Here is a 71,443-nt window from a genome sequence, read left to right as displayed (position 1 = left end):
GGGTTATGGTGAATTTTGGACAGTTTTACCGGAGGTTGGTGGAGTTATGTTGTTGAGTTGGGTTATCGACAGGGAAAGGATAGGTTGGTAACTTTAGTTCGGTTACACAGTTTGGGGGCCGATAGCTGTAAAGGGGCAGGCAGGGGAGTTTGGTTAACGGAAGGTTTGTATTTAGAGATTGTTGGGGGGATTATATAGGAATGTAATGTTCGATATTGTTGTAATGTTGTATTGTACGGGCGGGGGCGGGCTCGAAGGAATTTAGGGGAGGGGCGGGGGGCGGGGTTAGGCATGTTATATTTAGTGAGGTTTAGTTTTGGAAGGCGTTTCGGCCAAGGTTTTAAAATTGTAATGTGCACCTGTCTCCAATAAAGCGGCCTTTTACACACAAACCTTGGTCAGCGGCCTGCTTTACCCCCCACCCCTCCCTCCCAATGGCCAAGTCGGGAAAGAGGCCAAGGCCAAAGGGCTAGGGGTCTTTACACCCCTTGACCACCACGGCGGCGCGCGCGGAAGCGCCGGGTGATGTCACGCTTCCGGTGGCCTGCTCCCCCTATTGCGGGACGCAGCAACCGGAAGCCACAGAACCGCCCTTGGCCGGCACTCTGCCGGTTTGCCTGGGGACTGGGCCACGGAGGCCCCACGTCCTAAACGCCACGCCCCCCTATGCGGGGAAGGGGCGCTCTGTCCATTTCTTGAGCTACTCACTATCTGGACTTATTCATTTCCCTTCTTGTTCCCTCGTTCTTGCTCCTCCTTCTTCCTTTTGTTCCCTTTTAGGTTTTATCTTTCCTTCTGTCTCTTCTTAATCTTTCCTCTCCATTCTGTTCTCCTTTCTCACCATCCCTTCTCTTCATTTTACTTTTTATTTTCCCTTCTCTCTCTTCTTCATTTCTTCTTCTCCTTCCTCCTGTTCTTCCTTTCTCACTTTCCCTCGTCTTTCTCTCCACGCCTTCGCCCATTATTTCCTTCTCTCTCTCTCTCTGCTTAGCTCATGAAGGCACAAGCAAATAACACCAACCTTCCAGACATCTCTCTCTGCCAGACTCCTTCTCGCAGACATCCAACGTATACACGAGAGCAGACCCTGCGCCTGAGCCTTCTCTTGCATCCCTCTTAAAGCCTGGAACAACCTCCGAATACATAGAGGAGCTTCCCCTCTCTTCTTGAGTTTCACAAGAAGCTGAAGACCAGGCTCTTAGAATATCCTCCGGACTCGGGCCATCTTAACAGCATTATAGGCCCCCGGGCAAAGCAGTGCACTGCACCCCGCCTGTACAACCACTCACAGGAATAAAAATGTTTAACGGAAAATTAGTGTTAAATTCTGGTCTGTATGGGGTCCCTAAGCTCGTGGGGCCCCCGGAGAACTGCCCAGCGTGCCCATGCGTTAAGACGGCACTGCCTCCAGCACGCGGAGCTAGGCTCCTCACCTACACAGTGCCTGGAGACCCTCATGGGTGACAGTGTGCTATACAAATCCACATAAAAATACCCTGAATAACAAAATAATTACAATACATGAGTGAGAATGGGTGAAGCTTAAGACCGCGTGGCAAGGACAAAACTGGAGCTCACGTGTGATAGGTGAATAAAGAGCGAGTAATCATAGCATGATACGGCATTTAATTTAGTCTCTTCGCCCCACCCCGTGGCCATGTCCACTCTATTAAAGTCTCTTCTTGTAGGTCACATACCTTCTGAGGTCATTTCCTGTGAAGGCATGATCTGGTTAAATGTCATGTGATCTCAGTACATGTGATGTCATTATGCAAATTAGCATGTTTGAAACCTGAGAAGCCCTACCTCTTTTGTCAGAGAATGTCGGCAGGTGTAAAGTAAAATAAAATGTCTCTGTTTAATCATTGCTGTTCAAAAACAAAGAATAGTATATATACATCCTAATTCCAGTTTGGGGAAAAGTGTTCTATAAGACGAGGGGGAGTGGGGGATGTGACATAACGGCCAGAGCTTCCGACTTTGGAACTGGGGAACAGGTTCGAGTCTCAGCATCGCCTAAACATCTTGTGAGTCTGAGCAAATCACGTAATGTGTCCGCGCTTACCAAAAATGAATGTGTCCTTGTGTAATGTAACTAAAGCGCTCTGATACCTTCGGGTCGAGTTGGCGCTATATAAAACTGCAAACACAAAAGGCAAGCTAAGATAAAGGCAACAGCATTCTCAGAGACCTGTTTTGTGCAGGGTTCTTGTTAGCAAATGTGGCCCCTTCAGAAACATTCACCCAAGAGCCTAGAGGGGAAAATATTGCATCAAACTTATGGCATTCACGGTAAACAGAGGTGCCCCCAAAATAATCTGTGCGTTCCATTTATGATGTGCCAACCACCTACTTTATTTTGTCTCCCTCCCCCTCACCGTTTGCAGGTTTTTGCTTTTATATCTTTTTGCTTCGTTAGATCATATGTAAAGCGCTCTGATACACACGGGTCAAGCTAGCGCTATATACAACTTTTAAAATAAAAAATAAAATTAAGTTTGTTGGTACAATTGGGGGATTTTAACTCACACGTGATTCCGAGCAGCAAGGCCTGCGTGGGACCTCGTAGACGCGCACAGCCCCTCCCCCACCTACTGTTGTCGTGTCGCTCTAACAACCCCCCTGACAGTGTGTGTGTGGGGGGCAGCCCTCCTCTCTGAGATTTCCTGAGACATCCAGGCTGGGTCATCCGAGATACTGTGGCACCCACCCTCCCCCAGCACCCACACCCCCGCCCCACACACACCATCCTCGTCGCCTGTTGCTATTGCTGCGAATCACCAATTTTTGTCCAGTTTTTCAGAACAAGTTATTGTTTTATTCCATGTCCTCGTGCCTGCAGTCCCGATTCAGGCGGGAGACTCATTAAAGCCAAAAAATGGCTTTCTTTTTAGCTGTCTCGCGCCTAGAATCGCCTCAGTTCCAATAATGGTTAATGGAGACAATGAATTCCCGCCTTTTTTTCCATTATCATTCTTTTTTGTTTCGAAATGTTGGCATGTATGCGCTGCTTTATACTAAACCTACACACGCAATGCATTGCAGCTCCGTAGATTTAACACTGACCCCTGGGGGCCCCTCCACAACTTCCCCTACCCCCGTTTGGGAACATACCCCCAATGACTGTCCCACCTCCCCTCCCACAAATCACATTTTCCAAATCCACAGGAAATATGTCAACAATTTATGAGGAGGAAGAAAGTAAAATGAAAAATAACATACATTGATGTTTCTCGGTAGTTGAAGGGGACAAACAGTAAAATAAAGTACAAAGGCGCCGTATTTATTTGCTTTCAAAATTTCTGAATGTTTTGGATGCAAAAAGATTGAATTATGGAATATCTCTATCCTCCAAACAGGCATGGGTAGTAAAAACATACATGCCAACACTTCAGACCAGAAACGTGACAGATTTCGGAAGAAAATCGGGGGATGAGGAGGAGGGCAGGAGGGGAGAAGGGGGTGTATTTGCCCCATTGACTTGCGTAGTAGGGTAGAACACCACCCATCAACCGCTAAAACCCTGGCCGCAAAAGTGACAGGTCTGGCCGCAAACTGCTGGCCGCAATAACTCAGGTCTTAAAAAAAAAAGACAGGCCTGGCCGCAAACTGATGGTCCCAAAAAGTGACAGGCCGGGCCTCAAACTGCTGGCCGCAATAACTCTGGTTTTAAAAAGGGGTGACATGTAGGGCGAGTCCCAAAAGTGACAGGTCTGGCTGCAAAACAGGGGTAGTTGTGTATGTATGTGTTTAAAAGTGTGTAGAAAAGTGCGTGCCTGGAGGAGGGAAATGTCTGGGCATGTTTAAAACTGGGGTTGCAGACAGCTGGTGGTTGAACAGCTGTGGAGCAGTCCTGAGGCCCCAGACCAGGGCATGTGAAGGCTCGGGCATGTAGGTGTCAAAGTGGTAAAGGGTAACAGGCGTAATCTGAGGGAGGACGAGTGAAAAAACCAGCCCAGGTCCCTCACAAACCTTCCTTTGGGCAACTCTCAAAAAATAGGCTAATACAAGCCCTGTTATACAATAACAAACCACAGCCACCCAGGAGCTTTGGGGATGTTTGAAAAAAGACAGGTGTCATGTAGAACCAAAGCTGCCCCTGACAACCTGAAACAGGGTGACAACTGGCAGGCTGTAATTCACACATCCCAAAGCTCCTGGCCACAAAAGTGAAATTCCTGGCCGCAAAAGTGACAGGCCTGGTCTTAAAAAGGGTGACATGTATGGCTAGTCCCAAAAGTGACAGGTCTGGCAGGAAAAACTCTGGCCTTAAAAATGACAAGTGTTGGGGCTTGGGATTGGAGATAGAGCCTGATCCATGGATCCCTCCTCCCCAGGAGAAGGGCCAAACAGCTTTAACACCTGAGGGCCATTATAAAAGTGTCAAGAAGGTGTAGAGAGTTTTGCGATGGCCACCCAAGCACCGGTGTCTAACCCTACTCTTCCCGGGATAGGCCCTGAGTTTCAGTACCAGATGTCAAAATAATAAAAGTGTTGTACTGTTTATACTGTACAAGGAAAGAAAAGGTTCCCACCCCAAAGACCACCATGACATTGTTCTAAACCCACCACAAGCCATAAAGGGTTGTGGGGGTCTTCAAATTAGCATGCAGGGACAAATATAAAAAGGCCCCTTAAGGATTCCTGCCCAAACACCCATTCAAAACCCCTGAGGAGCCACCTGCCTGTATTGTATTGCTGTACCTTAAGGATTCCTGCCCAAACACCCATGCAAAAACCCCTGGGGAGCCACCTGCCTGTATTGTATTGCTGTACCTTAAGGATTCCTGCCCGAACACCCATTCAAAAACCCCTGAGGAGCCACCTGCCTGTATTGTATTGCTGTACCTTAAGGATTCCTGCCCAAACACCCATTCAAAACCCCTGAGGAGCCACCTGCCTGTATTGTATTGCTGTACCTTAAGGATTCCTGCCCAAACACCCATGCAAAAACCCCTGGGGAGCCACCTGCCTGTATTGTATTGCTGTACCTTAAGGATTCCTGCCCGAACACCCATTCAAAAACCCCTGAGGAGCCACCTGCCTGTATTGTATTGCTGTACCTTAAGGATTCCTGCCCGAACACCCATTCAAAAACCCCTGGGGAGCCACCTGCCTGTATTGTATTGCTGTACCTTAAGGATTCCTGCCCAAACACCCATTCAAAACCCCTGAGGAGCCACCTGCCTGTATTGTATTGCTGTACCTTAAGGATTCCTGCCCAAACACCCATTCAAAAACCCCTGGGGAGCCACCTGCCTGTATTGTATTGCTGTACCTTAAGGATTCCTGCCCGAACACCCATTCAAAAACCCCTGAGGAGCCACCTGCCTGTATTGTATTGCTGTACCTTAAGGATTCCTGCCCAAACACCCATTCAAAAACCCCTGGGGAGCCACCTGCCTGTATTGTATTGCTGTACCTTAAGGATTCCTGCCCGAACACCCATTCAAAAACCCCTGAGGAGCCACCTGCCTGTATTGTATTGCTGTACCTTAAGGATTCCTGCCCAAACACCCATTCAAAAACCCCTGGGGAGCCACCTGCCTGTATTGTATTGCTGTACCTTAAGGATTCCTGCCCGAACACCCATTCAAAAACCCCTGAGGAGCCACCTGCCTGTATTGTATTGCTGTACCTTAAGGATTCCTGCCCAAACACCCATGCAAAAACCTCGGGGGAGCGACCTGCCTGGATTGTATTGCTGTACCTTAAGGATTCCTGCCCAAGCAACCATTCAAAAACCCTCGGGGGAGCAACTTGCCTGGATTGTATTGCTGCAGAGAGCCACCCCAGGAACTTAAGGCAAGAATGGACCTGAGCCACTTATCCCAGATTGACGCCGCCTGCTACACTGTAATGGAGGTAAATAAGGGATGGAGCAATGCTGTATGTTTATGGGTCATTTAAAGTATTAGGGGTGTACATTCAGGGGTAACAACGCTTTAGTTTAAAAAAAATGCTAAATATTACTACGTATGAGGGTTTGTAAGCTGCTCTAATTAATCTTTAAGGCGTTGTGATATGTTTAATGTGAATAATGCTGTCATTGAAGTTCTTTTAAAAGGCGAAATTGCAATGTAGATGTATTTAAAGTGTATAAAGGATGGTTTTAGGTGTGCCGCAGGGGGTGTAGTCTTAAGATTATACTTGTTTTTTTTTTATATAAACATTTTACCATGCTGTTGTACATTTAATGTCAATAATGTTAGAGGCTTTGAGGCGTTTGTACTGCAAGGTTACCAGAGGGCCTTTAAATAAGATACAAGGCATACATGTCAAAATAAATAATGCATTGTTGTACTCACCAAGCCGTTGTTATTTGAGGGTCAGAAGCAGTGGGATGTATCCTTGGAGGAGATCCTGCAGAGCCAGGATGGTGGGTGCCCTGTGGTTTCAGTGTTGTTGGGCGCTTGGGCCATGAGTATACCGTTTAAAAAAAAAAAAAATTAGCCCCCAGAGCCCTCTTGTGGCTGGCGCTGCTCGGGGGTTCAGGGGCTGGCTCCATGGTCCTGTGTGCGCGGGGGCTGAGGGCTCCGTTTTGTTAATAATTAGCCCCCAAGCCCGCTTGTGGATGGCGCTGCTCGGGAGTTGAGGGGCTGGCTCTGTGGCCCGAGTGCCGCGTTTAAAAAAAAAAAAAACCCGCGCCCGCTTGCGGCTGGCGCTGCTCGGGGGGTGGGGTGTCTGGGGAAGAGCTCCGTGGTCGTACTTCTCCGTTGTAGGGTCCTGGGTCATTTACCTTGAGCCCACGTGGATCCCTAGGTCATCGGCGGCATGGTGGCTGGGAGCTTCTCCTACGGGGCTGATGTGCAAGACCCGCCCCTTTAGTGATGTCACCATCCAGTCACTGAAGGGGCGGGGCCTTGCACATCAGCCCTGTGTGTGTGTGTGTGTGTGTGTGCGTGTGTGTGCGTGCGCGCGCACTTCTCATTAGGAACAGTAATGATACATTAGGAGAAAATTCCAAGCGAACAAATTACAAAAACAAACGTTAAGTTACAGGAGGCAAAAGTGACAATTGCGAGCAAACAAAATACATGAGGTAGCAGACATTGTGTTACAAGAGAAATGTGACGTGTACCTGTTACAAAAGAGTACCAAACACATATGTGCAGTGGTTACAGGCCAGGAGGGCAGGGGTACCTTAAGTGATTTACCCAGAAGCATAGGATATGGCGCAGGGTGTTTCTATTTATTTTAAAATGTATGCTAAGGCTAGCCCCAAGGACCTAGCTATTAACCCCTTCAGTGCCACGCCCTTTCCCCCTCCTGTGCCGGGCGTTGCACTAGTGGGTGGGGTTCATGACGAGATAGTCTCGTCATGGGCACAGCGCAACCGTGCTCCATGACGAGACTATCTCGTCATGGGCACTGAAGAGGTTAAAGTACAGGCTTCTGCGCTGCACAGGCAGCCATTTTTGAATATATGTTTTAGCGCACCACATGCAACGCTTTTTTTAAATGTGGGTTGTTGCACCCTCCTAACAGCCTTTTTAAATGCCTACATGAATTGTTTGAAATTGTAATACATTGTTTAAGAAAGGCGTTTTTTAAAACAGTTGTTTTTTATTTAATACAGATGCAAGACCCTGCAAAAACAGACGTTATCTATGTACCCCAGGCGCTGGACACCCCTGAAATAACTAGCAACGCCTGAGAATTGACAGACCCGCAGACAGGTATATATATATATTTAGAGTTGGGTAGTTCTACGTAGTTTTGTACACAAATCTCTCAGAAGTTCTGTTTTTTCTAATGGGGTTCTCATGTATGTATGATTTTACAGCTTATGATCCCGACCTACAACAAGTTCTTGAAGATCTTATGGTGTACCTCGATGTTCAAGGAGCTATGAACAATGTGCAAAACACTACCGTTCCTACATGTAAATAAAAAAAGCCGCCGTTATTTAAACTGTCTAAGACGCTGGGAGCTGGGGTAGGCCAAAGTCCTGACCAGTGGGTGTATAGGGGGACTCCGCAGAAAGATGGCTAAGGCCGGGTATTATTTTTTCTTTACAGGGGCCCCTGTATTATGCACGGACGTCGCCGAGGTACAAGAGGCTGCGCAACGTTCAAAAGAAAGACCTTTGAAGAGGAAAGCTTTGACGTGTAAAGAGGGACCTGCGCCAAAGAAAGAAGCTGGGAAAAGTACTTCTAAAGGGAGTAAAGCATCAAAGAAAGGAGCTGACCTTCAGTGACTGGATGGTGACATCACTGAAGGGGCTGGTCTTTCACATCAGCCCCGTAGGAGAAGCTCCCAGCCGCCATGCCGCCGATGCCCTAGGGATCCACGTGGGCTCAAGGTAAATGACCCAGGACCCTACAGCGGAGAAGCACGACCACGGAGCCCATCCCCAGACACCCTACCCCCCCGAGCAGCGCCAGCCGCAAGCGGGCTCGGGGGGGTTATTTTTTTTTCTTAAATGCGGCACTCGGGCCACAGAGCCAGCCCCTGAACCCCCGAGCAGCGCCATCCACAAGGGGGCTCAGGGGCTAATTTTTAACATAACAGAGCCCTTGGCCCCCGCGCACACAGGACCACAGAGCCAGCCCCTGAACCCCCGAGCAGCGCCAGCCACAAGAGGGCTCTGGGCCTAATTTTTTTTTTTTTAAACGGTACACTCATGGCCCAAGCGCCCAACAACACTGAAACCACCAGGCACCCACCATCCTGGCTCTGCAGGATCTCCTCCAAGGATACATCCCACTGCTTCTGACCCTCAAAAAACAACGGCTTGGTGAGTAACATTATTGACATTAAATGTACAACAGCATGGTAAAATGTTTATATATAAAAAAAACAAGTATAATCTTAAGACTACACCCCCTGCGGCACACCCAAAACCATCCTTTATACACTTTAAATACATCTACATTGCAATTTACGCCTTTTAAAAGAACTTCAATGACAGAATTATTCACATTAAACATATCACAACGCCTTAAAGATTAATTAGAGCAGCTTACAAACCCTCATACGTAGTAATATTTAGCATTTTTTTTAAACTACAGCGTTGTTACCCCTGAATGTACACCCCTAATACTTTAAATGACCCATAAACATACAGCATTGCTCCATCCCTTATTTACCTCCATTACAGTGTAGCAGGCGGCGTCAATCTGGGATAAGTGGCTCAGGTCCATTCTTGCCTTAAGTTCCTGGGGTGGCTCTCTGCAGCAGAACAATCCAGGCAAGTTGCTCCCCAAGGGTTTTTGAATGGTTGCTCGGGCAGGAATCCTTAAGGTACAGCAATACAATACAGGCAGGTGGCTCCCCAGGGGTTTTTGCATGGGTGTTTGGGCAGGAATCCTTAAGGTACAGCAATACAATACAGGCAGGTGGCTCCTCAGGGGTTTTGAATGGGTGTTTGGGCAGGAATCCTTAGGGTGCCTTTTTATATTTGTCCCTGCATGCTAATTTGAAGACCCCACAACCCTTTATGGCTTGTGGTGGGTTTAGAACAATGTCATGGTGGTCTTTGGGGTGGGAACCTTTTCTTTCCTTGTACAGTATAAACAGTACAACACTTTTATTATTTTGACATCTGGTACTCAAACTCAGGGCCTATCCCGGGAAGAGTAGGGTTAGACACTGGTGCTTGCCTTGCGTGGCCATCGCAAAACTCTCTACACCTTCTTGACACTTTTATAATGGCCCTCAGGTGTTAAAGCTGTTTGGCCCTTCTCCTGGGGAGGAGGGATCCATGGATCAGGCTCTATCTCCAATCCCAAGCTCCAACACCTGTCATTTTTAAGGCCAGAGTTTTTCCTGCCAGACCTGTCACTTTTGGGACCAGCCATACATGTCACCCTTTTTAAGACCAGGCCTGTCACTTTTGCGGCCAGGAATTTCACTTTTGTGGCCAGGAGCTTTGGGATGTGTGAATTACAGCCTGCCAGTTGTCACCCTGTTTCAGGTTGTCAGGGGCAGCTTTGGTTCTACATGACACCTGTCTTTTTTCAAACATCCCCAAAGCTCCTGGGTGGCTGTGGTTTGTTATTGTATAACAGGGCTTGTATTAGCCTATTTTTTGAGAGTTGCCCAAAGGAAGGTTTGTGAGGGACCTGGGCTGGTTTTTTCACTCGTCCTCCCTCAGATCACGCCTGTTACCCTTTACCAATTTGACACCTACATGCCCGAGCCTTCACATGCCCTGGTCTGGGGCCTCAGGACTGCTCCACAGCTGTTCAACCACCAGCTGTCTGCAACCCCAGTTTTAAACATGCCCAGACATTTCCCTCCTCCAGGCACGCACTTTTCTACGCACTTTTAAACACATACATACACAACTACCCCTGTTTTGCAGCCAGACCTGTCACTTTTGGGACTAGCCGTACATGTCACCCCTTTTTAAAACTAGAGTTATTGCGGCCAGCAGTTTGAGGCCCGGCCTGTCACTTTTTGGGACCATCAGTTTGCGGCCAGGCCTGTCATGTTTTTTTTTAAGACCAGAGTTATTACGGCCTGCAGTTTGCGGCCAGACCTGTCACTTTTGGGACCAGCAGTTTGCGGCCAGACCTGTCATGTTTTTTTTTAAGACCAGAGTTATTATGGCCTGCAGTTTGCGGCCAGACCTGTCACTTTTGGGACCAGCAGTTTGCGGCCAGACCTGTCACTTTTGCAGCCAGGGTTTTAGCGGTTGATGGGTGGTGTCCCACCCTACTACTGACTTCAATTGAAGCAGAGGTAATTTTAGGTGGGAGATCTCTAAATTAAAGCCATTTTTTGCTTAAGAAAGCAAGTCTCTCTCTAGATTCGGGTCTGTTAGCATGTATGTAACAAGCATTGGCAAAGCTATAGGTTTCGCCTAAGCAAGAGTTATTGGCTTTGCCAATGTGTTTCATCCCTGTTGTACCAGAGTGGCTGCTGTTCAGCATGACTAAAAGTTAGTGGTGTTAAGGAGAGTGGCACAGAGTGGTGTATCTTAAAATGGAATGGCGTAGAGAGTCATAGAGTGGCATAGAGTATTGTGTAGGGAGTGGACTGTTGTAGAGTGGAAGGGCAAAGAGTGAAGAAGAGTGTCGTAGAGTTGAGTAGCATAGAGTGGAGTAGAGTGTCAGAGTAGAGTAGAGAGGTATAGAGTGGAATGGCGGAGAGTGTCAGGGAGTGGCCTAGAGCAGAGTGTTGTAGAGTAGAGTGGCGTAGAGTGGAGTAGATTGTCGCAGAGTGGAGTGGAGTGTCATAGAGTGGAGTTGTGTAGTAGTGTGGAGTGACATAGAGTGTAGTAGTGTAGTAGAGTGGAGTGACATAGAGTGGAGTAGCGTGTTCTAGAGTGGAGTAGAATGTCGTGGAGTAGTGTGGCATAGGGCAGAGTAGTAGAGTTCAGTAGAGTGGAGTAGTGTGTCATAGAACAGAGTGGAGTAAAGTAGCATAGAGGGAGTTGCGTAGAGTGTCGAAGAATGTAGTAGTATCGTATAGTGGCGTGGAGTAGAGTGTTGTAAAGTGGAATGGCACGAAGTGGAGTACAGTGTCATAGAGTGAAGTAAAGTTTAATGGAGGGCAGGGTAGAGTGAAGTAATAATAATCCACATTTGTAAAGTGCGAACAATCACCCGTAAGAATCTCTAGGCGCTGGGGGCCGTCGGGAAGATTAAGCAAGCTATTGCCCAGAGTCACATGGTGCTGGGCTAATCTGCCGCCGGCTATCGAACCGTGATCCCCAGATTCCGGAGTCAGTCGCCCTGGCTGCGGCGCCACACCTCTTCCTAGCTAAGAGTGTGGTATCATAGAGTGCAGTGGTTCAGAATAGATTAGTGGGACGAATGGTGTAGAGTGCAGTGGCGTAGAGTGTAGTGGCATAGAGTGTGGTGGTGTAGAGTGTATCAGTGGATTGACAAGTATTTTTTTTAAAGTGATGGTTTACAAGTATCAATTTAGAAACATTCATGCTTCACCCCACCCTGGCAACAATGTAAATAGTGAACATAGAGCCAAGTCAGTAGTTGTGTGCACCCTCTGGGTGGAATGGGTTGCTATTTTACATGGAAAACATTATAGCTGGGGCTACTGGAATTGTGTGGCAAGGGAGGGCCAAATTATGCAGCAAAGTTGACAAAATTATGCGGCATGAAGAGGCAACTTATGCAGTGCAATAAGACACATTTTGGGATAGTATTACTTCATTATTTTGTATTTTTTACACTTGTTAACCCTTTATGGGCATAGGCTGCAACTTATCGATACTATTTTAACACACAAATATAGCAATGAGCAACAGAAAGGGGAACACTCAAACTTTTCAAAGGGCCTTCCACTAAACCGTTTGAGCTACACATCATTTTTTTTCATTAAAATCGGCAGATTATGTAGCAGGTGCTGGGTTATGTGGAACATCCTTAATTAGGATAAAAACGCAACAGCCACACAATAACATCATTCCAGTATCCTTGACTATATATAGTTTGTTCAATCAAACAAATGAAAAGTTTGTACAGTGCACATCCTGAAGTCATGTATTACAAGAATAGTTTATATTGTAATTGTATTTATATAGCGCTTCCTACCCAGTGCTTATTTTGCAAAAAAGTGCCAGGGCTCTCGTCAGGAGGCCACTGCAGCTTACACCACACATTGCCCCTTCCATGGTGCCAATGATAGTAACAACACAACTACTAACCAACACACTCCTACAAGTGTGACAATTTGGACTATTTCAGGCCCCCAAAGCTATAAGAATGGCTTGGACGGCAGATAATAGCCATTTTTAAAGTATATTGAATTAATAATTAACTGTGTTGTAGTCATCTCTAAACAAACCAGACAGCACCACTAGACTGTCACAAGCGCCGGTGTTGACAATTAAGTGCCGGTGGCGAGTACCAGAAACCACCAACTCAAATGAAGCACTGTTACTACCCCTGACAAGGAGTTGAAGCGCTTTTCAGCGAGTAGCACACTACTTCAGAACCTAAAATGGATATTAGTGGTGGATTAGTATAGGGAAATATAAGTTGTTGATTGGAGCGGTGGACATGTAAGTCTGTTAGTTGGATTGAATAGCATAAAAGGAGGGATGTAAGAGCTAAAGAGTCTAGAATGTGTTATTTGGGAGATCACAGTAGTAAAATTAGGTTTGGGATAAGTCAAAGGAGGGATAGAGGATGGAAGAGTCTAGAAAGGGTTATTTGGGAGATCAGTGTGCCTGAGTACCATGACTATATGTTATAATGAACAAAAAAGGAGACAAAGTAAAACAATTGCCTAGGATCACACAAGTTAGTCAAGGGAGGAATCCAGGATTTATATGTGTAATTCAGCCTTTATATGTACATGCATTGCTTTCCCTAATCCCATCTTACACAACCCCCATCTTCTCCCAAACTGGCACCTTACAGGCATCTATGATCAGCCTTTGATCAGACTACAGACCAAAGTTTTTGGCCGCTGGGAAAATGTTTGCGAGTTGTCATGACCTAGTGTATTGATTACTTTTTATCATATTTAATTATTTGTTTCCACCATACTTCTGATTCATTTGCGCTTTCCTAATTCTGATATATTCTAAAATATCTGCACAGTTCATTTACTGACATATAAATGTTGTTGTGTGCTAAAAAAAAAAATAACATCCTCTAGCGCACCCCCAGTAACCAGCATGATCTCACTCAGAAAAGTAAACACCAAGCTCCCTCAGACGACAAAGCCTGACATTTGACCTGCGTCTTAGAATGCACAGCAAATGTGACAAGATAATAACAAGATTTAAAGGTCTTTTTACAGAAAGTGAGTACTAGTGGAAGAATAAAGTAAATTGGACATGGACCATGGAAGGGACAAACTCAAGCTGGAAAGCCTAAAACAAATAAAGCCAGCAAATAGAAAGCAAGCAAATGTGAGTTACAAACTACAAAGTCAATGGTCAACAGTGTTTTGTAATGCATTCCCAGGGAAGCTTTCCAAATGTCCCCGAGATGTCTTTAGCAAACCAGATAGCTGTGCTGTCTGGTAGGCTTCGACCTAAAAAGCGGCCACCCCTCCCTGGCTATTAGTTAACAAGCATTGGCAACTCCAATTGGTTTTGCCTACGCGAGACATATTGGCTTTGCTAACTTCTTTTAGCCATGTTGTACAGCAGCGTGGAGTGGAGTGGCATGGGGCAGAGTGGCATGGAGCGGCATAGAGTAGAGTAGCATAGAGTAGTGTGGTGCAGAGTAAAGTGTAGTGGCGTAGAGTGCAGTGACGTAGAGTGGTGTAGAGTAGAGTGGCGTATAGTGCACTGGGGTAGAGTGTGCTGGAGCAGAGTAGAGTGGCATAGAGTGCAGTGTCATAGAGTAGAGTGGTGTAGAGCGCAGTGGCACAGAGTAGAGTGGTGAAAAGTAGGGTACAGTGCAGTGGTGTGGAGTGCAGTTTCTTAGAGTACAGTGGTGTAGAGTGCAGTGGCTTAGAGGGCAGTGGCATAAACTGCAGCAGCACAGAGTGCAGTGGTGCAGAGTAGAGTGCAGTGGCATAGTGTAGAGTTGTGCAGAGTAGAGTGCAGTTACGTAGAATGGTTCAGCTTTATGTGGCACAGACTAGAGTGGTGTAGAGTGCAGTGGCATAGAGTAGAGTAGTGCAGAGTAGAGTGCTATGGTGTAAAGTGAAGCTGCATAGAGTGGTGCAGAGTAGAGTGATGTGGTCTAGAGTGCAGTGGCGTAGACTAGAGTGGTGCAGAGTAGTGTAATAGAGCGCAGTGGCATAAAGTGCAGTGGTGCAAAATAGAGTGGTGTAGAGTGCAGTGGCATAGAGTGCAGTGGCCTAGAGTAGAGTGGTGTAGATTAGGGTGCAGTGGCATAGAGTGCAGTTGCGTAGAGTACAGAGTGGTGCAGAGTAGAGCGTCAGAAAGCGCAGTGGCATAAAGTGCAGCTGCATAGATGGTGCAGAGGAGAGTATAGTGGCATAGAGTATAATGGTGCAGAGTAGACGACTTATTTGGGGCAATATCAATACTTAAAGTGGGATTTGGATCAGCCCACTGCTTACCATTGGTTGAGTTTTTTGTCAGTATCATTTGCTTGTATCTTGTTCTATGGATTTCCTCCCTCTTCTTGTGTTTGTCCATCTGCTGGTGCGTATCTTTTTAGGTCTCGGCTCGAAGGCTGCGCTTGCGCAGTCTCGATCCGAGATTTAATGACTTGGAGAAGAGGGGCTTGAACCCGCCCCTCTTCTCCCCTGTTCTCCATTGGCTGGCCTCTTGAATGCTGGCCAGCCATTGGAGAAGAGGTCCGTCACTCTGAACAGGCCCCGTCCTTTTCGGATTCGGGGGCGTGTTTTTTTTCAAGAAGTCTAATTATCTCCTCCAGCCAATGGCAAGAGGAGAGTAAAGGAAAACACGCCCCCGAATTCGAAACCGCCACTGCGTTTCTCCGAGGCATTTCTGCTCTGCCTCGGAGAAAGGCAGTGGTGTGCTTGCCTTTTGCTCTGCCTTGTTTGGGTTGTCACATTATCTCAGTACGGTCTTGAGGGTACGCCAGCACTGCCGCTTTAAGAACGGTCCTGTTTTACCTCTGCAGAAGTTTGGAAACCATGGGTGAAAATCGAGTTGCGTCTGCTGCTTTAAAGTATGCCCTCAAATATCGTCCACGCTGAGCACTGTAAAACCACAGAGCGTACATGGGCACTGAACATAGTACAGGCTTTGGGCATCCTGGATTAATGGCGCCTAGAACCCCAATACACTAACCGCCATCCCCTTCCTGCTCCCAGGCCCTCCTGGCAAACAGCGAAGGGAAGGGGCGAGCGGTTATAGAGGAACCTGGGGCTTGTAGTCCTCCTCGCACTTGAAGACGTTCTGTGGCATCACGCCGTCGCTACCCATGGGACTACAACTCCCAGCGTGCGCTCGGGCCAGTGCTACGCAGGCGCTCTGGTGTTCGAAGGAACGCGTCTGTTATGCTGCTTCGACGAGGATAAAAAAAAAGAACAGCAACTGGAGGGAGCGCGAGGCACACGGCGCGGGAGCGGCCGGGGGTGCAAGTAATCTATGTGTGTCCGCGCAGCCTTTGTGCGCCGCAACAATGTAACAAAGCGCCACCCGGGCGCGCTTCGGAGCGGACGACAAGCCTTGCTTATACATGGCTTCTCCGCTCCCCCGAAGCGGGCATCCTTGGGCGCCGCTGCGCCGTCTCCACCGCTCCCGGGGCTGCGCAGGCCGTGGCGGTAGGGGCGGGGACGGGGGGAGGCTCTCCGTGCATGGCTCCCAGAACTGCAGGAAGAAGAGCATTGCTCACGGGAGGGAATTTTTTTTCTTCCCTGCCCGCCATCTTTTGAAGGTGAAAATGAGAGGAGGGAAGGAGGGGTAGTAGGAGGGCTCTAGCTGGGGAAGCTTTGTGAATGTATGAGCTGGGCACGGAAGGGGTGGCCATGGGATGCGGTTGCCAGACGGGCCAGGGGGTACCCTTGAACGTGTGACGGGAAAGGGGGTGTGGGGCGTGATGGTTCCAGAGTGGAAGGGACATATATCTCCTAGTGGGTGTTACCAAGAGACCAGGTCTTCGCTGTGATGCTCGGCTGTGGGGGGAGCTTCAACTACCTGGCACCCTTTTTAGGTTTCTCGTGCCTTAAACACTGTTAAATGATTTATTGCTAATCTCGTCACAGGTGCTGGAAGGTTTGTGGAAGCCACTGTGTGTGTATGTGTGGCTCTGTGAGTGTGGCTCTGTGTATGTGGCTCTGTGTGTGTGGCTGTGTGTCTGGCTCTATGCGTGGTGGCTCTGTCTGTGTGTGGGTAACTGTGTGTGTAGGTGGCTCTGTGGGTGGCTCTATTTGTGGGTGGGTTGCTCTGTGTGTGTGGGTGGCTCTGTGTTTGGGTGGCTGTGTGTGTTTGGCTCTGTGTGTGAGTGCAAATGCAATAGGTCTCACATTGGAGAGTGATTAAGCTATTAACATTGTAAATAACAATGCCGTTTCTTTAAATGTTTTAAAAACAAAAACAAGAATAATGTCATGAGCAATGCCAACAGCTCTAACTTTAACAATGCCGAGACCATTGCATTGTAAATGCTTGTTTTACCATCCTTTCAATTGAATGGCTGGTATATTTGAACAGTTCCACATCCGGGAACTACTTTTTAGGTCTCGCTTGACCCAGCGCATACGCTGGTCTGGCGAGACTTTTTGTGAGGGCTCAAAAAAGTGCTACCACTGTAGCCTAGAGCTACAGTGTATGTGAGCGGGCGCGCGCGCCTCACTTTCACAGCCGCACGGCCGCTTTGATGTTTGATCGCGATCACTTTCGCTTTTGATGTTCTCCGTGAGTCTTTTTTTTCTGTTTCTTACTTCTATGTAGTTATGGTGGCACCCGTGCTCCGCCATTACTACAGAGCAGTAATAAACAGAAGCAAGCATTGGCATAGCCAATAGGTCTCGCTTTTGGGACCTTATAAGTATTTAGTTATGCAACTGTTGCATGGCTAAACACTTATAAGGTCCCAAAAGCGAGACCTATTGGCTATGCCAATGCTTGTTTAGGTTTTGCTTGCCACACAGCTTTTAGCTGTGTTTGTGAAAGACCTATAGTGGATTTTACCCAAAAAATAATCTTTTGAATGGATGACTTGTATTCTTGCACTGCTCACATCCAGGGAACTACGTTGTGTCCTGCATAGGGGTAACAGAACACTAGAATTGGTTAAATATCTCAAAATATGCACTCTGTATCGAGGTGTCCATTTTAAATAAAACAGATACTGCATTATTCAAAACAATATACCTGATGTCACATTAAATGGGAGAGATTATTCCTGGTTTATGCACGTGTCTATTTAAATGCACAGAAGCTGCACTAGTTGTCCTGTTAAAAGGCAAACATTGTGCATTATCTATCCAGGATACTTATTAAATGTTAAATAACGAACAACCGGCCCCATTCATCCTCTAGTCCACATGCATAGCAGATTCGGCATTAGAGATCCGGATACTTTATTAAATTCTTCTTTTTTTATCCGGGGGACGTTTTACTGGTGTCCCAAGGACATTTTGTTGACCTTAAATAATCGTAGTCGTTTTATTGAAATGCACTCTGTGCCTGGTTAAACCACATTTTATTGCATAAATCTATATAGGAGCTCCAGAATTCTCCACGTAATGTATAAACATGAGTAAACATTGGGATTTGGCAATGCATTCCGACCGCATTTCCTGCTTTTTGTGCGGACCAAAGAAGCAAATATCCCTGGCCAATACTTATTAAAAATGAAGCCCAGGCCGCAATTTCTGTACAAAAAATAAAAATGTTGCAGTGACCGCGAATCCTAAACATTGTAAAGTCAAACAGAGGGGAAGAGTGGGGTGCAATAAGGGTGGGGCCCTTTGACACACATGTGACCTGCTGCATGTATAGAGAATAGTGGGGCCAAGGAGCAGGTAAAGCTCCGCCAATCCCGTTTGAGGCTGGCCTGCAGTACCCTAAATGTCGGTTTCCTTGGGAGGAGGGGTCACTCAAATGACCCGCAGCAGGGTGGGTGGGTTAGGCCCAATCTTTACCTCCTAGGCGAGCAGCACTCCGGCCGCCATGATGTCTACATGAAAGATGTTGAACTAATAGGGCGACGGATGTGCAGTTCACAGCAAGCCGAGTTTGTATAAATGCACCGGGCCGCAGTGTAATCTGCACAGCGCTGCGAGGGTTTAAAGATTCCCCTTGGCACCGCGGTGCCCTCCATGGCAGAGGTCGCTTGCAGCCTCGGGTGCCATATGATTCCCACTACAGTTTAACACTGCAGCCCCCGTGCTTTGTGCACCCCCTGCAGTCAGAGACCGCAACCACGGCGTGCACTCCGACACAGTCGAATGTTGCGGCCTCTGTGCAGAGTGCATAGACCGCAGAGACTGTAGTCCTTTGTGTGCACTCCCTTACACTCAGAGTTTGCGGCCTCTGTGCAGAATGTAGGGTCTGCATCGACTGAAACGACAGCGTGCACTCCCTTACAGTCGAACACTGCAGCCTCCGTGCTTGTGCACCCCCTGCAGTCAGAGACTAAAACCACACACAGCGTGGCGTGCACTCCCTTACACTCAGAGTTTGCGGCCTCTGTTAAGAAGAGTGTTCGGCCTGCAGAGACTGAAACGACAGCGTGCACTCCCTTACAGTCGAACACCTCCGTGCTTGTGCACCCCCTGCAGTCAGAGACTAAAACCACACACAGCGTGGCGTGCACTCCCTTACACTCAGAGTCTGCGGCCTCTGTTAAGTAGAGTGTTCGGCCTGCAGAGACTGAAACCACAGCGTGCACTCCCTTACCATCGAACACTGCAGCCTCCATGCTTGTGCACCCCCTGCAGTCAGAGACTAAAACCACACACAGCGTGGCGTGCACTCCCTTACACTCAGAGTTTGCGGCCTCTGTGCAGAATGTAGGGCGGGCAGAGACTGCAACCACAGTGTGCACTCCCTTACAGTCGGATGCTGCGGCCTCTGGGCAGAGTGCACTGTCTTCAGAGACTGCAACTGCATCCACAGTGAGCACTCCCTTAACCCTTTTCAGGCCGGGTACCAGAGCCTGCACCCATATGTAAAGTGTACACTATGCAACCGGGGCCTGCAGCTCCTTGCACTCCACCTGGCAGAGAGGCAGTCTTCTTCGAGTGCCGTGTGCACCAAGACTGAAGTAATTCTGGAGCTCCCCGAGCAGTTCATAACCGCTGTGCAAGTGTACTACTCCACAGGGGACAGTATGCACTCTGTCATAGACAGCATTTGTGTTGTGTGCCCTTCTGCAATTGTGCGGTGTGCATTGCTGCAGTGTTAGTGTCTGCAGACCCCTGTGCAGTGTGAACGCCTGTTGCATTATGCACCTCTGCTGCCAGCGCCTGTAGCCACCCGCCATAAGTTGTGCACCTCTGCTGTCAGTGCCTGACCTCGGTACATTATGCACTCCTGCTGTCAGAGGTTCCAGTTCACTGTGCAGTGTGCACTCCTGTTGCCAGTGCCTGTGCCTCCCTATCTAGACTATACACTGCTGTCAGTGCGCCTAGCAGCTGTAGTTTAAGCACTCCTGTTGCCAGTGCCAGTATCCACCCTGTGCAAATTATGCACTACTGTCAGTGCCTGTTGCGCCTGTACATTATGCACTCCAGGTGTCACCGCCTCTAGAAGTTGCACATTATGCACTTCTGCTGTCAGTGCGTGTTGCAGCTGTGCATTATACACCAATGCTGTCAGTGCCCCTTGCCCCCTTGCGGCTACAAATTATGCACTCCTGCTGTCAGTGCCTGTTGCAGCTGTGCATTATGCACCCCTGTTGTCACAGCCTGCAGCTCTCTGTGCACTTCCTGTTTATGCAGTGCGAGTCCCTGCCCTGAAAACCCTTCAGCCTCTCGCACATCACTGGCTCTCCCTGTTCCCGCCAGTCTCTCAAATCCCGCCCTCCCCCTCTGTGACCCCACAGCGCAGCGCGCGCTGGCTCCCCTAAGCCTCTCCTTGCAGCCTCGGCCCCGCCCATCTCAGCGCCCTCAATGGAGCCCGGCCCCGCCCCCGGCCCGTGTTATTTTTCGAATATAAATAACAGGGAAGCGGAGGGACAGGAAGAAGGGGCACGGGCTTGAGGAAGGCAGTCTACGCCGCACGGGCCTGCTGTCCAGGCCTCGCTTTTCTATTTATTTATTTCCCTTTCCTCGACTTATGTAGCTCTCCAGATCCGGCCCTCTCGGCTTCTCCTCCCTGCAACCTCCCCGCTTTATTTTATTTATTCTGTGCAATAACTTATATATTCGTATATATATACCCCAGCTTTCATGAGCCCTACTGCTCGTGTCGCCGCTGCTCTGCTTTGCACTTTTACTCCTCTGCACAATATACTTTGAATTTTGAAGACCCGTCCAGCTGCAGTCTCTTCCCCCCCCCCCCCCCCCCCCCCAGCATCCTTTTGTTTATTTATTTTCATTTGGAAAGAAGACTTCACAAGACTTTTTTTTGCGGTTCGCGTCTTTGTGCCGAAATGGATTTTGAACGGATCTTCAGTGATTTCGGCCCTTGCAGCCGGCAGGACGTGGCCGGGGGGTCCTGCGCCCCTCATGCGGCCAGGGGTCTCTTCCGAGCCCATGCTGGAGGGGCCGTGTCCCCGGTCTCCAACCTGACCCTCAACCTCAACAAGCTGGGCGGTCTAGGCAGGTAAGGACGGTGCCATCGCCAACTTTGCAACATCCCCACTTTTTCTGCTCTCTACCCTGCTTTTGCACTGTCCTGTCTTCACCCCTCCTCCCTGCAACTACTGCCCTGACACTACACCCACCATCACCCAAACTCTGTACCCGCTTTTGGAGTTTGTTGATAACTAGGCCTGGTCCTGGGCCCTGCGGTTTTTGTTAGTTTGCATCGGTGCTGGCGTGTATTCTTTGTGTAGCTCCTGATGGTGGTTGCGGAGTCCATGGCCCACCAGGGAAACTGCTTCTTGGGTGTGCAAATCAGGCCTTGCACGCACCCTGCAGCTCCCACAATGACCTGCGTAGAAGTCCCCTGCTCCTTAGATTTGGGTCTGCATTGAGCCCCTACATTAGATTTGCTCAGAGAAGCTCTTTCTGTCCACGACATTTTATTGCTGGAATGTGTGCTTGTTAAGTTATTTGTGCATCACACAATTCATTCACCAGCCTTGCTGTTGGTGTGTTTTGTGAACACCTGGTCACTGCCACCAATCCTTTACTACCTCTCCTGAATGTGAACTTTGGCGTGTACGTGATGACGAAGTTGTGTTTCATATTTACACAGTTGTAGAATATCCACCGCTTGTGTTTTTACACTGGGGGTCTGTGCTACGGGGGAAGTCCTGCCTCTGCCCGTACACGTATCCTGAGGGGTGGCAGGCTCCTTCTGCACCCCCTCTTTTCTAAGGGTAAAGGCCCAGGGGTAGTGCATTCACACCTTGTGGACCTGTCTTTTGTTTTTACACCAGTGATCTTTACTAGGAGGGCATCGCAGCCTGTGTGCTGTGGTCACTTCCCAGCTGCGGTGGGATGGCAGGTTCCTTCTGCACCCCCTCTTTTCTAAGGGTAAAGGCCCAGGGGTAGTGCATTCACACGCATTGTGAATCAGTGTTTTGTTTTGCTCCCCCTCTTTTCTCTTAAGGCTCAGGTTGTAGTGGATTCACACCTTGTGGACCTGTCTTTTGTTTTTACACCAGTGATCTTTGCGGGGTAGGAAGTGCACCTCGTGCCAGCGCGTGTTGAGGTCCGTGCCCAGCTGCAGTGCGATGACAGGCACCCCCTCCTCTTTGTTGAGGGTTATGGGCGGGCAGTATTCCATTCATTCACCTTGTGGCTGTGTTTTGTTTTACACTAGTGATCTGTGTACGAGCGAAGTCCACCCGCTGTATGTGTGCTGTGGTCATTTCCCAGCTGCGGTGCGACGGGGGCTTCCTCTGCTGCACCCCCTCTTCTGCCAATGGTTAGGGAGTGTTGCAGTCACGCGTTGTGACGCTGTCCTTTGTTTTACACCAGTGATCTTTCCGTGCCCGGCTCATTTCTCTCCTGGTGCCCCGCCGGCGGCCTGCGCTGCGCTGATCCATCGGGGGACGCCGCATCCCGTCTTATCTTCCGAGGATTATGGCCCTGGGGCTCCCAGACGGAGTCCCCACGCCACTTGAGCCGCTTGAAGGGATGGGGGGGGGGGGGGGGGAGGGCGCGGGTGATGTATGCGCGAGCCTGGGGGCTGTGACACAACAGCTGTGCTGGTGGCGGGCTACCCCGCTCATTACCATGAGAGAGATTACAGGCTGTCACTTGGGGGAAGGGCTTTGTGAGGGGGTTCACAGCTCGGGACCAGCAAACCGTACAAGTGTCCTCACCGACGCCTTCACGTGCACAGGGCGCCACACCTACCTGTTACACACCAACCACTGCACTCCCTGATAAATAGGGGGGGGAATGTGTGTAATCGAACACGCTGCAGGAATAATTTGGAGACAATAAGGGTTTGGCCACGCCAGGAAAGCGAAATGTAGCCAGATCAAATCTTCTTGTGAGCAAGTGTGAGATGAATTCACTTCCATTGCTACAGTGCGAATGCCAAGTTTTCCTTGTAAAGATAAAACTACCCTGGGAAGTCGCTTCGTAATGCCTCGCAGATGGCACGTTCCTCGGTTTCCCCTGCGACCAGGCGAACGCAGCTACCTCAGAGAGAGCCCAGGGGAGCAGTCATACGCTCTGTCCATCACACTTATTAGTACGCTCATAGGTGTGGGGGGGGGGGGGGGGGAGCCAAAGATAACAAGTAATGCAGTGTATATATTCAAAGATCGTTAAAACGTTGCAGTATTGCGTGTATAAAAATATTATGGATGATAAAGCAAAGATTGCTCTGTCCAAGATCACACAATTGGAGACAACCGGTATCAAAACGTGTTCTGACAACCTAAAATGTAGCCTCTCAGTCCTATCTCGACCCTGAGACACACATACACATGACAGCAGCACACCACTGTTGATTTTCCCAGGGCCCAAAGTGTTTCCTGCTGTGGATCTGCACTTCCTATAGCTGATCTGCTCGCTGTTCATTGGCTGACTCGCTTGGGTGTTGTCATTTAAAGGGAGCTCTGGGTTAGCGCTTTCTTTGGCGCCCCCCTGTGGCGGAGGTGGGCAATGACAATAATACCTGGAGGGTTGCCCAACCCGCCCCCATGTCTGGCTAGCACCAAAGTGCATACGTGCGAATCTCTTGGCCCAGGGTTGAAGGTTCATCAGAGGGAAAAAATGTTTTTTTTTAAAGAGAATGTTGGTTCAAGGCTGCAGGACTCATGACCCCCCGCCGCGGAGGTCTTCCTGCTGTACCGTGCGAGAAAAAAAGTTCTCCAATGATGCAGATTTTTCAGATTAAAACATGTAAAAATAAAAACGTGGAAAATATGCAACATCATCAGCCTCGGAAGTTATCGTAAGAAAATAAGGCGCTTGGAAGGATAACGTGTATGTAGTAGCTTTGTACCAATCTGCAGGTGAGACTAAGTGGTACATAGCCAGGGATACCTGGTGGCTCACCGCACTGATGCATTCACTGTAGTGAGCTGTGTTCGACATTGTGTCTTAGTTTCAAATTCCGGTGGGGCCCATTCAGCCTCTCATCCTTTTAAGGTGGACACGAGTACCATTTTCAGTTGAGTAATCCACATTTTTGTTAACTCGAGAGCCCTGCCTAGTCACTAGGGCCGAATGACTATCCCAATTATGAGTACTGGAAGTAGCACTGCAGGAGTACAATTACACGTACTCCTTGTGCGTCGGCCCTGACACGTCTGTGGTGCACGTGTGCAATGCGGGTGGGTTCTTAGTGACTTAAATAATAGTACCTCTAGTCCAGTTGCATTTAATTAACACCTTATTTGTTTTGTGGTTGTGGCCTATTCACATCGGCATGTAGGAGTACGCGAAGAAGTACTCCAGTAATGTTACTTCACATGTGCACAAGCCCATGCTGGGTCTGTGGTTTTAAGTAAGGGGTTGGCAGGGTGAGAAGGCTACCGGCGTGGCAGCTCAGCTGTGCTATCGCCCCCCCCTGCTGCTAATTAACCAGACAACCTTGGCTGGGGTAATCAGGCCTCCTTGTGGAAACACTAGTGAGCTCAGTGGTCACTTCTGCCATCCTTCTTGGGATTCCCCTTTATAAATGATTTCCCTTCAGATGTATTAGTGGTACACTTAACCTTTGTGAATGTCCCGCAAATCCCACTTTACATAATGCTCCAGTGGATCGAGAGAGACTGCTGGGGTGTTAGTAAGAGACCCCCTTTATGTGCAGGGGCGGACTCTCCGCTCTCTGGAAGGGTCAGGGTTGGACACGGGAGCATTTCTCGATCAAGAAATAGTGATTGGGCCTGTAGTGTGCGAGGATGCCATGAGCCCTGGTGCAACCAAATAAATTAGCCCCTTTGACTGCTGTGGGGAAAGTAAAACGAAGATGTGTCAGGGTTTAGTAAAGGTGGTGGAAGTTACTCACTCCTACCAATGGCAGGTCTATTCTGCTGAAGTGATAGCTACCGGTACCAAGCGCCAATTATAATCAATAAATACAAAAAGCGCAGCCAGCCGGCTGCCTGGTGCCGCGTCCACATTTGACCTTCCAGACCGAAGGGAGAGCTCCAGACCCATGGGGGCTACAAGGATGCCTCCTCCCTGGGGCGGGAGGTGGTGTCTTCCCCCCAATCACATGGGCCAAGCTCGACCGCAGAACAGATGTGGGCTGGAGGGATGCGAACATGGCGGGTTCTGTGTCCCAGTATCAGCAGTTATGGGCTTTGTTCCGATGCATAGGTTCATGCATCTCATTACAACTACGCATAGTCCCTTTAGTGGTGTAAAACAGGTGTGTGCTGTTGCACAGGTCAGTGGTACTCTTTTATGGTCCTCATGAGACTGACAGGTTGAGTTTGACCTCTGTGGCTTGAACCTTTGACCTTGGGGTGGGGTCAAACCTGATCCCTACAGTGCATTAGCCCACTGAACTGTGACTGCTGGCAATCACAGACACCCCAGAGGCAAGGTTACCAGTCAGTATATTACTATCGGGGTGGAGCGCATTGCTGGGATGGCCGGTGGAACGCATAGAGTTCTCACTGCTTCCGGTTCCGGTGGGAAGCTCTTTGGGCACTCTGGCTAAGGCCCAGCACTGGCCTCGCTTGTACCGCACATCCGAGCTCGCGCAGAGGCCCCTGTAGATACCCATCACATTCACAGCAGGATGTTATCTCGCACCGATAATCCCTCCCGGCGGCCTTCCGCATCCCCTTTTGTCTGCGACAAAGCTGTGGCCTTGGGCCCCCGGGGCTGGGACTTGACTCCACAGCCGGGCTGGCTCCACCGAGCATTGTTGGGATGAGCTGGGCCGCGCCATTGTTGCCTGACCCGGTGCCCTAAAGAGCAATGGAAACCCCCCCCCCCCCCCACCCATACCCACGCTTTCAGTGACACTCTCCCTCCTGTTGCTTTCAGTGACACTTGCTCCTTTGAGTAACTCTCCTATTTCAGTGACACGCTCTCCTCTTGGTTTTAGTGACCCTCTCATGTTGCTTTCAGTGACTCTCCCCTTACGTGCTTTCATTGACGCTCCTCGTGCTTTTTGTGGCATTCTCCTCACGTGCTTTCTGTGACCCTCTCCTTCCTCTTGCTTTCAGTGACTCTGCTCTGGCTTTTAGTGACCCTCTATTTTCTCTTGCTTTCTGTGACCCTCTATTTCTTTCTTGCTTTTAGTGACCCTCTCTTGCATCTTGCTTTCAGTGACAGGGCCTTCCTCTTGTTTTCAGTGACTCCACTTTTGCTTTCAGTGACCTTCTATTTTCTCTTTTTTTTTTCAGTGACACCCCAAAGAGGAGATCGTCCATGCCCTTCCGGAGGGAGAGCTCGTTGCTGTCACGCACATCCTCTTCGGACTCTTCCGACTCAGGTGAGTACCTGACTCCCGTCTTGACTTCTCTCACCTGGACTGGGCGCAGAGGCTGCATGGCTGTGCGCTCTTGGCAGTGCCCCGGGGGGTCTATTTGTTGCATCCTTCTGGTGCTGCATGTCTTCATGCCTCAGAGTTGTTAGTGTTGTTTCCTGCAAGAGCAGGCCATTTCCTCGAGGGTTAAACCCAGTCCCTCAGCTTTGAGGCATACGGTGCCAGCTTCAGACCCAGGACCCCCTGCCCAGTAGCTGTAGGGACTTCACCCTAAGGTGGAAAGCAGGGGCACGGTGCATGCTTTGGGACCTACACATCTAAGATGGCTCGCTGATGTTGGTGGGTGCTCTGTCGAGCGGAAGCACACTCTGAGTTGGGGTATCTGCTTTGGTGTTGACATTACACTTTCTTACATTGCACCGATACTGGCTGCAGGCCTACAGTCTCTCCAGTGATGTTAGCACAGAGGAGTCGAGGCATCGTTCCCTGGGGTGTGTGTGCGCACGGGACAAGAGACAGTGCAGGCCTACAGTCTCTCCAGTGATGTTAGCACAGAGGAGTCGATGCATCTTTCCCTGGGGTGTGTGTGCACGGGACAAGAGACAGTGCAGGCCTACAGTCTCTCTAGTGATGTTAGCACAGAGGAGTCGAGGCATCGTTCCCTGGGGTGTGTGTGCACGGGACAAGAGACAGTGCAGGCCTACAGTCTCTCCAGTGATGTTAGCACAGAGACGTCGATGCATCTTTCCCTGGGGGGTGTGTGCACGGGACAAGAGACAGTGCAGGCCTACAGTCTCTCCAGTGATGTTAGCACAGAGGAGTCGAGGCATCTTTCCCTGGGGTGTGTGTGCACGGGACAAGAGACAGTGCAGGCCTACAGTCTCTCCAGTGATGTTAGCACAGAGGAGTCGATGCATCGTTCCCTGGGGTGTGTGTGCACGGGACAAGAGACAGTGCAGGCCTACAGTCTCTCCAGTGATGTTAGCACAGAGGAGTCGATGCATCTTTCCCTGGGGTGTGTGTGCACGGGACAAGAGACAGTGCAGGCCTACAGTCTCTCCAGTGATGTTAGCACAGAGGAGTCGAGGCATCGTTCCCTGGGGTGTGTGTGTGCACGGGACAAGAGACAGTGCAGGCCTACAGTCTCTCCAGTGATGTTAGCACAGAGGAGTCGATGCATCTTTCCCTGGGGTGTGTGTGCACGGGACAAGAGACAGTGCAGGCCTACAGTCTCTCCAGTGATGTTAGCACAGAGGAGTCGATGCATCTTTCCCTGGGGTGTGTGTGCACGGGACAAGAGACAGTGCAGGCCTACAGTCTCTCCAGTGATGTTAGCACAGAGGAGTCGATGCATCTTTCCCTGGGGTGTGTGTGCACGGGACAAGAGACAGTGCAGCATCGTTCCCTGGGGTGTGTGTGTGCACGGGACAAGAGACAGTGCAGGCCTACAGTCTCTCCAGTGATGTTAGCACAGAGGAGTCGATGCATCTTTCCCTGGGGTGTGTGTGCACGGGACAAGAGACAGTGCAGGCCTACAGTCTCTCTAGTGATGTTAGCACAGAGGAGTCGAGGCATCTTTCCCTGGGGGGTGTGTGCACGGGACAAGAGACAGTGCAGGCCTACAGTCTCTCCAGTGATGTTAGCACAGAGACGTCGAGGCATCTTTCCCTGGGGGGTGTGTGCACGGGACAAGAGACAGTGCAGGCCTACAGTCTCTCCAGTGATGTTAGCACAGAGGAGTCGAGGCTTCTTTCCCTGGGGTGTGTGTGCACGGGACAAGAGACAGTGCAGGCCTACAGTCTCTCCAGTGATATTAGCACAGAGGAGTCGATGCATCGTTCCCTGGGGTGTGTGTGCACGGGACAAGAGACAGTGCAGGCCTACAGTCTCTCCAGTGATGTTAGCACAGAGGAGTCGATGCATCTTTCCCTGGGGTGTGTGTGCACGGGACAAGAGACAGTGCAGGCCTACAGTCTCTCCAGTGATGTTAGCACAGAGGAGTCGAGGCATCGTTCCCTGGGGTGTGTGTGCACGGGACAAGAGACAGTGCAGGCCTACAGTCTCTCCAGTGATGTTAGCACAGAGGAGTCGATGCATCTTTCCCTGGGGTGTGTGTGCACGGGACAAGAGACAGTGCAGGCCTACAGTCTCTCCAGTGATGTTAGCACAGAGACGTCGATGCATCTTTCCCTGGGGGGTGTGTGCACGGGACAAGAGACAGGTTACCTGTGATGGGTGCAGGTACCTGCAGGGGCCTCGCAGGTATGTCAAACATCTCCGGCATCCCATTAGCCGGGAGCACGCCCCCTTGAGTCATAGTTGGAAGTTGCAGAGTGGGTGTCGTCAGGGTGTGTTTGTGGCTCGGAGGCTGGCGGTGTAGATTGTGTCTTCAGATCTGGAGGTGGAAAACTTGCTGCTGACCCTGGGCGTGGCAGGCTCGGCCACGGCGCATGCGTGCCTGAAGCCTTGCTGTTAACCCCGTGTTTACTTCATAAGCACCGCAGTAATAGGTTGATTTCTGTGAGCCCCTTCATGCGCCAGTCACGCCAATCGCACACTTTGGAGGGCTACCCGGTGCCCTTTGGTGCACAACCCGCTTGACCGTGTGTTTACAGCCTTTACATTGGAACTTTATACTGGTGTCTTAATATCAGCACTGCCTGGGATTACTGCGGATGGCCAGGTGTTAACAGAACAGTAGCCATTGCTGTCCGGGGGGGGGGGGGGGGGGGGGGGGCAGGGGGTACCCAGTTTGCATGTGTGAGTGCAGTCAGCTGCTGCCCTGTGAGGTGTGGCCCATCATGTGTGCATGCATGCCTGCTAGGCGCCAAAAAATGTATCCACCCTGCTGCTTCTTTGGGGTGGCAATGAATGAAGTCTATTGCCCCATAAGGTGGCACCCAGTACCTGGGTAGCCCTATTGTTGCCCACTTCAATAACACCTAGTGTGACAGCCCCTTTCTGAGGCCCCTCTGTGAGCTGTGCCCCCGCTGCAGGGAGTGGGTGAAAGTGAATGGTATGGTGTTGTTAGCCTGTAAGGTTGCACCAAGCCCTAGCTAGCCATGTTGTTGCCCTCTACATTGGCACCCATGTGCTGTGCCCCCACTGCAGGGAGTGGTTGAAAGTGAATAGCATGGGGTTGTTAGCCTGTAAGGTGGCACCTAGTCCCTAGCTAGCCATGTTGTTGCCCTCTGCATTGGCACCCATGTGCTGTGCCCCTGCTGCAGGGAGTGGGTGAAAGTGAATGGCATGGGGTTGTTAGCCTGTAAGGTGGCACCTAGTCCCTAGCTAGCCATGTTGTTGCCCTCTACATTGGCACCCATGTGCTGTGCCCCCACTGCAGGGAGTGGTTGAAAGTGAATGGCATGGGGTTGTTAGCCTGTAAGGTGGCACCTAGTCCCTCGTTAGCCATGTTGTTGCCCTCTGCATTGGCACCCATGTGCTGTGCCCCTGCTGCAGGGAGTGGGTGAAAGTGAATGGCATGGGGTTGTTAGCCTGTAAGGTGGCACCTAGTCCCTAGCTAGCCATGTTGCCCTCTGCATTGGCACCCGGTGTGAGCCCCCCATGTGCTGTGCCCCTGCTGCAGGGAGTGGCTGAAAGTGAATAGCATGGGGTGGATTCCTGTTTCTGACCCACTCTGAGGTTGCACTTGTCTGTCTGCGCAGGTTTCTGCATGGATTCGCCCAGCCCACTGGACCCACTGGATATTGAAGAAACGTAAGTGACACATTCATCCTTCTGCCCGATTACACGTTTTACAACCACCTAAAGGACACGATCACATGAATGTCAATTCACCAAAATGCCTAGGATATCAGCAGTGACATCACACACCCCTTGACCTTCAGTTTCAGTCACACATGCTTACACATAAACACCCATCCACACTTACACACACTCACCCGCAAGCATGCACAGCATACATTAAAAGCATTATTTACTTACCTCCGCTACAGGGAAGGTCATTCCAGCTAATTGTACTACATTTTTATTACACCAGTATTGATTAATGAAAGATTATTCACTATTAGTGTAATAAAAAATGCGAAAAAGGAAGAAGAGAGTGGGGACCCAACCTGCCGCTGTGTTCCTGGCACTGATGCTGCCATCTCTGAGGTCGGGGGTCGCAAGGGGCAAGGCAGGGGTCGCAGCTGCGACCCCTACATGACATCCTTGCACGATATTAGGGTGGGCTGAGTGTGCATTTGAGAAGCCCTTTCCCAGGTGCCATACTGCACTATCATATAAGTAATAACTTTTTAGGGAGGGGGTCTTCAGGGGGGGGGTAAAACGTGCCCGAGGTTTGATCTAACCAGTCACTCCTTTCATAGTCAGTTCTCAGCTTCCTCTTCTCCTGTACATTTGGGAACCGCACTGTTTGCACTATAAACATATACAAGTGGTGTAACTTCTCTCCACCCACCCACTCCACCCAGAGGTTCAGTGGTGGCATTCCTACTTCCTCGATACATCTTGCCACACAGAGCGAATCCTGCTGTGGCCCTGTGTTTTATCTCTGTTCGTTCCTAAGATAGTTCGGTGGGTTGTACCCCTGTTCTGGAGTTCAGTGTTTCAGACCTTTTGTCGGTCAGTAAAGTACCACGGTGTGGGTGAAAGTCAGCCCAGAGAGTGAGCGTCATTGGTTAATGGGCTTACCACAGAGACTTACCCTAACCTGTTAACTGCGAGTCTTCAGTCCATGCAGGGCCGGTCTGCTTGTCGCGATTTAGAAATTGGTAAAAAGGGACTCCCATTAAAATAGGCGACAGTAAAGCATAGTTCTGGTGCCTTTATGCTATGGAACTACTTAAACAAAGATTGCAATACTGAACATCAAGAATGGGAATATTGTGGACGGGATATCGAGGGACAGATATTGAAAGGTAAATGCGTAAAGAGAAAGCATAGAGTTACTATTCTCAACTCCACATCTATGCACCTGGGATATATATAAAGTTGCAGAAAATCTCTACTTGCTTTTCGATATTTCGTTCTATTGAAAGTCCCACATAAAAGTCGGCATAATGCATTGGGTTTATTTTGTGTGTTGTTGGGGGAGGTGGGTTGTAGTGACATGTCACAAGCTTGTAAAAAGCAGTTTCACACAAATGTCTGGTGTTGGCGGGCTGTCCCATTGGGGCCTGTGTCTTAGCCTCCCAGATGTAGCTTGAAGGGGCCGGCTAATCGGTAGGTTGCTGTGAGGTCGCAGATGCTTTATGCCACAGGATGAGCCTCGGCAGCTGCAGCGTGGTGGCAGGGGCAGCTGTCGGTTGATTGCTGTTCAGACCCTGCACTCAGCTGTCCATGCCCAAAGCCTGCCAGGGCACACGCTCAGCAGGCCTGGTTCGCGCGGTTCAGATGAGGGCTTTAATATGTACAAAGGCCCGACTGTTCTCTGAGTGCTCTGGTCGGGAGGATGCGTGGGTTACGTGAGTGCTTCCTGCAGTGTCGCCTCTCACTTAGAGATGGCGCCTTGTTGGGTTTGCCTGCGTGGTCTGCATGTACGAGCATCGAATCCCTTTACGAAGAAGCATGACAATGCATGGCCGTTCCTTCTCGTATCTTGCGTCCCACCAGTGGAACACCTTTCCTCTACATATCTCTTCCACAACTAACTTACAAAAGCTCAGGAAACTGCTCTGGACTTGGCTTTGTTTATCTCCCTCCTCCTTTCGGTTCTAGGCTTGGTCTGCGTCTCTGTTTTAGGAGCCCATAGCTCCTAGATACCTGCGCGGGGTGTGCTTGGCGCTGTATAGCCCATCCAAGCATAACTTAGAAACGACCGAGGTTAGGCCAATGAAGTGGCAGTATTTCGCACTTTAATCGTACTCACTTTATCTAGATTGGAAGCATGAAACACCAAGGTGGTCCAGCCACTATTCGAACAACTGCCTTTCAGAATATCCCTAGGGACATGTCACTGCACCAACCCTTCCAGTCGCGTGGCTGTCTTCTTGGCTATCAAAATAGTTGCCAGGGGTTAGCCCTAATAACAATAAGGTGTGTCCACCACAGGGGTCTGTGCGAAACCTGAAGTAGCCCAGTTTGGCCTCAATAATGCACTTGAAGCAGCCACTCATGTACTGCAGGTGGGTGCCAGGGCTTTAGAGCACCCGCCACTGGAATTGTGCTGCAGCAATTATGCGGCAAGAAAAGGCAAATTATGCGACACAGCGTGGCGTGTTTCATGATAGTATTACTTCAAATGTTAACTCTGAACAAAGGTTTCACGGTTGTAGTCACACTTACACCAAAGCGTATCCTAGGCTTAATAACCCAGGTAACTCCCCCGGATCCCTGCTTTGCCACCTCTTGAGGCCTGGGGTCGCAGACAGTGCCAGGGGTCGCAGCTTTAATATTGAAGGTGGCCAGCCAGCATTTGAACAGGGCTTCCCACTGCATAGCAAACTTATTGCTGTGATTTTAGTAACTTTTGATCCGTTTTAGCCAAATCTGTACATTATGCAGAAGGGTAATATTAAGTGGCAAATGCGGTAAATCCATTGTTATGTGGAAAACGGGCCAGCCCCGGAATAGGATATTTCCCGTGACCCTGGTTTATGAAATTTGAAAGTTGCGCGCTTTTCTCTGGGTGTGTTTCAGTTGTGGTTTGCGATTACACAAGCCTATCGCAGAGTACACAACGCCCAAGCCCTGTAGGTGTTGTTGGAGAGGGCAAACAGCTCGCTGGCTTTACATGGGCGAGACAGACACGAATATTTTGTGCGGTTGGGCCAGAGTTTTAAAGTGTAACTGATTCGTTCTTGCGTGCCCGGCCCTGCTCATACAGACGCCCGTAATTTGAATTTTTAGGCGCGGCAAATTGATTTCTCCATGTTTACTGTTCACATTTGTGCGATGCAATCTGTTTGCGTGTTCACAACTGCAGAGGACCCACGATACAATTGTGTGACGCCAGGGAAAAATCCGAACCCCACCTAATGGGACATCAAAGTTGGCCTAGCGGTCAATGTTTGCTGTGCGGTTTGTTAGCGCTATGCCAGACATACTGTGTGCTCTTGCCTCTGTTTTTAAGGATTTTGGTGGTCTCACAGTTCGGGGTCTAGTGCGGGCTGTCTGGAAGAACAGCCTTGTTGTGTAGCGCCTCTTAGCAAACCACTTCGCCTTTGTGCACTATTGCCGGATTGGAGAACTGGATGCACGTCTTCGTCTGGTCCTCACACATGGCTCTCATCACCTCCCAGCTTGGCAACCGACGGTGGTGCTACATTTTTTCCACTGCTGCACTTGCCAAAAGTGTCCCTCACAGCTAGCTAGAAATAGTAGTATGCGTTTCAGAGAGTGCACGGCAGAACACACCCACACATGCTCCATGAACGCCGCACAAAAGGACTTAGCTTGCCTTTTTCATCCAGAGTGAACTCCATGTCATGGCTGTGCAAGGAAATGATGTCAGTTTGAGAAACATGCATAAACTTTCAATTGGATTACTGCCAGATTTAAACGTGCTCGATGAAAGGAAATGTATATATGGTTATTATTTACATTGATGTATGCATTAAATCGTGTCGCCGCCAACCTCTCTTAATCTTAGCGCCTTGAGGCCGCTCTAGCGGAAATTTAGATTGATTAGCTGGAAATGATTTCTGATTCTTTTTCCTGGCAGGTATGTACATCGGGGGAAGTGACTGATAAACTCCAGGCGCATTTTTAGCACTGGTTCCTCGTATAATGAATTTATTAGCAGCGTCTGTTGATTTCAGATATTACTTTCATAGATAGATCGATAGCTGTTTGAAGAGGCAACTAGGCATATATATGATCACAAATGTATGTATTTATAAAATAAGTCAGAGGCTCCCTATACAACTAAGATAATCTATATACATCCGTTGCTCCGTTCTTTTAAATTAATCGTTCATTCATGCCTTTTCTAGGCGCAAGAACATTTCCATAATCTCGTACTCACAATGTCGCGAGCCAAGAATCTTGGCATTGTGTGTATGAAAGACACTCATAGCATGTTATTATTGTATAAACAGGGCGTGGCTTCAGCTAATAAAGCCTCGTTGAAGGTGAGTGGAGCCGACAGGTGCCCCCGCACCTGCTGGACCAGTTTATGACATCGGAGCCCTCGGGGGCCTCCAGGCACCGACAAAAGACGGGCTGTGGCAGATGGCTCACACCGCGGCGACCGAGGCACCCATTCAAAACTCCCGCCTAAAATCACAAAGCGCATCTGTCCGGATTCCTCTGCCACTCTAGGAGCTAGAATTACCAAACAGTTTTTAAAAGCCGGGCCAGGGGCGGGATTTGCATTCCACCAGACCAAAGAGCCCTTTTGTTCGAGTAATAATCTTTTTTTTCCTCTTTTCTTGGCGCTGGAGGTAATTGGCGGGTAGGGCACGCTTCCCATCTGCCGCGGCCCGCGGGGGCGGGGTGAGGGGACGCTGCACGTGCTGCTCGTAGGACCCCCCTCCCTCGGGCCTGAATGGCTCCTTTCTCCTCGGGCCTCACCCCCTTTTGTGGTGCCACACTTGTCCCTTCCTGGCCCGGCAGACAGCTGCGGGGGGGCCTGGGGGGTCATGATGCCTCTATTGGGCATATGCGGCCTGCAGCCCCAACATTTGCATACAGGTGGAGCGCGCCGGGCCTGACCCTGCTGCCATGGCAACCGCCCGACCTCCCTTAGAAAGGACGCTCAGGCCCTTTATTGGAGAGGCCTTTTATTCACAACCTTAGTTTGTTTTTTCAAGGTTTCTGAAGATCTGAAAAGGGCCAATTATCGTTTTTTTGTGCCATGTTTGCGTCCCAGATCATATCTGGAACAGCTGGGACAGGGTTTGATTCGTTGTGGCTAGACCACCGCGGTGTTGGCATAAACGTGTCTCCCTGCGGGGCCTGCCAAGGCCGAAGACTCGATTTTGCTGACGGACTTCTTTTTATCACTTCGCACGAAGGATTTAAAGTTTTTGTGTTTTGTTTTTTTAGATTAATAAGTGACCAGTTTTAATTTTTCATAATTATAAAGGCACACCGTAGATGAAATTCCAGTAGAACCGTTACAACCGTTACAACAGTAGAACCGTTACAAATGGCGTCTCCTGGGTGGTGGACATCTGAACTACTAGAAACTAGTCTGTGATGAGTAATGTTGGATATCACGACGTTCAGAGACATTTTTAATTTTTGGCGGTGGAATGACTGCTTACTGCATAGAATGCATCTACAGATAAAGAATTTATTGTGTGATTAAGCGTACTTTAGAGCTGTAAAATAGTGCCTCCCGCAGAACAAAGCGAGCACACTATAGGGAGTGGAATGATACACAAAACAACCAATGGTAGTGAAGGAAAAAGTACTCCTGGGTGCAGCCAGAGCCCACTCTATGTATATTTTAAAGAATTGGCAACAGTAAGTAGGTCTTGCAGACAGCTGTGCTGTTAAGCCAGAGCTAAAACGTTGTGTAAAAGTGAGGGATTTGGAAGGGGGAGATACAGCCCACAAAACAGTAATTTATTGTTTGTGTGTTAAGAGTTTTTGTGGACCACAAATGTGTCCAGGATCACACCAGGGTCTGCCTTTTTCATGTAACAAAGGGTTTGCATTCACTCCCTTGACACAATCACAGTGTAAATTGACTGTGCACTAAACACTGTGTAAGGGCAGCAGCGGGCCTTGCGAGCCCTATGCACACCTCCTGCAGCGTGTCCTTTGTGTTCGGTGTTTACGAGTGTCACGCAGTCTGTTGTGTTACTCATGGAAAGGGTATGGTTGTGTTGCCCTGAAATGTACATATTAACAGGGCTGCTGGAATTTGTGGCAGGGGAGCGCTACATTATGTGGCGGGGTTCAATAAATCATGGAGCAGGAAAGGGCAATTTATGCAGCATAATGCAGCACATTTTTGGGTAGTATTCCTTCAATATATGTAATTTTTACAAATGCTTAAACTGTCTGGCCAACAATTTCACTTCATTAGTACCAGTTTGACAACCAAATACAGACATAAGCAAATGAAAGAGGTACAGTTACCCTTCTTGAAGGCTTTCCCACGCCCGGCAACACCTAAACCTGACCTATCGTTCTATACAATAAAACAGAAGATTTGTTGTCTCAATAAGAGAGCGAGAGAAGGGGGTCTGTGTGTGTCTGTGTCCACGTGTTTCATATGTGAGCCATGTAATGGAAAGAGGCATGGGAAAGTTTAGCGGTATTGTATTTTCTGAAGACTTTAAAACCAAAAAGGATCACCCCAACAGTCAGGCTTACACATTTCTCTTAAATGTGTCCACATATATTTTGCTGCCAGAGGTGATGCGACGCCATCTTTAACTCATTCTTTTTCCTCTTGCAGTTTTGAAACAGCACTTAATGAAACTGGACCGGTTGCCAACGAGTAAGCATCCCTTTTCTTCTGCTAATGTTTGCAAAAGATTTCTTGATGTTGGGGTAGCATTTGTCTTCTGTGGCTCTCATGGTTGAGAGGTCGTGTCTGCCATTCAGAAAGTACACGGTCATATGTGGCCCTCATGGGTGATAGGTCTCAGGGGCCCTGTTTGCAGGGCCTGCTCTTCCAATCTCTTTTTTTTCATGCCATGAGCGCACTTTACAGGTATCTGATTGCTATCAAGACCTGTTAAATTAAAGTTTGTAGATCTATATAGCACAGTTTATCACCCGTGAGGGTATCCAGGCGCAGTCCATGGGCACTGGGAGATAAAGTGATTTGTCCAGAATCACAGGATGTTGCGCCGGCGCCGAGACTCGAACCTGGGTTCGAACCTGGTGCCCAAGCTCCAGAGTCGGCAACTCTGGCCGCTGTCCCACATCCTCACAACAAGCAGCCTAGCCCTAGCTAGTGGGAATTTTACTCATGTTGACCTTTTGGAAAACAAAATGGCTATTTTTTTTAATTGGATTTTAATATTAGGGTGAACTTGCAAATATTAAATAGGTCTGGGAAAGCGAGACTGGTCGTTTCTCTGTATTACACATCAGAATCCAGTCATCTCAGATAATATTTAGGCGTAACGATGCCCGCCCACACATCTGCAGTCTAGAAGGCTGATGACAGCAGTGTGAACTCTTACTCTGAAGCGAGTTACTTCCATTGCAAGGACCTATTTTTGGGGCACTGGGCTCTTTCAGGCCCATGACTGTCTTCATGGTAGCTGGTCGGGTGGGATTACTGTAAAAAGAGGATGAATGTGGTTTGTCTGCTGCGTGACCTCCTATGTTATAATCAAACCCCTTTAATAAGCATGAACATGTTGTCGATGGTAATTCACTAATGAATGCCTCCCCCTTGATTTTTCAGCAGCAAGTGCCCAATAAGAAGAATAAATTCCCTTCCGGTAAGTTTATTAACTTGCTTGGAGACACCTTGCACGCCACAGAGATCTGTGTTGAAATGGTTTAATGCCCACATCTACCGCATTTTCTTCAAAAATGCACATCTTGGGCGGGAAATGGAACGTGATGCAACTGCTGAAGGATTTCCCATAGTGCAATACATTTAAAAAAATCTCAGTAGCCTTTGCCTCGCGAGCAAGAAATATTCCCCTCTCCCCAAACTGCACAGTGAGCCCCCCCATATTTTAATTTCCCCCGATTGTGCACAGTTGTTACGCAGCAATTGTTTTCTGATCAGAAAATATATGGACTATGAAACCCTCCGCTTCTTAGTTCAAATAAATGCTACCCGCTGTCGCAGTGTGATGGCCCCATTTTCTGTCTCTGCTTTGTTGCACCTGATGCAGTGGTGTGATCCCCTTCACTCTAATACAGATCAATAATATTTTCAAAATAAAAAAGGTAATCTGCTATTGGAGAATCGGAAGATCTTATAAAAATGAGCACAGCTAATAAAAATAATATTAATATAAGAGACAAGGTAGAAACAATCAAATACATTAAACAATGATATAACAATTGTTTTAGGTGGGTTAGAAATTAAGAAAGATTACCATATGACTAGTAAAACATGGTAGGAGCTTCCAGAACCTGAGACTTTCTCAAATAAATGTGTTCCGATCTCAGCCCTGTGTTCTGCGCTCACAGTCTGCTAAAAAATCTCCATCCTCTCTCTGTTATTCCGACACGCCTGTACATGTGACAGTTTAGCATGTCTCTGTGCCCTACAAGGAGTTCTACAATACCTTTAATGGTTGCTAATGCTTGCTCTTTCCAGGTCACGCTGCTGGGCTCCAGTCTTGTCCTCAGAAACATCTCCAATTCACCTGATTTCTCTCATTTCACAGAGAGGGCTCCAGCACCTTGCGACAAGGAAAATGTAAGTCACGGCCGGCGTCTGCTTCTCCTAGAAATTTGCATTTTGTTACTTATTAAACTAGACATGACGAAGTCTGTTTCAGTTTCCTGCCTTTTATTCATATTTTTTCAAGCTATTTTCTTTAGATGGGTCATGTAGTGTAATCATTTTGGGCTACTCCTCTGTTTCCTTATCTGTCTCATCGCCCTCACCCACAGTAATTACTTAGTTTCAACATAAATCAACTGATTGATGTCTTGATGTAGTCTTCTTGATGTCCGTAATATATCCCAGACAAAAATTTTTGTAATTAAAGTTGAAGTGTTATTTAAGTGCTGGTTTGGAAACGTGAAAGGCGTTGGAAGCTAAATGTATATATAAATAAAACGTGCAGAGTTTGTACTATTGGATCCACTGTTTAGTAACATGGATTGTCTGTGATTTCTACAGGAGGTTTTTATATTTAAGAAGCCTTCTTCACGTCCGATTCCACGATTCCGCCATTGCTCATTCGAGGACCAGAAGGACAGTTTTGCCCAAAGACCAAATTCAGCACCTGCCCTCATGGTAAGTATGAAGAGTAAGTCTTTTCATCGTATGTGTCCTACATAGTCGATTTCACTTTACATTTGTTTGTTTCTAACTTCTAATATGTGCTTCTTCGTTTCCCACCGAAAACCATTTCCATTGGTCGTTTCACAATTGACGTTACACAGCCGGTTGGTGCTATTTTTAATTTGCTTTCGCTCATCTTTCGTTCCCAGTGTGTCACCCCGGAGAAGGAAGACCGGGAGCTGGACAGCGGTAGCCCTATGTTCATGCGCCGCTCTTCCTTGGTGTTCTCGCCCAACAAAGACGATGGGTTCATGGACATCGTGCACGAGCAGCCTCTGAAGGTAGGCTTCATATCTGAATCCAGAGCGCGCTCCATCATTTCACGCAAGCGTCAGTAGACACAAACCTATCTGCAGGCTACATTGGCAAAAAGACATGCATCAGCGTAAAGGGGTCTGGTCTTGGCTATAACCACGTAGGGCCTCATTACGAGTTGACCAGTAAAATAATGCATAAATAATGCAGTCTGAATTACTGGCATTGCACTGTTCAGGTAATTCAGGACCCGGTGTTACAGCTTTACCGTTCTTGGCATTTCATTTTCCTCTCAACGAGGTTTAAAATATGTAATCTGTATTTTGCTCATCGGTTTCCTCTTGTTATGCCTGTCCTCTTTACTTTGTTCACATTTTGCTGCATTTTCACTGACATACGTGAATCTGGTGTGTGAGATTGACTGCACAATTTATAATACCAATTTAGCTAGAAACTCCTGTTTAAACCTAACTCAGGAGCATCCAAGGTCTTAATTAATAACGTGTTAGCGTCGTGTTTATAAGCTACTGTAGAGTTGCAAACAACACATAAAAAGATACTGATGAAAATTGACTTGGCCTTGTGACATGCGTTAGAGACTGAAGTCATACTTGTGAAATGTCATGCAAAGTTGATGCAAACGTGCCTTGTGCTTCTTCATTAAACTGCCTTTCCCCCCCCACCTAGAATGACACCAACCTCCCATCCGGGATGGAGAACCTGTTGACAGCCCCCCTCGTTCGGACACAAGAATCTGAAACGGTGAGTGTCTTAAAAGTATTGGGGTTGGGTGGGCGATTGGCACGGTGGGTACTGAGGAGCAGGAGAAATGAGTGAACCGGTTTCAGAAACGCTGCTCTGGTAGTAATTAAAGATGGATTTATGTAATTTTAGTCAAAATATGTTTGAGCCTTGTTTTGCGACTGCATTGCACAGCATCATCAGAGCATTCAGGGGCTAAGAGCCCTCCCATTGCTTGCATTGTTTTCCCTCTTCTTATTCGTGTCCAAGCTTGTCAATCTTGTGCTTGTCCCTCCCATGGAGCATAACCTGTTTACTGTCTCTTGAATGACTAGCTTCTATGCTTCCAATGCTTGCTTTTCATGTGCTACTTTTTTATTATGGGAGTGCATATGTTTTCCATCAGTCTTCCCCGTGTACTTCTCTCCCCTGCGGAGTGTAGTGTGCTGCTGGAGGTTCTGTGCGCTTCTCCCTACCCCTCCATGTTGTGCTCACCCTTGAGTGCTTCCCTTCATTGCTCTCTTGCCGTTGTGCTTTTCTTGCCCATGTGCTACTCCCCTGCCCACTCCACGTTGCTTTCTTACCTATTGCTTCTCATGTCTCTCCCATTGTTCTCCTCCCCACCCCGCCCTCCATGTTGCTTCCCCCACCTGCGCCCTACTGTCCCAGCCTTTACTTCCCTCCAAACGCACCCTCCACTCTTGTTTTTCCCACTCGTGCTGCTTCCTTCACCCCATCGTCCACGTTGCTTCCCCTGTGGTACCTTTAAAAATTAAAGGCTTTTGCTCTACTTTCTGTTTTTTAAACTACCGATCCAAATTGGTAAATAAAAAAAAATGCTTGCATCATTTTGTAGGCATGCATGAGATGCGTGCCTACAATGAAACGGCTGCCTCTTTTTATACTTTGGTTTTCTTTTTTAGACACGCTGCACAGCATCGGGATGCTGTACATGTACACCAAGGCTAAAAACTATTAGTAAAGTCAGTTGGTCCAAAAGGCGCGACCTATTGTCTTTGACAATACTCGTCAACTCTTGGGGTTAAGAAGTGTGTGGTTTCCGGGGCGGAGGGGGTAGGATGTGGCCCTTTCATGCTAGGTCCAGCCCCGTAGCTTCACATGCTTATGTAAATGTTCATCGCATAATTACTGTATTCAGAATTCCCGCACAAAGAGGTCTCTATTGTAGGTGCACGGCCCTAAATAATGTATCCATAATGCACGCCTTATCAGCAGCTCCTCTACAGCAGGGGCTTGTCCTACTTCCCACGTGCTGTTGAGGGAGTCTGTTGCCCTTGACGTCACGGCTGCATTGTAAACGTTTAAAAACAAAGGGCGTGTCATGCTGCGACTTTCGAACATTCAAACCCTGGCCCCGCATTCCAGGCTGGTGAGAACACTGCGGCGGCATTGGGCCGTCCCAGCCGCCGTACAGTACCCGGCCCTGCCGGCGGCTCTGTGCCTGGGCACAGGGGCACAGTGGGGGCTCCCCGGGGGGGCTGTTCACATGCTGACGTTCCATTATAGCAGACCGCGCTGCTGTGCGGAGGCCATAATTGCTGTTTACAGGGAGCCGTCGGGAAGGTGGCTTCCATCAGATTAAAGTCTTTATCTTTAACAAGCTGACAGAGAGATTAGTGGTGAGCACCTCCCATCCTTCCCCCAGCCCCAGCTCAGGGGCGTGCCCTACCCCAGATGCCCCTGGGTGGGACTTATTTCTACTGCCAGACTTCTTACTCTCTTCCCTCTAGAGCGCCTGGACGCACCTTCGAATACAATCTGTGCTATACAAAAAACACTCGTGCAAACATGATGTCACGAGCCAGTATTCCCCAAAAAAAGAAAAATGGCAGTCTTTGAATAACGAGATATATTGCCGAGTAAGCGCTATATACATTGAAATTACAATACAATATATGAATGTGCAGATGAGTGTGAAGGATCGACTCAGTAGTGAGACAGATCAACTGTATACATTCTTAAATAACATAACTGGAGGCCACCGTATAGGTAGGTGGGCCCTGCATGCTGATTGGTCTAGACTTTAAAGTCTGTGATAGTATGGAGGCATCTGTGTAAACCTTCACATACAGTGTCAGGAACGTGTTTTCTTGCTTCCACACAGTTCAAAGGCAGTTGGTTTCAGGTAGTTTCTGACAAGGAACCCGCCAATGCCCTTTTTCTTAAAAGCCCTTAGCATCCTGGGATGTGTAGTTTCACTTTACCCATTCTAACAATAGGCCACCATTTTGGTATGCAGAAAGCTTACTGGCTTCTAAGCCTGTTTTGGCTAGAGGTCACAGCGTCACACTTTTGTGCATGACTGTAAGCATGGTACGCTAGGGATAAGAATTCCTGTCTTTTGAGTCAGAATTGCTTCCGTTGAATACCATAGAAAACTACAAGCAAGAACTAAACAATATGGTGGCTCAGCTTGATTCTTGAGACCAAAAATGGATGTTGGAGAAAAATACCATATAAGATTCACGCTGCCACCGGAATTAAATTTGTGAGCATCTTCAGGGAATCCTTGGCCCAAGATAAAGGGCAAAATAGTTGATTAGATCTGTGTAATCATTGGCTGGATTTCTAGCAAGCTGTCTTCGCCTTTAATCCTTCCTTGGTCAAAAAAAGGAGTACCATCACGCTAGTATGACACGGCTCGTCATTTGTAGCCTTTTAGAGCTGCGCCTTTATGGGAGCTGTAGTTGGTCACTTCAAGTGCCACAAAGGTACTTCCGGTACCAAACCCTTTTTATGACTTTGTTACGTATTGCCTATGTTTTCATTCCTGCCAATAGTTTTACATTCCAAAGTCAGGCAGTGTTTTGATGCAAGTCTGATCCCATGTCCCTGCAGGATTTGATTATCCGGAGCAAATGCCGCCGTCTCTTCCGTTCGCCCTCCATGCCCTGCAGGGTCATCCGGCCCATCTTGAAAAGGATGGACCGGCCTGAGGACGACAACACACCTGTGAAAAGCAAGCGAAGGAAGAGTCTGTTAGGCGACGCCATCGTAGAAACGGTGGAGAAGGAGGAACCGGTGAGTCGTGGGAGGGGCACTAAGGGAGGATATATTGTCTTCTGGCTGCATCATTGTCTTTTCAACCAACAAGTTTATTAACTAAATTATTGACTAGTTCAGAAATCAAAAGTAATAATCTTTGCTTCACCACTTAGCCTAATTGAGTGATCCATGGCAAATTAGTCTTCCCTCTGTGTCTCCTTTTCTAACAATATTGGGGTCATTTAAGAGGTTTCCCGACTAAGCACTTTATAAAATATAGGCCTCTAAATACATTTTACGGTGATACTTATGAATTTGTGAGTTCCGTGGCAGGACGCTGGTCACCTTACTGCCCAGCAAGATAAGAATTCTAAAGTGCCCGGAGCACTATGAAAAACTCATTAAACACTGATTTTTAAAGTGCATGTCTGTGACCAAATTTAAAATGAATTCTTTGTTTGGGACCTAGTTTAGAGAAAAGTTGATCTTAAACATTTACTGGCCTGATTCTAACTTTTCTTCACCTTTCTTATATCAGAAAATCAGACTGTGCAGATCAAAGTCATTTTGCGCTGATGAAATTGAAACCATCTTGGACGATGATCAGCGGGAACTCATTGGAGATTTCTCGAAGGTAGAGGAGCAAGCACACGCAGTCAAACGTTTAAACACAAAAATAAATGAATGTTACACAATGGCCTTCAAGGTTGTTAACGTGAGTCCCTCTTCACCTCTAGGCCTATCTTCTGAAGACCATCGAAGGAAAACACCAGGACCTCAAGTACATCTCTCCTGAAATGGTAGGTCGCGTCTGAGCCTGCAGGTGTTTCCCTGTACTCTTGTTGTGACTGCTGGCTGCACGCATCTTGAGCAAACATTGTTTTAGGACTCACATATTTACTTTTAAGGAGGCATTGAATAAAAAGCTGTAACCTGGCTCCATAGCGTGAGGGTGACTTATAGACAATCCTGCTTTTCGTCCACCAGCACTAGGCATGCCATGGCCTGTCAGCCATCTTTACAATGAAAACATAGAACTACAAATCCCAGCAAGCCTAGAGCTGCTGGCATAAAAATAGGACTAGAAGGAGATCGTCGTGACACAGGCTTAGCTGAGAAAAGTGAGAATGGGTAGATCAGCAATGCCCAGCTGCTGTTAGTAGCACTTTTGAGAGAGAATGGGAGCCTGGTGGGATTAAGCAAGTGGGAAGGGGGCACTTTACAGCTAACCAAGTGATGATAGAAGAAAACTAACCAACCTCTGGGCTGGTGTGCAGCATTGGAACCCGGACTGACTTGTTCTTCAGAAAGCATACCTCACTTGCATGGGCTGCTGCGTATATAGCCAGGTCCTAGCCACATTTTATGTAGCTTGCAGTGAAAAGCTGCAGTTTTTTCTGGTCACCACAGATTTTGAGAAGACTACCACCATGCCATTCTCGGGTAACTCCAGTAGCGGGGTCGGGTCAGTGACACAAAGGATCCCACACTCATCTTTCTCATCCCAGCACAAGGAGGCCTCCTCCAACAAGAAGCTATGGTCTGAGCTTATTTAGAAGTGCAGGAGATGAAGAGCGGGCAAAGTGCAACGAGCCCGCAGCCTTTCACTCGAAGAGGCTCGTAGAACCGGTGAATGGCTTAATTATTGTGCACCGGCCAAGCTCACGCATGTAGACACTGACCCCACAGCACTTTAGAGGCTAGTACTGAAGATTGAACGGAGCTGAGAATTTGTCCTTGTATCCCTCAGCTGCACAGGTAGTAGGCGCCAAAAACGTAGAGGACAGTCAAAATGCAAGACCGGTGTCTGTTCTTGTACGATGGAGCAAAGCTTGTGCAATTACATGCCTCCCGTTTTCTAACCTTGTAAATTGCTTTATTCCCCTAGATGATGGCTGTTATGAGCGGGAAATTTAAGAGCCTTGTGGAGCGTTGTGTGGTCATCGACTGCCGGTATCCATACGAGTTTGAAGGCGGCCACATTAAGGTAACTCGTTAATTTTTTTACTTGCTCTGCTTCCCGTGAGTTTTTTCGAGCCCTTTTGTACACCTTGTTGCAAATGCATTCCCATTTCATCAAAAGGGGTCTGAAGACAAGTAGCCTTCCTCTTTGCCAAAATGACAAGCTGATGGCAATAGGGCATTTTTCACAAATATTCACTATGACTTTGCCTCACTTCTCATCAGAATATCTTTCCACCTTTCCTGTATATCGTCGCATAGCTCTACCGCGCCTCTGACTGGAGTATGCTTGCTCCTTACAAATTCGCATAAACATTTAACTAGGCGAGACTCTTTTAAATGACCATGCACCTATACCTGAGCTTACAGCCCCACCCGATGACCTACAGTTCTTAAAAACTGAAGGCACAGCCGCTTCTGTCTTTCCGCAGTTCGCATTGTTCTTCTTGCAGAGTTGACTTACCTGGCGTTTGTCTCCTTAGGGCGCAGTAAACCTTCCCATGGAACAGGACGTGGAGGAGTACTTGTTGAAAACGCCAATTGTTCCAGTCAGTGCAGAGAAGAGAGTCATTCTAATCTTTCACTGCGAATTTTCCTCCGAAAGAGGGCCCCGAATGTAAGTATCGTTCACTTTAAAGATGGCACGGCTGGGCGGGTGTAGCAGAGAAGTGGCGCCGGGCTCATCTTTGTCCTTGGTAGCATTCCTTCTTGAGGACCAAAAGTGCAAATTTTTCTGCTATTGATTCTCCCAGTCTCACAAGGGTGTGATCAAGTGGGCAGGATTCCTAGGTCCACAGTCAATAGTGACACAATTAACACCGTCCCCCTCTACAGAGGCTCTAAGTAAACCCCGAGTTTGACCGGGAATGGAGATGGTCAGCTAATCTTGTTCAAACCCCCTCCACAGAAAGGAGCCTTTTGGAAATACCTATATTTCAGTTTTTTTAAGAATTGTTCAAATGCAAACATTTGTCACAGAACCTTTGGTAAGATTTCTTTACATTTCAAGCATCAAAATCGAGAGAATTCTGCAAGCATACGTAAGGTAGTTGCATAGATGTGCATTGCTTCATCTGGTAGTTCGATGCTGTTAAAAATAGCAGTACTGTGATGGGACCAGAGTGGGGAGAGGGTTGGCATATTGTGTGTCTTATGCGCTGGGACCAGTGCCCAAAGTGCATCAGCCCCACTTAATTTTAACATGAGCGTACATTGTCTTGCACTGGTGCCAGGACTTTGCAGCACTTACACAGCTGCAAAACATCTTCATCTACATCGTTTCTACTCAGAATCTCTTTATGTATGTGTACAATGGGGCTTCGTGGAAACAATTAAATGAGGTGACACTTGTGTGAAGTTGAGTTGGGTTGGAGCACAACACCCTTATTATTACTTAAAACTAAATAAAGTTGATGCTGTACCAGCAGCCTGCAGTAAGATACTTAACATCCTCTGTTTTGTAGGTGTCGCTTTGTCCGTGAAAAAGACCGGATGCGCAACGAATACCCCAGCCTTCACTATCCCGAGCTTTATGTCTTGAAAGGCGGATATAAGGATTTCTTCCCAAAGTTCCAAGTAAGGCCCTCTCCCATATCTCTCTCCTGTGATTTTATTTCAGTTGGGTGGTGCGGGGGCTGCGGGGTGAACCGTGCATTTCATCACACCCCAGGGCCAGGGTTGGGCTGGAAATGCCACAGAAGGCAGTTTGCCAAGGTGCCACTAACTAGGGGGTGCCACGCCTATGGCGGGACGCCGGTGCCTACCTGTGTGGCTGGGTGTGGTGGCATGCGACATCACCGGCCTTCAAGCAGCGCAGGTAGTGGTTGCCGGGCGTGCAACGACCAGGAAGCAGTCCCGGGTCGCCTTCGAACTGCTTAGCGCCGGACCCCGCCCATATGAATGTAAAAAAACATGAATGTGTGGAGAAAGTAGCATTTGTTGAAGATAAAGTGGTCTACTTGGGGACCCACGTTTATGGATGCTTAGGGCTGCAGGGTGTGTCTTTTGGCCAGTTGTACACACTGTATCTTAAAGTGCGCACACAGTTTATTGACTCGTATTTGAGCTACTTGTTTTGTCTACTGTCTGTAAAATTGCTCAGTGGGCTGAGCTCCTACTGCAGATACGTGTGTTTTAAACAGCATAAAGACTGATTCAGTTTTTCATTGTTCTGAGGCTGATACAAAGGGGAACACCAGTAGACAATTCAGCTGGTGGCTATTACACAATGCAGATATGTTCATGGTCGTAACAGGATTGACAGTGGAGCCTGAGGGAAGCGCTGCTCAGTAGAATATTGCCACCAGGTTGCATGGGATGGGAGGATGGGTATCCGCAGAGCAGAGGAATCACAGTGAATGTAGACTCTGCTTCGGTATGGCCCAGCTTTCAGAGTGAACCCCAATTGGAACTGCTTGAAATGCTTACAGACACCATAGGGCAACTCTCAACTTCAGTCAAACCATCCACCAACCAGGTCTTTGGTGGGTGGTCACAAGTTCCTCCCTCCCTGGAGTCCCCCCTCCATTGGGAACACCACAGCAACTGTCGAAGTACAACGAGGGCCAAATGTAATGAGTTGCATCACCCTTGAGCCACGCTATAGGGTGCAAGAGCGACGCTACTCACAAGTTATATGTATCAAGTCACGCAAGCCGCCCTTGCGTGGCTCTGGGTGACTTGATCTGGAGTAACGCAGAACAAATCGCTGTGTTGCATTCGCTGCCCCAGAGAGGTGTTCCCACTCAACGTCCATGTATTTTGGCGCATTACCAGATTTTACCATTACTGGTAGACTTGATAATGAGTCGAATGCTACGCGTCCTCAGGGGAGGCGTAATGACGAGAAATATGTTTATTTTTCCTTGTTTTTTTTTTTGTCTATTCTGTAGCACACATAGAAAGATGAACATGCTAAGGGGATTATTTTTTGTTCAGGAAGGTGTCCGTCCCTGCACAAAAGCAATCCTGTCTGCAATGCAGGCACCCTTGCACCATGGTGCAAGGGTGTCTACATTTGCGCCAGGTAGCCCATTGTTCAGCAGCGCTGGGAAAAGACAGAAATGTGCTGTACTATGTTAAATACGGCGTATTCCTGTCCTTTCTCTGTCACGCAACGCAGCAAGGTGACTTGCTAGTCTGTGCTGTGCGACTTTTTAGTAAATATGCCCCTGACTCTCCAAGCCATCACTAGCAGGCGATACCTGCAGCTGACACTCTGTACTCATAGGCTAAGTAAGTAACTGAAAAAGCTCTAGCACAAGCAGCAAACATGGAACAGCATGCCAAGACACGTGAAAACACTTAATGCTTTAAAAAAAATGTGGGGCCCAAAAGTCTAGTGCGAGTATTACGTAAGCTGGAATCCGAACAGAATCTGCATGCCTGGTTGGCAGTCGGTCCTCTGGTGTAGTGAATGCAATGTCTCTACAGCCTCCTCCACACCTGTGGCAGCGGGTGTGTGGAGTGCGGGGGCATTTGAAGATTTTCTGTCAAGGAGCAACAGGGACATCCAGGAACAAAAGTGCAGCAGGCACGAATAACGTAGAAGGGTCGGTCCTTGATAGGATAGCCGCTCTTTTCCCATTCCCATAGGCCCCCATTTTTTTCATGATCCGTTAGCCAGTTCTGCCCTGAGGAACACCACCTTTCCCTACACTCCTAATGAAGCCGGGGAACACTGCAGCGAGTCAAAGGTGGCATCTACCATTACTTATTCGGGTGTCCTGTTGCTGGCTGCCTCTTAAATTAGGCGTTTTCTGTGTGCTCTGAAAAGCAGACAATAGGTAAAATTTAGGGTATGGAAATTCCTTCGTACCTTATGTCATGTTGTGTGTGCCTTTTTGTTTATGGTTGTACCCAGCATTGTGTATTGCCCCTTTTATGCCTATCTTAATGGCATTGCCGCATAGTTGCGCAAAACTTTTGTAATCCACAACCTCTGCTGTCTTTTGTCATATTATGACTTTCCCCCACTATTAAAATGTTACTAAACCCTCTTTGTGCCTCTTTCGCAGATACATTGTGAACCACAAGCCTACCGGCCCATGTACCATGAAGAATTCAAGGAAGAACTGAAAACTTTTCGTGCCAAGAGCAGAACTTGGGCCGGTGAGAAAAGCAAGCGAGAGCTGTACAACCGGCTCAAGCATTTATGAGGAGCAGGACCACAAGAACCTGCAAAAAACACCTGCTCGAAAAACACTTTCTAAGATTGGGCTGGCCCCACACTGCCATTGCCTGACCGCTACTGTGGAACCAACACATTTCTCGAGACCGCTGCTGGAAAGACATTTTGCTGTGGGCTGGACCCTATGGCAAGAGTCCATTTTCATTTTCCACTGACATTTTTGCAGAGAAGGCTCTTCGTGAGAGATCAGAGTGTGGTTGTCCACCTAAAAACGACAGGAACCTGGGCAAAACGCAACTGTGTGTGCTTGTCAAGTCTGCTTTGTGTGCCGTTTCGCATGGAGCATCTTCCGCCTCAAGTGGTCTAAATACAACATGGAAGTATATTAAAACAAAATTGACATTGTGCCTGTTTTGTTTAGGCCACTAGCTGAAACAGTGCTGTTCCGTTTCTCCTTCCAGTGCACCTGAAAATATGCAAAAGAAGTTTGGAAAATTATTTCAGGGTATTTCGATGGTCGGCCATACATATAAGAGCTGTTCGCCAAGTAACACATTATAGAGATTTTCAAAGATTATTTATAATTGGCTTAGGAGAGAAGGTGGAAATAGTGATTAATAGCAGATTTCCTCAAATACCTACAGTGAAAAAAATAATAGTAGTAAGAAGAGGGCTATCAACAATACAGCTAAAGCCTGAATTTGCCATTATAAAAATCACAATTTCTTGAAGGGAGCCTGTGTCCGCCCACTGAACAATTTTGAATTTTGTCAAAAGATTGATTGAACCCCAGTTTATTTGTATTATTTATTCTCTGGTGGCAGAGTTCTTGGTTCTTGGGTCTATGTAGTAAGAATCCTAGTTTCGTAAAACGAGGATAGAGGATTCGGACATTGTGTCGTTGCTATGACAGTGACGGAAAATTCTAGTTTCCTTGGGCTGCGCTAGAGGATTCTGATTGCTTCAGTCGACCAGGAAAGTGGATGCTTAGATTGTGATGGGCGAGGATGCACAAAATTCATCTCCCATTGGTGGCGGATTGACATCAAGCTCCCATGATCCATAGAAGATTCTAGCAAAGGTAAACCTGCTAGGTCTAAGAAGCTGGAGACGTGAAAACGAAAAGGCTAAACTGCAATGTCAAGGAACATTTTATAATATTTAACTAACATCATGGCTACATGTTGCAACTGTGCAGTATGAAGATTTGTGTGATCAGGGTCCATTTTCTTGTGTCTTTGCTTTGTGGTGTTACACTACGGAAATCAAGAGTGCAACATATTTAAATGCTTCCCCCCTATATGGCTGCTTCTTTAGACATTCTTTATAAAGCACTTGAATTATTTTGCCTCAATTTGGCGAGGCAGCCATTATCTTATAAACACGATTAATGATTCAGATATTGTTTAGAACGCGTGTATTTTGTCTTAAAACCAGTTTTTGGGGAGGGGAGTGCAGGGGATATTTTTATACTTTTTTAATACTTTAAATATATAAATATAAAAGACCTTCCAGTACTATTTCTGAAATGTGTGAAACATGTTATCATAGTATATGGGTGTTTAAAAAAAGGAAAAAGGATAAAACTTAATAACATAAAAAATATGGATGAGAATTGTTTCATATGTTAGGTTCGAATGTACAGTATGTTAAGAAATCAAAGTTGAAAGGATATTGCAATCAAGACGCATTGCTATTGGGTGATTTTGTTTGTATTTATTTAAGGAGCTTCATACTTTGCCCATATATTGCTTCGAGTTTTGCAGTCACTTTTATTGAGACATTATTTTTTACTGCCCAGTGTGGAGGGGGGGGGGGGGGGGCATGATATTGTTTGTCCTTATTCTTAAAACAAAAAATCACCCACCCAAATATATTGTGTTTCTGTTAGTTATGTTGCTTTTACATGTTTGTTGAGATGCACCTTTGAAGGAAGAGCAAATCGGATGTCGTGTTGTAACACATCAGAGTGATGTACGATTGGATTTCGATGTTGTGCTTTTTATTTGTGTTGCATGATCTGTGTGTGGTTTTATGAGATTCGGGAATGCAGCGCCAAGAAGAGCCTCTTGCCCTCCGTTATGTTGCTGGGTGGAAATAAACTGCCCTGTCAAAACCGTCATCATTGTAGTGTGATTTTTTTGTTTGTTTGCGGGGCGTTTGGGGTGGTAATTTTGACTCCAGTCACTAGAAGGCAAAAGTGTGTGCAACCCATTAATCTACAACACAGCAAGTATAAACAAAGTGTTTTGGGTCTGGCCATGTTCATAGATCATAAATACATGCATGTATGCATACAAGAGATCCTTTGGACCATTTACATTTTGCTTATATCCAGCACAGGACTGGGTAGTGGTCAGCCCACTTCAGGCATTGGCTCTCTTGCACTGTGAGGGACAGCATCTTGCCTGCTCTCTGCACGTCTCCTATAAAACTAATGCTAGTATTCGTGGTCAAGTACTTAACTTTGCCAGTGCTTTTTTCTTTCTATTTTTTGTCACCATAGTCGGTTTACATTAAATCAAAGACAATCGCACCTCTTATTTTTCCCAACAAGACTCACTTTCCTGCAATATGTGTTATTTCTACCCCTGTTCTAAGTATGCTTGCCATTTTTAAAATTTTCATTGCAGGTATATGACCACTGCTTTCAAGTGGCAGCATGTTTCCCTTTTTGGTGGCATATGTGTACAATAAAAAATAGAAAATGTTGCCATTGTCCCAGCTTTTTGTTGGACTCGTGAAGTTGTGGCCTTCGCGCAGATCCGGTCTCAGTTCCAGTCACAGGGCTGCTCCTGTGAACGCTCCAGTTCTTGGTCAAGGCCCTACTTTAAGTCGAAGTCCCAGCGTAAGCATAAAAAAGTAAAGCGGAACTTCCTCTACTCTCACTCCATAGAGAAGGCGCAAGGGATGTGGCGATTCCTCAGCTGTTTGTGCCATGCTGAAGCTTCCCTGGTCATCATCGATGCCGCAGCAGAAAGAGGCGGCACAAGTTCACACCTTCAGGCCCTGCAAAATCACAGGGGTCTCCAATCAGTTCTGCATAAAAAGTTTCCAACAAGAGTGGTGGATACTAACATTTGTAAGGAGTTTTGAGTTATTATATCGAATCGTGTCACCATGATAATTTATAATTCACGTAGAAGAGAGTGAGCAACAGGTACGCTTGCTTGATTTGCTTTGGAAGAAGGGCTATCACCACAGTATGAACAGTGCAGGTAATATGATCTTGGTTATTTTATTATTATTATTATTATTATTATTAGGGTTTTATAGAGCGCATAGTAACCCGTGAGTATCCCAGCGCTAGTACCAAGACAGTTGTGGAAGAGGGGAAGTCTAAGAAAAAGAGCGAAAGGTGCGGGGATCAGGGGAATAGGTGTGTTTTCAGAAGTTTTCTGAACCGGAGATAATCCGGTTCCAACCTAAGGTTGCGAGGGAGGGCGTTCCATAGTCGGGCTGCGTTCACAGAAAAACGCCGTCCACCAGAGCGTGCCTTCTTTACTCTGGGAATCGCAATGAGATGCTCCTGGTTGGAGCGAAGAGGTCTTGTAGCTTGGTAGGGCCTAATGAATTTTTTGAGGATGGGGGGCCTTTGTCCTGCAAGAGTTTGTGGGCCAGACAGAGAGCCTTGAATTTGACTCGCTCTCTCACTGGGAGCCAGTAAAGGTGCTTTAGGGCGGGTTTAGCTGAGGATCTGGCAGGAGTGTTGGTAAGAAGCCGGGCTGCGGCATTCTGAATCCTTTGGAGTTTATTAAAGGTTGCCTCGGGGGCACCCAGATAGATGGTATTGCTATAATCCAGCTGTGATAGAATAAGGCCTTGGATAAGCAATTTCTGGGAGACAAAAGGAAGCAGAGGCAGAATTTTCCTGATGGATTTAAGGAGCCCGAAGCAAGTCCCAGCGATTTTTTTTGGCTTGGGTCTTAAAGGATAGATCTTTTTCTAGCCAGATTCCCAGGCTCTTGATCTCGGTCTTGGAGACCGGTGGTTCACCCAAACACACAGGCCAGATGTTAGGTGGGAGGGAGAGCCCCTTTTGACCCAAGATTAAAATATCTGTCTTAGATCCGTTGAGTTTCAGCGACGAACTGTTCATCCATCCCTGAATTTCGGAAAGGCAGCTATGGAGGTTCCATAGTCGGGCTGCGTTCACAGAAAAACGCCGTCAGTGCAGGTAATATGATCTTCAGATCTTGGTTATTTTTTTAGCAAAAAGTGTCTTTTTTGACAACTGTGGCATAGAATGTACACTGTTATTAGTAGATTCTTTTGAATACGCATGAGAGTTTAACTGTTTGGAAACAGTGTGCTAAGAATGATCTCTGTCCATAGAGTAAAATCTGTTCACAGTACTCAGTTCTGTATTGAGATCACGTAAAAAAATGTATGTAGGTTTGGTGTGTGTCAGCAGATTAAGGCATGCTTAGTCAAGAGATTTGGTCTGACTCCAAAGCAGTACATGGTGAAGTTTAGAGGCACCCAGAAAGTGAGTCCAAAAGTCTTGGGTAGACTTTGTGGACATTTCAGTGAAGGCATTAGAAGGCTGGATTGTTGGTAGCAAAGTGGACACATGGGGGGTTGTAAAATGTGTTTTTGAAAGAACATATTTTCACTCAATGTGCAGAAAAGAAGTTACTCCAGTATCTATTGGCTCTGAGCTGACAGACCCCAGAAAGCTGAGAGAAGCAGCTGATGAGTGGGTGAGAACCCGGGTTTCCATTCAGCACCAGGGAGGTTACCAGAAGAAAGGAGGACAGGTCCCTCCCCACATCAAAGCCCAAGGGAAAGAAGGTCAAAACTAGGAGTCCTCCAAAGACCAACAAAGAACTGCACAGGGGGAGGGGGGTGGCGAGCCAAACCAAATTCAAAGGGAAGGGGTATCAGGGAAAGAAAAGTAGGTTCTTTGATCCCTCAAGTGGGTAAGTGTTTTTACTGTAACCAACCAGGGCACAAAAAGTGAGATGCTGTCTGCGCCAAGAAGCTCCCTCCTAAGGGTCCATCCCCTGGGATTGCCAGTGTTAGGGTGGGTAGTGGTATCCCCTAAAGGCAGTTGGTGGAAGCCGCCTTAGTGTCCCTGGGTGGGGTGAATATTTCCACTCTTGCTGCCTTACCTCCAAACATGGACAGTACAGGCAGAGGCCTAAAGTGAATGGGACTGAGGTTGAGGCTATCAGTGACATGGCTTAGTGTAACTCTGGTCCTGGATGAGCTGGTGCCTCCAGGGAGGTTGCTACCAGGCGAGCTTCACCGGGTGATTTATGCAGACAGCACTACCAGACTCCATCCTATGGCTGTGGTGGATTTGGAATGAGGAGGTGTGAAAGGCCCTATGAAGGTAGCTGTGTCTAAGGTGCTCCCAGTCCATTGTTTACTGGGCAATGATCTTGAAGCCTGTGAGTGGTCAGAGGTGGAGAGAGGACTCCATATGAAAATATTGGAGCTCCCTGAGTGGTTATGTGCTGTGACTAGGTCACAGACTAGCCAGAATGGAGGGGCTGGACACTTGGACCCTGGAACCAAGGGCCAAGCATCCAAGGACAAGGGTACTGGGCCTGGTGAGCCAGCCCAGGGAACTCCAGATGTGCAGGAAGAATCTAACCCGGATGGGGAGGATCTGGCCTTTGAGGGAGGGACTGGACACTGCCGGAGCTAGATTTGGCAGAACTGACAGGAGCCGGTAGACCCTCCACAGAGGAGTTCAGTAAGGGACAGAGAGACTGTCCCACCCTTGAGAGCTTGAAGTGGATTGCCTGTAAGCAAGAGGAGGGGATGACAGTGTTTTTTTTAGAATCTACTGGGAATATGGACTGCTTAATACTAAGGCCAGAAACCTCAAAGGGGCCACCAGGAGGTTGGTGGTGCCCCAGTAGTACAGAGTTCCTCCTGACTTTGGATCATGAGATCCCCTTGGCAGGACATTTGGGACCGACAAAGACATGGAACCGGTTGGTGAACCATTTCTACTGGCTCCATATGTCTGAAAAGGTAAAGGAGTTTTGCAGCTCCTGTGTCACCTGTCAGGCCAGTGGCAAGGCAGGGGGCAAGACAAAGGCTCCCCTAATACCACTTTGGTTGAGGTTCCTTTTGAAAGGGTGGGGATGGACATTGTTGATTCCTTGGATCAGGGAATAGGTATATCTTAGTGGTAGTGGACCATGCCACTAAGTACCCTGAAGCAATCCCTCTTAGAACCATTGAGGTTCTTGCAGTGGCTAGAGCACTGCTTGGTGTGTTCACCAGAGTGGGTTTTCTGAAAGAGGTGGTGTCAGATAGGGGCACTCACTTTCTGTCCAGCTATTTGACTGCGATGTGGGATGAGTGTGGTGTCAACTAGAAGTTCACCACCGCCTATCACCCACAAACAAATGGTCTAGTTGAGAGGTTCAACAAAACCATTAAGAGCATGATAAATGGGTTGTCAGAGAAACTCAGGGGGAGATGGGATGTTCTCCCATGCCTACTGTTTGCCTACAGGGAGGTGCCACAGCAAAGAGTTGGATTCAGTCCCTTTGAGTTGCTGTTTGGACACCCCGTGAGGGGGTCATTGTGCCTGCTGAGAGAGTCTTTAGAGAAGCCTCTAAAAGAAGCAAAGGACAATGTGCTTGATTATGTGTTAGGCCTGAGATCTAGAATGGCAGAGTACATATACAAAGGCAAGCAGGAAACTTGGGGCCGGCCAGGAGCTCATGAAGCACTGGTATGATCAGAAGGCTACTCTTGGACAATTGGTGTGGGTGTTGGAGCCTGTGGCTCCCAGGGCCCTCCATGACAAGTGGAGTGGGCCCCTATCCAATCTTAAAAAAGATGGGTGAGGTTACCTATTTGGTTGATCTTGGCACCTCCAGGAACCCTCATAGGGTCCTACATGTGAACAGATTGAAACCCCACCATGTCAGGGCAGATATTACCATGTTACTGGTCACCAATGAGGGAGTAGAGGAGGAACTGAGCCTGTGCCCGTCGACCTCCTCTCCACCACTGTTAGTATCTCTTATGTAACTCATGTAATTCAAAGTCCTTATGTGACCCTGAGGGCGGAGGAGAGTGTTCCCAGTGGCTGGGGCTGGTAAAGAGGAGCATGAAGCGCCCCATAATGCCTCGCCAGGCATTTGGAAATCTGCCGTTTTGGTGCTTTGTGGCCCCCAGAGGAGGGGGTCACCCTCACTTGTGAAAAGGTGCTGGGGGAGCTGCTGGAGGAGCGCAGTCTTCCCCCCCCCCCCCAGCACGAAGAAATCTGCCATTTTTGTGCCTGGTGGCCCCCAGAGGAGGGGGTCACCCTCATGTGTAAAAAAGGGGTGCAGGGGGGCTGCAGGAGAACCGCAGTCTCCCCCAGCATAAAGAACAGTCCACCCCTAAGTTTCACGGGGCATCTGAAAGAATAAACCCTCAAGGGCTCCGCCAGCCTTTAACACCTTCTAGGCTGGAACTCATGTTCTACAGCTGAGGGTGTACTATGAAGTGCATCATGGAGTGAAGGGCTGAGTTGGGGATGTCTGGAGAAGGGCATCCCCTGGAGGTGAAGTGGTGTAATTGCACCGAAATGCATTTACTATTGGTTATTTCTTTTCAGGTGGACTGAAAGTCACATGTGTAAAGTGAAGTACATGTGTAAGGTGATGTTAAGCTAAATGGAGTTATGTTGCTGGACCTTCCTGCTAGGGGGTCTGGCTGTATTTACGTAATCCCATGCTTTTACCTGTGATTCCTTTTAAAGTGAAGAGGCGCACTGCAGGAGAAGTGTAGTTGCCAAGAGTACTTCTTTTGAAGTCATATGTGTAAGGAGATGTCATAAGCCAAGTGGGGCTATGTTGCCAGACAGTCCTGCTAGGGTGTCTGGCTGTATATGCGCAATCCTGTGAAATATCTGTGATGCCCTTAGGGGCTGTAATTGCAATGCATTCAAATGATAAACCTAGGTGATGAGTACTGTCATTCTAAAGTGTGCGTAAACATGGATTCTTGCTGTTGCGCTTAGGTGAAGACCCCAGACTGAACTAACTGCATTGGGGGCAAGTTGATGTGCATACATGGGAGTGGTGGTACTAGACCCCACTCCCCCTCCGGGAGGGGTGGAGATGTTATGCAATGTCACAAAGTAATTCCAACAGCTTATGTATATTTGTAAATTGGTGCATAGTATTGAGTGGTGTGTGTGTTTAATAAATGTACTCTTACTTTTATAAAGCAAAGTACAGACTGGACAATCAATTATTGAGTGTTATTTTTGTGCACCTGCAAATGGCGATTACTAGCCCACACCACCTCCCTTGAGTAAGCCTCAGACTGCTCTGCAACGCTACCCTCTGAGAGTCAGGCGCTACAATTGGGTGTTTGGTTCCCAGTGAAGGACAAATGTAGTCATGTTATTTGTGCAGGCCTCACAGATGCTGCCTTGTTTTCCAACATTGGTGTCTAGCGGCGGGAAACATAGTATCCCATTCTGGTGTGCATTTATAGCATTTGATAAGTCCAGTTTTGCCACATATTACCTATGCAGCAATGAGCAAATGGAAGAGCGCAAGGCTCTGAGAAAGGTTCAACGTTTTGTTTATGTGAACTAAAGGTATGGGAAAGGAAAGCCCAGCGCCCATATGTGTCATGTGAAGTTATTATGGTTTAAATGTAAGCTGTATTGATATGACCGCGCTATGTTGAGTATAATGTGCTAGCGGGATGGTGCTTTCCAGGAAATTATTGCATACAAATGTTCTAAGCCATATTGTACACCTTTGAACCCTAACACTACATACACTACACCTGCATGAGGAGGGTGTCTCCTCAAAAGATAGGGACAGCAACTGATACCTACATCACAGGTGGGGGAGTAGGGGTTGATTGACCTTCAAGGGGGACAGGAGATGTAGGGGTCCTGGGAGGTTCCCGTGCTTTTTAAGGGCAGGGAGGGTTTCCACAGGAGGGGCCCCAGATATCCTTCCCCAACTGGAAGTTTCTTGCTAATGGCGCAGGCCAAAACCACTGGAAGGGTGGGGCAGGAGGTTTCTTTACCCCGTGTAGTAGCGCCCCAGGGGTTCCCATGGTGGGGGATCCCAAGAACCTTTTCCCACAGTGGGAGGAGTGTGTGGTAGAGTTGAGTGTCCGGCAGGTCCCCCAGGTTAACTGGTGGGGAGGTGAGCAACCCAGGGGTGGCCCCTGGTAGTGGCTGGCCCCCAAGGAGGGTAGTTCTTGAGTGATGGTGTGTAGTGGTAGCCCCTAGGTAACTGACCCAGTGGAGATCTGAGTGGGGGTGATGTGCTCCCTAGTTCCACGTGGAGGGTTAGTGGTGGACCCTGAGGTGTCAGGGTCAGGTGGCTGGTGACCAGTCAGGTAGGCCCTGTGGGTCTTGAACCCCAGGCCCAGGAGCATGGGGGTGATCCCCTAGCTCGAAGTAGGAGGTAGACTTCTGCCAGGTAGTACCACCCTGAACACAGGTGGGGCCTATCTTAAGTGAAGGGACCCTGTGTTTCGCGAAGGGGTGGTGCAGGCCTAGCCGGGATCTTTAGGGTCCCGGGCTGAGAGTGGTAGTACTACCCTGAAGGCAGGTGGGGCCTATCTTAAGTGAAGGGACCCTGCTCTTCAGAAGGGGTGGTGCAGGCCATCCAGGGACCCTGAAGGTCCCTGGGCGGTCTCCCAAGGCGCTGCAGGGAGACTGGGGAGAGCCATTAGAGGTGGGCCTGGGTCTAGCTAACCCGGGACCCACAGGCTCTCTAAGGGTACTCCGGGAGGAGAGCGCACCTCTCGGAGGGAAGGGTACATAGGCCCTGTTCTCGCAGCGGAGAACAAGGAAGGGGTCTAGGTTACCGGGGTAGTTTCCGGGTGGAGCTACTGACGGGGGGGAATGAGCTGTAGGATGTCTGATGAGGCACCCAGACAGTCATCCTGAAAGGGTGGTGGCAGCAGAATGACCTCAGCGGCAGGCTGAGGGTGAGGGTCCAGAGAGGTTGCATCTTTGGGGTGCAAGGACCAAACGGAGAGAGGGTACTGGTTGGAACAAACTCTGGAAGGGAGACCAGCTAGTGACCCAGGGGATGGGATTTAGACCTATCCCAGAAGACCGCATCGGTGCTAAGGCACTGGACCCTTGTCCGGAGAAGTGGTAGGCATAGTGTTGCATGCCCAAGGGCAAAGGTGAGCCTAGTTAGGCTGAGTCCATGTAGACCATGAGTGACCTAGAGGTATCTAACCTAGAGCCCGGAGGGTTCTTAGGGTAGTCTGGGATCCCTGTCATGGGTGGAGATTTCATGGATGGGAGGAGTAGGTGGTCTAAGCGGATAACTGGTCAGTAAGGGGGGTCTGGTCAGAACCCCTTATAACTAGTTATCGCTGACTACGGGAAGTGTACCCATGTAGAGTGGCTACTTCTTCCCTGTAGGAATCAGCTGGGCGCGGCGTGTGTTAGAAGGTGGTTCTGACACTATGGGCCGCCCGGATGTTTCGCTTTTTGAGCACCTAATTGTTGAGCTTTTACTGTGGGGGAGCCTCATAAGTTGGGACTCACCCACAGTGAACTCAGGATGTAAGAGACTGCATGGGGATTTTACTGGTGTTCCCCTGGCTTGACCAGGCCACTGCGCAGCAGCTGGAGTAAGGGACACCGGGCTGGTTACATGCAGACACGTGTGTACATGGAATAGGCTTTCTAGGCTGGAAAGAAACATGCCAGGGAAAGTCAGTGTGTTTTACTGTGTTTTCACTTCATTATTCCCCTAAGGGAATGTGGGGCCCATGGCTAGAATAACTTCCGTTAGGCCTACAGATTCCAGACACGCACTTAAGTCCAATGTACCGAATGTGAAAATAAGTATTCTGCAGAGTCCAAAGTCATATTTGTACTGCTTTTGGGTCATCCAGAACTGTCATATTTCTCTGAGCCAGCCACGACCAGACCCAGGCTGAGGGCTGACCTAAGCTGGATGGATTGATAACCTTTCTTCCACAAGCGAGGGCCTCCTCTCCACTAAGAGAAGATGGGTGGGGCTACAGGCCAATCTATCAACCGCTGTCGCTAGGTGCCAGGCACCAGGCTTCACCAAGGAGGGAAGGCAGCTTGGGGGGATTCTCGACTGCTTTACTGATTACAATACCTCTCTGTACACCCCAGAAACTTCTCCTACTGATCTCATTGATTCCTTTTTTCAACGAATTCCTAAGTCCCCTGAGAACCAAGTTGATCTTACTTCTTTGAATTCCCCCATCTCCGAACAAGAAATCATTGATGCTATCTCTCTTCTTCCTAAAGATAAGAGTCCAGATGGATTCTCCGTTCGATTCTTTCTCCAATTTAAGTCCCTTTTGATTCCTCACCTTCTCTCTTTAATTAATTAATCACTTTCTTACCTCTGGTACGGCTCACGGCACTTTTACTCAGGCTATACTCTGTTTGATACCTAAAAAAGATAAAGATCCGTCCCTTTGCAAAAATTATAGGCCCATTTCTTTGATTACATAGATTGTAAGATCTTTGCAAAACTACTCGCCATACGCATTAATAAAGTAATTCCTGATCTTGTTAACATTTATCAATCTGGATTTGTCAAAGGTCGTTCCATTACAGATAACTCACGTACCTTTCTTAATATCATTCATTTGGCCTCTAAATTAGATTCTCCTTTAGCCGCCATAACATTGGATGCTGAGAAAGCGTTCGATAGTGTTAATTGGGAGTTCGTTTTTGGTGCCCTTAAATGGCAAATACATTCAACTCCTCTACTCAGCGCCGACCACTTCTGTTTGGGTAAATGGTTGTCAGTCCCCTTATTTCCCTCTTCTCAGAAGGACTAGACAGGGATGCCCCCTTTCCCCTCTTCTTTTCATCCTCGCGTTGGAACCCTTTCTAGAATCAATCAGACGTTCCCCTCACTATATGGGTCTCCAATTCAAATCACTTGATATTAAATTTACTGCTTATGCAGATGATATTCTTCTGTACATTTCTAACCCATCCACTTCCTTGACAGCTTTCTTTTCACTTCTACAGGAATACTCAAGAGTCTCTGGATATAAACTAAATGTAGATAAGTCTGAGATCCTACCTGTTAATAAATTCTGTCTTCCTTCTATGTTTTCTACTACGGGCTTTGAATGGAATTCTAAACATATCAAATGTCTTGGTATCCTTTATGCTAACACCATCAAGGAAACCATTAAAATAAATCTTGCAGATATCTTTAAGAAATTGTCCGCTTTGATTGACGGTTGGTCTCCACTTTTTCTCTCATGGTGGGGTAGATTAGCTACCATCAAAATGATGCTTCTTCCTATTAATTTTTTCTCTTCTATGCTTCCTATTTCTCTTCCCAATTCCTTCTTTCGTGTTATCAATAGTTTTCTCTTCAAGTTTCTCTGGAAGAATCGTAAACCCAGGATTTCATTGGCTCGCCTCCAGTCATCTAAAGAAATGGGAGGTGTAAATTTTCCTGATATTCGCCGTTATCATTCTGCCTTCACTCTAAAACAAATCTGGACTTCTTTATCTGAGACCTCAGATCCGCCTCTAACAGCATGGAGCTCGTTGAAACAAGCTCAGTATTCTCCTTTTTCTTTTCTCTCTGCTGTTTGTCTGTCTCAACCTCCTAAACGTTTCTCGTCTCCTATCTTTACCCACTCCAAAGCAATAACTACCTCTCTGCTTCATTCTCACTTACCTTCTTCTGACCCTTTTGTACGCACTCCAATTTGGTATCACAAATCCATTAAGATTAACAAACGCTCCTAATTTTGGAAAGAGTGGATTGACAAGGGTATTGTTACACCTCAACATTTAATGAAAGATGGTTCTTTTATGGATTTTTCAGATCTCCAAACTTCCTACAATGTTTCCCATTCTCGCGCCCTTCATTACCCTCTTCTTAAGGAATCTCTCATTCGCCTTTCTCTTCAGAACTCCCTCGCTATCACACCTGATCAAATTTTCCCCCCTCCATCGATTTCTCTACTCAATTCAAAGCTTCTACCATATATAAATTATTATCTCACTCTTCGAAAATTAGGACCAAATCCAATTTAGAGCTGGTATGGGAAAAGGATCTAGCCCTAACAATCCCTTTATGCACATGGAATTCCCTTTGGACAAAAATTCACACCTCCTCACGTTTCGCTAGCAGGACACAGACCTTATATTATTTTTATAACAGACTTTTTCTCACCCCCTGTGACATGTATACATTTAAGTTAACGAATTCTCCGAAATGTTGGTCCTGTCCTAATAATAACAGTGATTTCCTTCACATGTTTTTCCTTTGCCCTCTTGTTAAAGCTCTTTGGTCCCAAGTTTGGTCAAAACTAAATGATATTCTATTGACTAATGTTATTTTTGAGATTTCACATGTTTTTTTGGGCAGTTGTTCTCCTGTTTGGAATGTTCATGGCACTGAGGGTAAATTCATTGATTTATTTTTTGCTATTACTCTTCAAATTATAACTTCCAATTGGAAAGACACTTCAACAATCACCTTCCAAGCCTGGTGGAATTTATTATGTCATCATCATAGACTTGACCGTGCTTTTGCTAACTCTACTGCTTTGTTGATCAAAAAAGATTTGTCATGGTTGCCTTTAACTTCTTTTCTTTCCAGGTCAAATAGTTAATGCGTGTACATGCACTCTTTTATGTTTTTTTCTTGTTCTGTATATATTTCCTGTTACTTATCTTTCTTTTCTTCTCGTGTTAGACCTTTTTTTTTTTCACCTCCTCCTTTTCTCCCTCTCTCCTCCTTTCTTTCTCCTCTTTTCCTTCCTTCTCTTTCTACTTAAAATCTTAAAAATAATTTGACTGTGTATAGTTTCTTTTTCATCTGAGGTGTGATTCACTCCTTATTTTTTCTCTATCTTTTGTTATATTTATTATGGGATTGCCACTCCTCATCATATAACTTGTATTGATGTTCTACTATGTTTATTACTTCAATAAAGCTTTCTAAACTAAAAAAAGAAGTGTGGCTATTAGAATTTGCCTGAACATTTACTTTAGTCAAATGTATCGACAGATGCTCCATTCCCATTATGATGGCTACCCTGCAGTGGCCTGAGACTCCCATAAGGGAGAAACTTTGCAATTATGAAGCATATATATATATATATATATATATATATATATATATATATATATATATATATATATATATATATATATATATATATATATATATATATATATATATATATATGATCTACTGGCGGTCGCCAGTAGATAGTTATAGTTAGGACCTATTCTCCATAGGAAATCCGCAACATTCTATTGCCAATAAGTCTGGCGCCGGGTGATGAATCCTCGCGAAATGTTCCAAACTTTTGGCCCGCTCTGCTCCGCTCCTACCCTGAAAGTTTCGTGGTGATTCGTCAAGCGGGGGCCGAGAAAAAAGGGGGGTCCCAAAACGCATTTTCCCCATGCAATTTCACATAGGATCTGTTGTCGCAGCTACAGCCCGAACCGCTAAACGGAATGACACCAAATTTGGCAAAGAGGTAGTCCTCAGTTCGGACTCGTGCCTTTTGCATATTTGGTGTGAATCTGTTCAGTAGTTCCTGAGAAAATTAGGTTAAAATAGTTAGTGATATCTATGGCCACGGAGGATCCGCGGACCGTACCCGCACCGTAAGCGCACCCTCCCCGAACCGAGCGCGCACCTTCCCGATCGCGCGCTGAATGCTAATTGGCTGTCGAGCGTCTCTCTACATTCTAAACCAGGAACTGTTGGCGGCCATTTTCTGCCTCGGTAGAAGCGAGGCTGAAGATGGAAGGGGAATAAGTGTGTAAAAGATATAAAGGGGGCAGAGTGGAAATACTCTGACCCTCTAGATCTGCTTAGGGGGTCCCAGAAGGACTCCCTGTGGCCCCCTTTTTTTTTTTAAAAAAGCGGCGAAATGCGCGCACGGTGCGCGTATCCTATCGCGTTGGATGCACGGATTCTCTCGCGGTGGGTGCGCGGATCCACGGCAACGTTTTTTGAAAAACGACAAGAGGTCATTGGTTGTATAACAACTTTCTACACTGAAAGGTAGGGTATATCTTTTTGTTTTTTAAAGGTATGATTGTTATTGGTTAACAAAAACAGATTGTAAGGAACATTATATATGATAAGCTGATATGTTGAAAAGTCAAGCACACTTCCTGCCTTGTGTAGGAACATTGTGTGCTGAACTTGTGACCTGTGAGCCCAGTGCAGTGTTCCATGAGCTGTTTCTATGGTAACAGGCAGAAGGCAGATTGGGGGAAGGGTTAAAATGTATTTCAGTTGGAAAGGGTTGAAATGTTTAACCAATAGAAATGTGTGTTTGCTTTTGAGTTTATGTGCGAAGGTTTGTGATTTGATGTTTACATGTATATGTGTGGAAAATGAAAGGGAAACTTTTTCATTCTTTGCTTTTGCTGAGAGGTGCACAGTGCAGAGATTCTGTAAAAGAAAATATGGTGAGTGACTGATATACTTCTTAATCTACAAAACAACTTGAAAGATGAGTTATTTAATTGTGAGGGGATGTATGTAGACTATTTTGATTTTAATCAGACTAATGTATTTTTCCTGCTTCAGTGTAGGGAGTACTTTTTTTTCTCTACAATCTTATTGTGTGTGTGCATGTGGAAACCATTTTGTGATAAGGATTTGTTTTTTTCATGTGTTTGTAGACAGACAACTATGCAGTTTTTATATTTTGGTAGAATTAGAAACCAGTCATTGTTTATGAATTTGTGAAATGAGTTATGTTTCTGCAGTAAAATGTAGTACTCCTTGTAGATGAAGAAATGTGTTTTGGTATAGTGCAAGGGATAGTGGTGCTTGTCTAGAGTCACACTGTGAGTGTGTGTGCATTTGGGAACCACTGTGAGAGAAGGATTGGGTAACATCGTGTATTTTCTGACAGAGAGCTCTTTTAAAACCGGTCATGTTGTCAAGTTTTAGTAGCATTAGAAGCCAGTCTTTGCTTATGTGTTGATTAAATGAGTCAGGCATTGACACTAAAGTGCAGTCGTGAAATATGTAGATTGTGTGCAGTTCCCTTATCACTTCCAGTGTAGTGAATGAGTTTTGGTAAACTCCTAGGGATAGTGGTGCTTGTCTAGAATCACACTGTGAGTCTGTGTACATTTGGGAACCACTGTGAGAGAAGTCTTTGGTAACATCGTGTATTTGCTGAGAGAAAACTGTTTTGAAACCTGTCATGTTGTCAAGTTTTAGTACCATTAGAATCCAGTGTTTGCTTATGTGTTGATTAAATTAGTCAGGCGTTGACATTAAAGTGCAGTTGTGAAATATGTAGATTGTGTGCAGTTCCCTTACCTCTTCCACTGTAGTGAATGAGTTTTGGTAAACTCCTAGGGATAGTGGTGCTTGTCTAGAATCACACTGTGAGTCTTTGTGCGTTTGGGAACCACTGTGAAAGAAGCGTTTGGTAACATCGTGTATTTGCTGACAGAAAACTGTTTTAAAACTTGTCATGTTGTCAAGTTTTAGTAGCATTAGAATCCAGTCTTTGCTTATGCGTTGATTAAATGAGTCATGCTTTGACACTGATGTGGTGTACTTAAATATGTAGATTGTGTGCAGTACCATTAACTCTTCCAGAGTAGTGAATGAGTTTTGGTAAACTCATAGGGATAGTGGTGCTTGTCTAGAATCACACTGTGAGTTAGAGTGTATTTGGGATCAGTGTGTGAGAATCATTTGGTAACATCATGTATTTGTTGACAAATAACTGTTTTAAAATCTGTCATGTTGTGAAGTTTTAGTAGCATTAGAATCCAGTCTTTGCTTATATGTTGATTAAATGAGTCATGCCTTGACACTGATGTGCTGTACTTAAATATGTAGATTGTGTGCAGTCCCCTTACCCCTTGCACAGTAGTGAATGAGTTTTGGTAAAGTCCTAGGATAGTGTTGATTGTCTAAAATCACACTGTGAGTCTGTGTGCATTTGGGTAAGGATTGTTAGAGAAGCATTTGGTAACATCGTGTATTTACTGGCAGATAACTGTTTTAAAACCTGTCATGTTGTCAAGTTTTAGTAGCATTAGAAGCCAGTCTTTGCTTATGCGTTGATTAAATTAGTCAGGCATTGACATTAAAGTGTAGTTGTGAAATATGTAGATTGTATGCAGTTCCTTTACCACTTCCACTGTAGTGAATGAGTTTTGGTAAACTCCTAGGGATAGTGTTGTTTGTCTAGAATCACACTGTGAGTCTGTGTGCATTTGGGAACCACTGTGAGAGAAGTGTTTGGTAACATCGTGTATTTGCTGACAGATAAGTGTTGTAAAACATGTTATGTTGTCAAGTTTTAGTAGCATTAGAAGACAGTTATGGCTTATGCTTTCATTATATGAGTCAGGCATTGACAGTAAATTGCTGTTGTGAAATATGTAGATTGTGTGCAGTTCCCTTACCACTTGCACTGTAGTGAATGAGTTTTGGTAAACTCATAGGGATAGTGGTGCTTGTCTAGAATCACACTGTGAGTTAGTGTGTATTTGGGATCACTGTGAGAGAAGCATTTGGTAACATCATGTATTTGCTGATAGATAACTGTTTTAAAACGTGTCATGTTGTGAAGTTTTAGTAGGATTAGAATCCAGTCTTTGCTTATGCGTTGATTAAATGAGTCATGCCTTGACACTGATGTGCTGTACTTAAATATGTAGATTGTGTGCAGTCCCCTTACCCCTTCCACAGTAGTGAATGAGTTTTGGTAAAGTCCTAGGATAGTGTTGCTTGTCTAAAATCACACTGTGAGTCTGTGTGCATTTGGGTAAGGATTGTGAGAGAAGCATTTAGTAACATTGTGTATTTGCTGACATATACCTGTTTTAAAACCGGTCATGTTGTGAAGTTTTAGTAGCATTAAAAGCCAGTCTTTGCTTATGCTTTGATTATATGAGTCAGGTTTTGACATAAAAGTGCAGTCCTGAAATATGAAGATTGTGTGCAGTTCGCTTACCACTTCCACTGTAGTGAATGAGTTTTGGTAAACTCCTAGAGATAGTGGTGCTTGTCTAGAATCACACTGTGTGCATTTGAGAACCACTGTGAAAGAAGCGTTTGGTAACATCGTGTATTTGCTGACAGAAAACTGCTTATGCATTGATTAAATTAGTCAGGGTTTGACACTAAGGTGCAGTACCATGTACTATTCTGTTCACTGTGGCAGAACTGAAAATTTAAAAGTTTTATCTAAGCACTGTCCTAGAAGTAGTCTGATTATTTAGTCAGTTTCTAAGTACCAAATAGACTGCTTCAAATGTCTATGCAGTATGCATGTAGTGTTCTAACATACTATACACTTGTCTTTTACACCTTCAATTCCCTCGTCAGTATCCATACACTTCCAGGAAATATCCTGTCACTTCCTTTGCAGTCCTCTAGAGACCCATTCAACAGCATGTACTAATCCATTCACTGTGCCAAAACCCAAACACTTATAAATTCACAAAGATACTCTCTTTCCAGTACTCTAATGATTCAGTCACTGCCTAAGTATTCATGCACAGAGCCAGGTCTTAGCATATGGACTTCTTCAAACCCCCATCCACTGTGCATGCAGTCCTCTAAGCACCATACTGACTTGTCTTTCACACCTTCAATTCCCCAGTCAGTATCCGTTCACTTCCAGCAAACACCCTGTCACTCCATTTGTACTCCTCTAGTGACCCATTCAGCATCATGTACTAATCCATTCACTGCGCCAAACCCTAATAAATTCACCCAGGCACTCTCCTTGCAGTACTCTAATCATTCAGTCAGTACCCAAGTACTCATCCAGTGACCCAGGCCTTAGTATAGGGACTGCTTCAAACCCTTATCCACTATGCATGCAGTCCTCTAACCACCTACACAATTGTCTTTCTCACCTTCAATTCCCTAGTCAGTATCCATACACTTCCAGGAAATACCCTGTCACTCCCTTTGCAGTCCTCTAGTGACCCATTCAGCACCATGTACTAATCCATTCACTGTGCTAAAACCCAAACACTTATAAATTCACCAAGATACTATCTTTGCAGTACTCTAATCATTCAGTCAGTGCCTAAGTATTCATACACTGAGCCAGGCCTTAGCACATGGACTGCTTCAAACCCCTATGCACTATGCATGCAGTCTTCTAACCACCTAGACACTTGTCTTTCACACTTTCAATTTCCTAGTCTGTATCCATACAGTCCAGCACTTGTGACTGCCTTTGCACTCCTCTAGTGACTCATTCAGTACCAAGTACTAATCCATTCCCTGTGCGAAAATCCTAGCACTTATAAATTTGCCTAGGCACTCTCCTTGCTGTACTCTAATCATTCAGTCAGTACCCAAGTAGTCATGCAGTGAGCCAGGCCTTAGCACATGGACTGCTTTAATGGCTATGCAGTATTGATGCAGGCCTCTAACCACCTACACAGTTGTCTTTCACACCTTCAATTCTCTAGTTAGTATTCATACTCTTCTAGCAAACACCCTGTCACTCACCCAGTGTGTCTCCTTATAGTACTGTAATCATTTAGTCTGTTAGCATGTAGTCTTTTAGTGAGGTAGGCTTTAGGGCAGGAACTGCTTCAAAGTAGTATGCACTATGCATGTAGTGTTTTAACGATCATCACACTTGTGGTTCAGGGCTATAGTTTCTTAGTCAGTTTTTATATAAAATGTGTTTGTACAGTAATGGAATAGTATACATTTGAAAGTTATTAATATACATTTATTTGTGATTCTTTTTTACAGATATAGAACAGGAGTGTTTCTCATCTGTTTGCACTCTTCTCGTGCAAGATTGTTTGGATGAAGGGTCCTTAGGTGTTTCATCATACTTGCTGTGCCGCACGAGTATTTTTTTGTTAGGATCCCCTCGTAACAGAACTCTTTGGCAAATCTTGCGAATGAAGAAGGTGGCATTGGTCTTTGTTGGCCCCTTGGAAAAAATTAAAAATGTCTTCACCACTGATGAAAAACGTTGTGGGCGTGGTGCCTTCTGCAAAAGAATTTCCTCAGATTTGGTAAATATTTTAAAGCGGCAACTATTCACAGTTTTTGTAAGTTAAACTTATAAAATTTTGTTAGCTGTATACATTTTATATATCTGTGATTTGTTTCTTGTGGTATTTTGTTAAGAATACCATGTTGTTGTTTTTTTAACAATCTTTTTGATTTTCCAGGTCTGTCGTCGACATCCGTGGTTCCCACAGGAGTGTTCTGCTTTGTTGTTTTGTATTATTGTTGTTACATTTTGTTTATTAGTGTATTGTTTATATTGATGCTAATAAAAATATAAAGTTTGAAAATAGTTTATCGTTTATATATTTATTATTATAAAAAATAAAGTTTGAAAAAAAAAATCATAATGTTTTTGGTTGTTCTCTTAACTGCTGTGTGACTCTTTCTTGTTCTTATTGCTGTTATTTGATGGAGTCCACCATGGTGTTAAATTTTGGGGCACTTATCGCTGGAATACTAGTGATATCTGTAGTTTGCACCAACTTCTGAATAGTGTGTTAGATTTATCTCAACTTTACTTCCGTTAAAGTGCTGATAATGAAATGGAGAGTAGTAGTTCCCGTGCAAAAAGACATGCGGTGCACCTTTGCAATTTATTCTAAATACTAAAATCCTGTATTGTATTGCACTGAGGTATTGGCTGCACTTACAGTGTACACACGAAATCTATTAAGAAATCTCATTGTATTTATATTGATTGCGAATAGTGCGTCAGGTGCTGGATCTTGTCCAGATACACTACTCAGTTCGTATATTGTTCTGCATACGAAAAAAATTACATCACAACTTTCACACTAATTGCAATGCGAAACAAATTCCGGTGATAAGACACGTTAGCACCGGGGATTTTACACCTGCTTTCTGCTGGTGTTAAGCAGGACAACTACCTGCACCATGAAAGGGAACACAGCCAAGAGCCACACCAGAACACCCACAGGTGCCATAAAGTCAATGAGCATGATACAGGGATACCCATGAGGGCCAGAAGACTCATCTCAACAACTCCAGGACCGCCAATGCCCTCCAAACCCATATCTTAGTAAGTGGGTCCCTGTGGTCTTTGTCTTAGCATGATAGGCACGAGCCCTGCAACATCACAGTGTGCTGTCACCTCAGCGTTGGCAGTGAGCCTGGATGTGTAGCTATGTACGCATCCTCCTGCATGCACAACTGGTGTGTGCTGGTCTGGGGTTCACAGGTCAGTGGAGGGGTGAGCCTATCCGGCAAGGGGAACGGGGTGTCACGGTCATGTCCGTGTACAGGAAGTGCGGTAAGTGTGTCTCTGTGTTCTGGTGTCGCCTGTTACAAGAGCCGCAGCAGTCGATGTTGTAAAGTGGCATGTACCACCTCCAAACGGCACTGTGATGTTGTTGTTGGAATGTAGCAGGACATGCGCAAATAGGCATTACAATGGCGTGCCGTACGAGTGCACGAGATACAACAGCTCACCGTACAAAAGTGTGGGGGCTTGTGGGAGGGAGGAGCAGCCGTTTGGCAACATAACACACAGTGAACTCGACCATGTGCCACATGCTGGGCATCTCATCCATGATGACCACGGTCGCAAACATCCCACAACACCAACGACTGGCCTTTGTACACATCCTGTATGAATGCAGCGTGGTTTTCACTTCTATGCTCGTTCAGTGGTGTGATGTTGGCAGGTTGTGTGACTTGTGCTCCTTGTTGGTGTGTTTCATTTTGGCCATTGTTTGTCTATACTTGTGCTGTACTTAATTGTGCATGTGTGCCATTCTGCCCATCTCCCCTGATCCCCCCACTCCCTGCTTCTTCCTCTTCCTGGTGCTGTTGTGTCTATAATTTTGTTGCTGCACACATAAATACATGTAAAGAATAAATTAGAATAGTTCCTTGATTCTTTTAGGTTTCAAAACTTCTCTATTGGTTTCTTTTTAATTTTCCATATGAACCGTTTTTTAAATATTCAACAACACATAGAAGCCAGAAGTGCAACGTATTCTATCAACACACTTTCTAGAACATTCTACAACACGTGCAGGTTAAAAGTTCATCAATTTTTTAAAACTTTATGATATTTTTTTGTAACATTTTCTTGAACATTTAATGACACGTGCAGGTTAAAATTTGACGATTGTTTTAAGTTCGAAAAGTGCCTTCTAAATGCAAGTAGCAGGTGTGGTTGAGCTGAGCAAATTTTATCCTATGAT

At 46.8% G+C, this 71,443-nt stretch overlaps 1 protein-coding gene across 2 annotated transcripts; it reads left to right on the top strand.

Annotated features, from left to right (window-relative positions):
• The first annotated feature begins 20,490 nt into the window (after positions 1–20,490).
• Positions 20,491–51,404, top strand: CDC25B (cell division cycle 25B). Of its 2 annotated transcripts, none has more exons than XM_085642698.1 (16): positions 20,491–21,088; positions 26,259–26,347; positions 30,007–30,058; positions 36,660–36,701; positions 37,623–37,659; positions 38,496–38,597; positions 39,027–39,143; positions 39,341–39,472; positions 40,134–40,208; positions 43,047–43,229; positions 43,732–43,827; positions 43,931–43,993; positions 45,082–45,180; positions 45,638–45,771; positions 46,619–46,730; positions 49,172–51,404. In XM_085642698.1, the coding sequence occupies exons 1-16, from the start codon at positions 20,916–20,918 to the stop codon at positions 49,310–49,312; spliced, it is 1,647 nt and encodes a 548-aa protein (XP_085498824.1). In that variant the 5' UTR covers positions 20,491–20,915; the 3' UTR covers positions 49,313–51,404. The 2 variants fall into 2 exon arrangements, with proteins under 2 accessions (XP_085498824.1, XP_085498823.1); XM_085642697.1 differs by having other exon boundaries at positions 20,508–21,088; positions 37,626–37,659.
• Positions 51,405–71,443: the final 20,039 nt, after the last annotated feature.

Source organism: Triturus cristatus, chromosome 2_2, assembly GCF_964204655.1.
Source record: "Triturus cristatus chromosome 2_2, aTriCri1.1, whole genome shotgun sequence".
Lineage (NCBI taxonomy): Eukaryota > Metazoa > Chordata > Amphibia > Caudata > Salamandridae > Triturus > Triturus cristatus.
The sequence above is the reverse complement of the archived record's forward strand: the minus strand, read 5'-3'. Positions and strand labels throughout refer to the sequence as shown.

What these genes read in the sequence shown, in the direction of transcription:
- CDC25B (XM_085642698.1), top strand. Translation starts at nt 20,916, where the DNA reads ATGGATTTTGAACGGATCTTCAGTGATTTCGGCCCTTGCAGCCGGCAG. An exon ending in GAAGAATAAATTCCCTTCCG is followed by an intron (nt 37,660 to 38,495) that starts GTAAGTTTATTA and finishes TGCTCTTTCCAG; the next exon opens with GTCACGCTGCTGGGCTCCAG. An exon ending in CGGTGGAGAAGGAGGAACCG is followed by an intron (nt 43,230 to 43,731) that starts GTGAGTCGTGGG and finishes TTCTTATATCAG; the next exon opens with AAAATCAGACTGTGCAGATC.